Consider the following 72,089-nt stretch of genomic DNA (forward strand, 5'->3'; position numbering starts at 1 on the left):
TATATGTATGTATATGAAAGTTCAGAGTTCAAAGGCTATGTTGAATGATTCAGTATCACAATGTCATCACCAGAATGCCCTTTTGGATTTCTCCCACCCTATGATCCAGGGAAGGATTTCCTCCTTTCCCACACGATGGGCCATTATACATGGATGCCCATCAAGCCTGTACAGTTAGGTCTTCTCATTTAACTGCCACTGAGGCCAGTGCCTTCCTTGGAATCCTGGGGCAGGACCCTTCCAGCCTCAGGGAGCAGCAGTTGACCTCACACCGGCAGCTCCTTTGGACAGTTGCAGGACTTGGAGCTAGACTTTCAGGCCTCCCTGCTCCACCAAGATCTCTAGGAGGGGAAACCCTGGGACTGTTTGTGTCACTATGAGCAAGGACAGAACGCCCTTATTCTGTAGGGTGAATGATTTTAAGCCCCTACAGAATGCCTCAGGAAGGTACTTAAGGCCCATGTCTGCAGTTCTTTTCCTATTAATTTACCAGTAATAACTCAATTACACTTTTTAAAAATATATGCTAAATAGTGTTTATACTTAGAGCTGGGTTTCAGGGCTTCTGCTTTCAAAAGAATACTTTTTTTTTTAGCTAAATTTCTATTTTCTTTTCTTACAAATTATAACAGGAAATGGTGCTTTGAAATACAGGTAGCACTATATTTAAATACATCATGAAATTAATGAATTAGGAAATTAAATGTGTTTATTACTCTTAAACATTCTTCAGCTCACTTTCCTGAATTATCAAGTCTAAAGTTTTGACTGAGATTAAAAATTAAGACAATTTCTGTAAGCTCCTTTTTGGTGTGTATTTAACAATAACAACAAAAAAGCTGTGTGTCCACAATGTGCAAATATATATATATACACACACACATATATAAAGAAAATTAACAAAATTTAAATATAAGCTATATTTTAGTTAATAGTGTTGTGTCGATGTTGGATTTCCAGGTTTTTATTTTTGTACTGTGAGTATGTAAGAAGTGTTCTTATACTTAAGTATTTAAGGGGTAGTAAAACGTAGTGTCTGTGACTTATTTTCAAATGATTCAGAAAGAAAAACATATGGAGAGAGTGAACAAGAGATAAAATAAATGGGGCAAAATGTTTATGTGTATATATGTATATATATATGTCTATATATCTATCTTCTGATGCATGTATACACACACACAATTTTTTTTTTTTTAATAGTGGTTTTTTTTTTTTTTTTAATTATTTATTTATTTATTTTTGGCTGTGTTGGGTCTTTGTTTCTGTGCGAGGGCTTTCTCCAGTTGTGGCGAGCGGGGGCCACTCTTCATCGCGGTGCGCGGGCCTCTGACTGTCGCGGCCTCTCCCGTTGCACAGGCTCCAGACGCGGAGCACAGGCTCCAGACGCGCAGGCTCAGTAGTTGTGGCTCACGGGCCTAGTTGCTCCGTGGCATGTGGGATCCTCCTAGACCGGGGCACGAACCCGTGTCCCCTGCATTGGCAGGCGGATTCTCAACCACTGCGCCACCAGGGAAGCCTACACACACAATTTTTGGAATGTATATATTTCAGATGCTTCTAACTACTCTGCCAGTTAAATACATATTAATACTCCATTTTGTGTCTTCATTCAGAGATGCTGTTTTAAAATTTTATTTCTTATTTTTATTTATTTTTTGGCGCGTTGGGTCTTCGTTGCTGCACATGGGCTTTCTCTAATTGTTGTGAGCGGGGGCCACTCCTCTTTGCAGAGCGCAGGCTTCTCACTGTGGTGGCTTCTTTCATTGTGGAGCACGGGCTCCAGGTGCTCAGGCTTCAGTAGTTGCAGCACGTGGGCTCAGTAGTTGTGGCGCACCGGCTTAGCTGCCCCGCAGCATGTGGGATCCTCCCGGACCAGGGATCAAACCCGTGCGCTCCGCATTGACAGGCGGATTCTTAACCACTGTGCCACCAGGGAAGTCCCCAGAGATGCTTTTAATATACTTAGGTTCACATAAATCCTAGCAGCTAGAACCAAATTGGTTCCCAGGAATATGTGACCCAATGCCCATACTAGTTTCACTGTTGTTTCTTCCCTGCACGTATTTTGGTTTGCGTTTGTCTTGTGTTTTGCCTAAACTTTTTAAATTGTGATTTGTTCGTAGGCAGTTATTTCCTTTTAAATTCCATAAGAATTTGTTCAAGCTTGTGCTAAGTTTGCTTCTTTGATTATTAACATGCAGGGAAGCCACACAAGAAATATTTTTTTCTCCTGAAAGCCCTTCATATCATGTATCACATGTAAGTATATGTGAGATGCAGCTTTATTTCAAAAATTTCCACTATAATCACACTTAATACAAAAACATCATAATTGAGCCTAACAAAGTTTCTGGAGATCAGATTCGAAGAAATGTATTTTTCAAGTTCAGTGATATGAGAATCTGTGATATTACCTCTTACTGTAAGGATACAAGATGCTCTAAGTTTTCCTTAACAATAAAAATATTCAAAATTGTGTAATTTGTTTCTATAGGGCACATCTTTTCTAAGGTGCTCAAAGAATTTGCTTATTTACTGGTAGGCGTTGATTTTGATCCAGCAGAGTCATTATTCTATGACGACTGCTGCTTCACGAAGATTGAATGGCCAGTGGAGACAGTGAGAGTAGGGCTCTTGTGTTCTCCCTGCATTTGGCCCAGAACTCTGAGAGTTCCACTCCAGATCTAACGCTGATATCATATGGGATTTTAGATCCAGATTATAATTTACTGACAGTATATTAGACTTAATCATAAGTTACAATTATAGTTGTTGCCACTGTTCTTGTATCCTGTTTCCCTCTCTCTTGAATTCAGCTTTTGTTTTGCAATAGAGAACATCCTGGAAGAACTCTTTCAGAAAAGTCTGTGTGTTATAAACTTTCTACCTCTTTGTATGTCTAAAATTTTCCTTCGTTCTCTTTTATACCTGAGTTTTTATTTGCCAGCACAGAACTTGCTAGGGAGTGATGGGACTAACCATCTCATTAACTGAGCAATCCTTCTGGGAATGGAGGTTTAAGGCTGTTATAGTAATAAGTGGTGTAGACTGTACGTAATGCTTACCAGTAAGCTATTTCACAGATGGGTGTAGTGTAGATTTTCAATGCTTACATTAATATTTACATTAATCTCTAATTAAGAATAAACAGTTCGGAATAGTGACATTTCTTAATTAAGTCCATAAAACTGTCTTTGCCTTGAATTAATGATTTCCCCAACTACGTGGTCTGAACCTAGGAATTCGTCTACTCCTGTTCAATGTTTCTTAAATCCAGCCAGCCACTTCACATTTTCTAAGAGCATTGTGAAAATCCAGGGCTATATATTTTGGTAGCATCTCTAGATTTTTACTCTTTTCTGTTGGTCGTAAATTACTTGTTATGACTCCTTAAACAGTCTTATGCTAAGATTTGCTGTCATGTATCTTTCTCATATCCTCATTTAGGTTGATTAATTTTTTTCCATGTTTGCATTTTATATCTGTTTTTTCTTTCTATATTGCAGCATCAAGGATGAAAAGGATGCCCAGGACTTGATCTTAGAAAAAACCAAAGAAGTGGAGTCTTTACGAAATTCCAGCTTGGTTAAAGGAGCAAGAGTGAGTGTCAGTCACAGCCCAGGAAGACTCATAGAATGGAAAAAAGGAAAGCTAAAAATGATGATACTAAAGTTGCTGACTAATGTCAATTTGTCTAGATCTCAACCTGAAAAATGCCTTTTCATAAGAGATGAGCCCTGCTTTTTTGGGAGGGGAGGCAGCTATCGTAGTTATAAGCAGAAAAATGAGACTGTTCATATGAATCTTTAATAATATCCCCAAATTTAATGAAAATAATACAATTTAACAATCAGTTTTTCTATTCACTATTCAAGAAAACTAATGGTCCCCAGCACCTCCTAAGTTTTTCTAGAAGTGATTTAAAATTTTGTAAATATAAGATGGAAATCAAAACCTTCTTATCTGATTTTGTAGAAAATGCCAGGGGCAATGGAGCGATTTGATAAACTGGATATGTCAGCTATGCTTAAGTTGGAGCCGGCTTTCGACAGAGAGCGAATTTCCAGAAAGATCCTCCCAGAGGCTGCTCCAAGCACTCTAAACTGGTGAGACCGACTGACACCATTTTTAAAACGACTTATTTATAATCTGGTTGCAAAGTACTTAAAGCATAGTTATGTGTTTAGTTTCTTCCTATGACATAAAGTTTAGTGTTTTTTTTTAAAGAATAGTTTTTTTCTGTGAAATGAAAAGTAATGAAAATTTGAAAGCAATTAGTTACTTTTAACATATGTACTTTCAACAGGCTTTAATTGATTCTGGCATCTCTACAAAATGGTATCAATAATACTGAAAACTGAATCATCTGTGAATGAAGTTTCTGTTGTTTTCTCCTTATTTGCAAAATTTCCTTGATTCACAGGCACCCAAAATCCTCTAGTAAGAAACACCTCGTATATGTAGGAAAAAAATTTTTGAATGAAAATAGAATGAGGTAAACTCAAAATGTGGCCTATTTCCCATAGACCTTTAACTTCTAAAGGGTCTACTGAGGTGGGTTTTCTCATATTTTTAATTATAGCTTGTAACTTGTATATTGCAACATGTATATTTTTTAAAGGGCTCCTCTCTCCATTCTGTTTGCTGGTTAGTGAAGCAGTTTGTTTCATTCTTACCACAAAAATAGAGCAAATTAAACTCCAACACTGTAGATGATAATCATACAAATAGACAATAAACATAGCTAATGAATACATCAGTGTAGGTGAGGTGGTGTAATATTGGAGAGTAAAAGGAAGAAAAGAAAGAAAATTCAAACCAGTGTGAAAAACTATATATGACATCCATTTCTTACATAAACATGCTCCAAAAGAGTCATTTTAGTGAGATGAGAAGAAACATAAGCCTCTGAGGGCCACTTTCATGCCTAAAGCCTTATTCACTTAACTGTAATCGTTAACATGTGGATCAACTTCAGTGCAAGAAGTTGAATTATTTAAAGCCAAAAGCTTTATATGCTGCAAATGATCCAGTTATAAGACCAGTATACTTTATTAAACATGAAAAGGAAAAGACATTTCTCATTGTGTGAATGATACAGTGTAAAGAGCTATCAAATAACATCTGTGTAATCGTCCACAATAAACATGTTATTTCATCTTATGCTTAGGGCATCTCAGTTCTCATATCTGCTCAAAAGTAGGCATGTAAATCAGATTGAAAGTTAATAAATGTACACATTTATTTGCTCCATTATTTGGGTTCCTTATGAAACAAACCTTGATGCAGTTGTCAAATCTTTCAGTGGAACTACTTTTTTTCAGCATCATGTTATATTTCCTAAAAACATGTTTGTCATGGGTAAAATTTTTCAGTTCATACCAGTCACTTCCCAGTTTTGGAATGCTCCCATGTGTTGCAGCATGAGGCAAACCACTCTGGCGATGGGGAAGTCGGCTGTTGTTCAAATTGGACAGAGCCGAGGCAACACGGGTCCGCGTGTTCAGAGCCGTAAGAGGCAGAGTGGGATGCGGCAAAGCACAGCTGCGGAGACGTCATGGGACACTCCCTCAGACTTGCATCACGATGCCCCTCATCCTCCTCCGCTCTTCATCCTCCGCGAGCCCGCTTTAAGCCATTTTCAACTATCTCTTAACCTTTTTGTTCTCCACTAAGATTTCCTGACATTTGCCCATGACTCTGGAAGCTAAGAGTGTGTCACCCTTTTCAATACATGGATTTCTTAAATTTTTGTCATTATGAGGGTATTAATAATATGAGAATTTAATTTAAAAAAACAACTGTGGATGTTACTTTTAACTGAAGGGGTATTTTATTGTCTTAACAGAAGCCACTTCTTAGGCAAATGAGTTAGTGGAGCTTCTACCTGTGTGAGTTCCCCTTTCCTTTCATGCCACAGTTTTTTGGCTCACACTGGATTGGATTAGAGTCCCATGACTCTGGGCCTGTGCCAGCTGATGAATATTCTGGAGGGGAGGGAGTAGGCTCATAAGGAATTCAGGATAGGCAAACTCTGGAAGTAAATATTTGTCCAATAAATAGTTGTGAGTGGACTTTTTTTCTGGACAATAGAAAAACCAATGTCAATATATAGAAATAAATATATATCACATTGATATACTCAAATCAAATGTATTTCTATATATGAAGAAGAAATATTAAATAATTACCTTTTTAAACACACACCATTTACAATAGCATAAGAAATCAAGTATTTAGAAACAAATCTAACAATAGCTAAAAGGCCTCTAGGAAGAAATATTATAAAATTTAAAGAGGGACACTTGAAAAGGCCTAAGTTAAATAGAGAGTTATACTATAATCCGAGATTGAAAGACTCAATATTATAAAGATATTAATTCTCCCTTAACTGATAATGTATCAATTCAATCAAGATTCCATCAGGATTCCAGTTATAGGACTAGTATACTTTATTTAAACATTTCTCAGTGTGTGAGTGATACAGTGTAAAAAGCTATCAAAGAACATCTGTGTAATCTTTCAGAATAAATATGTTATTTCATCTTATGCATAGGGCATCTCGGTTCACACATTTGCTCAAAAGTAGGCATGTAAATCAGATTGAAAGTTAATAAATATACACATTTATTTGCTCCATTATTTGGGTTCCTTATGAAACAAGGAATGTTATTTGGAATGTTGTAAGACGTTCAGCTTGACTGAAGACTAACTGTATTAGCCCCACATTCCAGTTATGTGGGATCCAATTATAGGTCAGTCTCTTGCACTTAGCACTTAATGATGTCTTCCCTTCTTTCTGCCTCTTTTAGTAAAATGAAAGCCAGAGAGAAGTACCAATCTGACCTGTGGTTAGAAATTGAACACCTGAATAAGGGTGAGGAACTCAGATCTAAAAGGGTATGGGGCTAACTGTTGCCTAAATCAGGACCTATTGCGCTACACTTCCATGGGCCCAGCTGGCTACAAGGGAGCCAGTTTACTATGAAGGTGGGAGATTAGCTCTTGTAAGCCAGTTTAGAGCCCAAGGTTAGTGTGTGTGTGTGTGTGTGTGTGTGTTTCTACTCTCATTTGGTAAAATATTCGAAGAGCCATTTTGTTGGGTTTTATTTTATACAATTTAGAGATTTTTCTATCACAAAGAAAGCAAAATATTATGCTTAACTGGAACTACCTTTTTTTCAGCATGACGAAATATTTCATAAAACATGTTTGTCATTGGTAAAATTTTTCAATTCATACCAATCACTTCCCAGTTTTGGAATGCTCCCATGTGTTGCAGCATGAGGCAAACCACTCTGGCGATGGGGAAGTCGGCTGTTGTTCAAATTGGACAGAGCCGAGGCAACACGGGTCCGCGTGTTCAGAGCCGTAAGAGGCAGAGCGGGATACGGCAAAGCGCAGCTGCGGAGACGTCATGGGAGACTCCCTCAGACGTGCATCTCGATGCCCCTGATCCTCCTCCGCTCTTCATCCTCCGCGAGCCCGCTTTAAGCCATTTTCAACTATCTCTTAACCTTTTTGTTCTCCACTAAGATTTCCTGACATTTGCCCATGACTCTGGAAGCTAAGAATGTGTCACCCTTTTCAGTACATGGATTTCTTAAATTTTTCTCATTATGAGGGTATTAATAATATGAGAATTTAATTAAAAAAAAAAAAACTGTGGATGTTACTTTTAACTGAAGGGGTATTTTATTGTCTTAACAGAAGCCACTTCTTAGGCAAATGAGTTAGTGGAGCTTCTACCTGTGTGAGTTCCCCTTTCCTTTCATGCCACAGTTTTTTGGCTCACATTGGATTGGATTAGAGTCCCATGACTCTGGGCCTGTGCCAGCTGATGAATATTCTGGAGGGGAAGGAGTAGGCTCATAAGGAATTCAGGATAGGCAAACTCTGGAAGTAAATGTTTGTCCAATAAATAGTTGTGAGTGGACTTCTTTCTGGACAATAGAAAAACCAATGTCAATATATAGAAATAAATATATATCACGTTGATATACTCAAATCAAATGTATTTCTATATATGAAGAAGAAATATTAAATAATTACCTTTTTAAACACACACCATTTACAATAGCATAAGAAATCAAGTATTTAGAAACAAATCTAACAATAGCTAAAAGGCCTCTAGGAAGAAATATTATAAAATTTAAAGAGGGACACTTGAAAAGGCCTAAGTTAAATAGAGAGTTATACTATAATCCGAGATTGAAAGACTCAATATTATAAAGATATTAATTCTCCCTTAACTGATAATGTATCAATTCAATCAAGATTCCATCAGGATTCCAGTTATAGGACTAGTATACTTTATTTAAACATTTCTCAGTGTGTGAATGATACAGTGTAAAAAGCTATCAAAGAACATCTGTGTAATCTTTCAGAATAAATATGTTATTTCATCTTATGCATAGGGCATCTCGGTTCACACATTTGCTCAAAAGTAGGCATGTGAATCAGATTGAAAGTTAATAAATATACACATTTATTTGCTCCATTATTTGGGTTCCTTATGAAACAAGGAATGTTATTTGGAATGTTGTAAGACGTTCAGCTTGACTGAAGACTAACTGTATTAGCCCCACATTCCAGTTATGTGGGATCCAATTATAGGTCAGTCTCTTGCACTTAGCACTTAATGATGTCTTCCCTTCTTTCTGCCTCTTTTAGTAAAATGAAAGCCAGAGAGAAGTACCAATCTGACCTGTGGTTAGAAATTGAACACCTGAATAAGGGTGAGGAACTCAGATCTAAAAGGGTATGGGGCTAACTGTTGCCTAAATCAGGACCTATTGCGCTACACTTCCATGGGCCCAGCTGGCTACAAGGGAGCCAGTTTACTATGAAGGTGGGAGATTAGCTCTTGTAAGCCAGTTTAGAGCCCAAGGTTAGTGTGTGTGTGTGTGTGTGTGTGTGTTTCTACTCTCATTTGGTAAAATATTCGAAGAGCCATTTTGTTGGGTTTTATTTTATACAATTTAGAGATTTTTCTATCACAAAGAAAGCAAAATATTATGCTTAACTGGAACTACCTTTTTTTCAGCATGACGAAATATTTCATAAAACATGTTTGTCATTGGTAAAATTTTTCAATTCATACCAATCACTTCCCAGTTTTGGAATGCTCCCATGTGTTGCAGCATGAGGCAAACCACTCTGGCGATGGGGAAGTCGGCTGTTGTTCAAATTGGACAGAGCCGAGGCAACACGGGTCCGCGTGTTCAGAGCTGTAAGAGGCAGAGCGGGATACGGCAAAGCGCAGCTGCGGAGACGTCATGGGAGACTCCCTCAGACGTGCATCTCGATGCCCCTGATCCTCCTCCGCTCTTCATCCTCCGCGAGCCCGCTTTAAGCCATTTTCAACTATCTCTTAACCTTTTTGTTCTCCACTAAGATTTCCTGACATTTGCCCATGACTCTGGAAGCTAAGAATGTGTCATCCTTTTCAGTACATGGATTTCTTAAATTTTTCTCATTATGAGGGTATTAATAATATGAGAATTTAATTTAAAAAAAAACTGTGGATGTTACTTTTAACTGAAGGGGTATTTTATTGTCTTAACAGAAGCCACTTCTTAGGCAAATGAGTTAGTGGAGCTTCTACCTGTGTGAGTTCCCCTTTCCTTTCATGCCACAGTTTTTTGGCTCACACTGGATTGGATTAGAGTCCCATGACTCTGGGCCTGTGCCAGCTGATGAATATTCTGGAGGGGAGGGAGTAGGCTCATAAGGAATTCAGGATAGGCAAACTCTGGAAGTAAATAAAACTGTCCTATAAATATTTGTGAGTGGACTTTTTTAGGGGGAATAGAAGAAACAATTAAAGAGAACTTGAGTACCCTTGCAAAGATGAGAACCAAGACAGGTTCTAATTCAAGAGAGGTGTAGGAAGCACTGAATGTAGGATAAGTGATGTAGCGTGCTCAGGTGGTGGTGCTTCCGGGGCTGAGGCTGAGGCTCCAGCAGAGAAGTCAAGGCCAGAGTATCGCTCACTACACAGCACCAGCGGATGGGGTACTTTGGATAACAAAACACTGATAGGTGGGAGTAATGATAGGTTTGACAATTTTTAGAAGGAACCTAAAAGAGAAAGACTACATATCTATCTATCTATATCTATCTATCTATATATATATAATCACAATACTTTATCAAGTTAACATTTTTATCCTGGAATTTTATTTTTACCATTAGTTTTTCTCTAAATGCTGCAGAGCAATACAATCTTTGTGCGGTATTATGTGGCATTTCTGAACACCTTTCCTTATTTGACTATTAAGCAATTGTGTTTAGTAATTTATAGCTGGAAAATTCATACTCCCGGCAATGTCAGTTGCTAAAGGTGTGCTTGTTAGAGAAAGTCTGAATTCGTGCTTTTTCTTCTCTCATATTTAAGTAAAATTATAATCTTACAATAAGAATTCATTTTGAATATATTTAAAGTTAGTAAAATTGCTAAGTGATAATGCATGGAATTTCTTTAAAGTTCCTTTAAGGAAAAAAACCTTGTAGTTGGATATTTTATTCTGTCTAAATAAATAAAGCCTTGACAATATGATAAAAGTTTTAAGTATAATTAACATTTGTTTTATGTCTGCCTGTGTTCTTCTTATAGAAACTTAGCCAAAGAAATGCATACATTTGACCCTCCATATCTGCGGGTTTCGCATCTGTGGATTCAACCAACTCAGATCAAAAACATTAAATTAAAAAATTCCAGAAAGTTCCAAAAAGGAAAACTTGAATTTGCCATGCACCAGCAACTATTTACATAGAATTTACGTTGAATTTGCCACCTGCCAGCAACTATTTACATAACATTTACATTGTATTAGGTACTATGAGTAATCTAGAGATGATTTAAAGTATACAGGAGGATGTGGGTAGGTTATATGTAAATACTACATCATTTTATATAAAGAACTTGAGCATCAGAGGATTTTGGTATCTGCAGCGGGTACTGTAATGAATCTCCTCTGGATACTGAGGGGTAATTGTACTAGGTACCTAAGAGGAATCATTTGAAATTGATTCCTGAAGTGGGGAGAAACTAGCATAGGAAAAGCAGCCATCATTGGCATGACCATATTGCTGAAATCCCCTTGGGGCTTCTAAAATTGTTTCAAGTTCTATATAAACCTAATACTATTAGGGAAAAGAAAGCTGTGATTTGACACGCAGGAGTTAATTCATGAAAACTTATATAATTTATTTATATACTTCCATTATAAGTTTACCATAAATTTGCTAAAAATTATTGTTTCGTTTGAGATGCAGAATGCTTAGATATATTAAATGTACTTAACATACACAAATAAATATAAACATACTTTGACTTAAGTATATATAGATGATAAATCAGATTACCTCTGAAAATATGGTTTGAGAACAATTTTAAAGAGATAAAGGTCCAAAAAGGCATGAACGTTAGTTTCAATTTTCTGAGTTTAATAAATGTTTGCTGTTGTGTTCCAGGTTTAGTGCTACCAGACCCAAGTTCATCTTCCTTGGCACGTTTTAATACAACTACCTATGCCGTGGCTCAGTGTGAAGTAAGTACTAAACTTCTTGAGTATGTTCTACAGCCACTTCAGAAGTCACTGATGTGCTCAGAGTAGCACTTTCTTCTTGCAATAAAACTGTTTTTAATATTATTCCCTGAAGGAGGCCTGAAGTTTTGATATAAGCACATAGGAAAGAAACAGTTTTCATGGAAAGTAAGGCTGCAAGTTTATGTAAGTTACAAGGTCATCTGTATTAGAATTAAAATAACAAATAAAATATTTTACACTGTGAACTATGACACACGTACAGAAAAGTGTAAAAAACACCTCTATAGCCCGCACTCAGGTGAAGACAGGAAACACGACTGATGCCCCAGAAGTGTGCCCTTCTAGTTGGTAGCAAGCCCTCCCTCTCTGCTGTGGGCAACTGCTACTCTGCTGCTCATGGTAAGGATGTCCTTGTTTTTGTTATGTTTTTACACACGATGTATGCATCCCTACACAAGAGGATTTAATTTTAGAATGTATGTAAGTGGAATCATACTGTATATGTCCTTTTGTGTCGCAGCATGGGTGAGTTTCATCCACGTGCAGCAATAATATGTTCAACTGTATTTCAATATATATGATGGTTCATTATATGAATATATTGTAGTTTATTTACCCATTCTATTATTGAGGAACCCTTGGATATATGTCTGGCTCCAGTCAGAAAAATAGGAACTATAACAGTTATTTTAATGGAGACATTTTATTTTATCTATTTATTTTGAAAAGCTTTATTTAGGTGCAGTTGATATACAACTGATGTACATATTTAACGTATATAGTTTGATGACTTTGTACATACACATACACCCATGAAACCATCACCACAAAGTAATAGATATATCAATTACCTCCAAAAATTTCCTTGTGCTTCTTCTTTGTTGTTGTAAGAACACTGTTTTTGTTTGTTTGTTTTTTATGCTTCTTTGTTGTGTGGCATGCGGGGTCTTAGTTCCCCAACCAGGGATTGAACCCTGGGCCCCAGCAGTGGAAGCTCGGAGTCCTAACCACTTGACTGCCAGGGAATTCCTGTAAGAACACTTAACATAAACCCTTTTAACAAGTTCTTAAGTGCATTTAACCGTATGGTTAACTATCGGCACAACGTTGTACAGCAGATCTCTAGAATTTATTCATCTTGCGTAACTGAAACTTTGCACTCACTGACAGACATTTCCCCATTTTCCTCTCCCCGCAGTCACTGACATTCACCATTCCACTCTCTGCTTCTATGAGTCTGACTATTTTAGATTCTTCTTATAAGTGGAATCATGCAGTATTTGTCCTTCTGTGACTGGCTTATTTCACTTAGCATAATGTCCTCTGGGTTCATTCCTTCATTTTAAAACAGAGAATTGGTTAAACAGACATTGGAGGACTAAAAGTGCAAAAAGCAAACGGTGAGGTGACACAGAGGCAGGAGAAGCTACCATCTCTGGAGCTTGAAAAACAAAAGGAAGGGGTTGGGGTTTAAGAACCTAGAAGCTTAGAAGACGGGGCTGGTTCACAGAGTGTAGAAGGAGACTGCAGACCAGGACCCACTGCTGCTGGAAGGAAGGGCTCTGCAGGCAATTACAGAATCGTTGTGCACTAGGCAAAAGGAAACACCAGACTTTTCAGAGATGGTAAACACTGGCTCTTTGTCAATGCTAATTTCTGGGACACAAAGCACCACCAATGTCCACAAGTAAGCCTGGAGCTACATCATATAGGAGGTAAATGACATTTTGGGCTGGGACTGTGTCTCAGTGGACTCAAAGGGACCGTGAATCTAACCTGTGGTTACTGAATATATAATTTGAATAAATATACTAAAATCTGGTATGATTCATGCATGATCTCTGCAGTCTGGGGAGTGAGGGAGGCCTATTACAGTAAGAAGAGCCAGATGGAAGCCCTGAGGCCTTCTCTTTGGGGTAGTCTGGTAGGCAGAATTTGAATTGACCTTTAGAATTAGTTTTTGCCACCTGCTGTACATACCCTGTAAAATCCCCTCCCCTTGAGTGTGGGGAGGATCAGTGAAAATGATAGAATATCATTCTTATCATTAGGTTACTCATCAGTTGACTTTGAGTTAATGAAAAGGGAGACTATGCTAGGTGGACCAGACATAATAAGGTGAACTCTTTACAAGAAGGTTGAGTGTCAGAGAGATGCTATTATGCTGACCTTGAAGATGCAGCCCCCGTGAGTTTTATAGCTGCAAGGAAATGAGTTCTGCTAACAGCCACATGAACTGGAAAGAGGACCCCAAACCTCAAATGGGATACCAGCCTTTCTGATATTTTGATTTCAGCCTTGTGAGACTCTGAGCAGATTACCCAGCCATGCCAAGCCCAGATTCTTGACATGCATGACTGTGAGATAATAAATGGGTATTGTTTCAAGGTGCTACGTTTGTGGTAAATGGTTACTCAGCAATAGAAAACTAATGTAAATAGTAAAGCAAAAGCAATACCAATGTCCTGGGGGCAGTTGAAGAGGGTAGTGCAAAGATTTGAAAAATGCAGGGCTGGTTGTCTTTTTCAATCTCTTTTAATCACCTACTTGCCCTGTGCAAAAGCACATAGATATTGGAGAATGCAGTAGTTTATTGAAGCTTAATCAAATGGTGCCTGTAGTTTCAGCTCTTATTCTGCATCTCTTATATTTATGGGAGAAAAATTTTAAGAAGCTCTTGTGCCTGGTTCATAGTTACCAATCTTACAAATGCTTTTGTTCCTTTTATACCAATTTGTAGGTTTGGTTTTGTGCACAAAATGATTTGGTTGCTTTTTTGGCTGATGATAATTGTAAAATAATAGTGATTTTCAATGTACTATAAGAAAATAACTGTAAACCTATCTATCAAAAATGAGGATGAATTTTTTATTTACAGATAAATGAAAATTAAGAGAAGAGGATCTGTCAGCAACAAAATCTCATTAAAGGAAATTCTAAAGAGTGTAGTTTAGGCAGTAGGAAACTGATCCCAAATGGTAGGTCTAAGATAGGAAAGGAAAAAAGAACAAAGAAAGTGGTAAATATATAAGCAAATGTAAATTAGCATTGACTGAATAAAACAGTGATAATCTCTACAGAATTAAAAAACAAACCAAGATGGACTTTCAAATGGAGATAATAACATTTAATTCAAAAGAGGGGTAAATGAATTGAAAGTATTCCAAGATCCATGTATTGCTCAGGAGGAGGGTAAGGATTTGATCAAATTCAGATTTGTGGAGTTAATTGTACATGCTTTAATTTCTAGGGAAACTACAAATAGGATAGGAACAGTATTAACAAGTTCAAAGGTGAAAAAATAATTATAACCATATTTGGCTAATCTAACAAGACAAGAAAGGAGAGGAAAAGAAACAAGGAATAGATGGGACAAATAGCACAAACTAAGATTATAGAAATAAATCTCAGTAAGTCAGTAACTAAAATGATTAAAAGTGAAGAAAATTACGCCAGTGAAAAAATAAAGATTGTCAAACTAGATAAAAATAAAATCTAACATATACTGTCCATAAGGGAAACATCTAAAACATAAGTATACAGAAAGCATTAATATCTAAACAGTAGCTAAAACAAGTTACATAAATATCAGATAAAATAAAATCTAAAGCAAAAAAAATTATTGTAGGTAAAGAAAGTCAATTATATAATAAAGGTTATTTTACCTGGAAGTCACACTAATCTTAAATATATATTGACCATATAATGTAGTCTAAATATAAATAATATGGAATTTGACAGAACTACAAGAAGAAATAGACAAACTGACAACTATAGTGGAAGATCTGAACACACATTTCTCAGTAATTGACAGACAATATTTGAATAAAATGATTAACAAAAGTGGACAAATATGGAAAGTGGACAAATATATACAGTTCACATAACACATGCTGAATGCATTTTCTCTTTAAAATCACAAAACATTAACAAAAATAAGCAGATGGACCACAAACTAAGACTCAACAACAGATGTAAATGGATTGGACTCATGGAAAGTATGCTCTCTGACCATGAGAAAGCTAAGTTATAAATCAATATTTTAAAATACATGTTAAATTCCTAATGTAAATCAAGAAATACCTTTTTAAGTAAACTATGAACCAAAGGAGAAATTCTAATGGATATTAGAAAATAGTTTGAAGTCAGTAATAAAATACTACATATCAACACTTGTGGAATGCAGCTAAAGCAGTATTTAGAAAAAATTTATAGCCTTATGTACATAAGCTAGACAAGAAGAAAGCCTGAAAAGTTAATGGACTAAGCATCCATTTTAAGAAGTTACAAAAAGAAAAGCAATTTATACCCAAAGAAGGTGGAAGGCAAAAGTAAAAAAAATAATGAAGTAAAAAAGTAACATAAAATAGAATGGAACAGTAAAGCCAATAGTTTCAACCTTGATAAAACTAATAAAATTGACAAAAGTGCGACATGGTTCATTAAGAAACAAACAAAGACACATAAAACCAATATGAAAAATGATAAAACAGACATTATATCTGGGGCAGATAATTAAAGATAATAAAGTATATAATAACTTTAGACCATTTCAAAATATGCAGAAAATCATGTCAATATATGAAAAAAAGGACAAATTGTTAGAAAGTATCACTTATCGTAATCAACTCAAGAAAAAAAATGGAGAAAAGCTTATATTCCTATAATCATTAAAGAAATTGAATCTGTTTTTAAATATCTCCCCACACATAAAACTCCAGGCCAAAATAGCTCTATCAAACATTCAAGATGAAATAATTTTAATTTACACAAAATCTTCCAGAAAATAAGAAAAGAAGGAAATCCTTGTGATGGTTAATTTTATGTGTTAACTTGAGTAGGCCACAGGGTGCTCAGACATTTGGCCAAACATTATTCGAGTGTGTTTGTGAGTGTATTTTTGGATAAGATTAACATATAAATTGAGGGACTAAGTAAAGAAGATTGCTCTCCCCAATGTGAGTGGGCCTCATCTAATCAGTTGAAGACATGAATAGGTCACAAAGACTAACCCTCCAGAGAATCACTTCTTCTGATTGACTACTGAGCTGGAACATCAGTCTTTTCCTGCCTCTGGATTTGAACTGGAACTTTGGCTCTTCTTGGGTCTGGAAGCCTGCTGGCTTTTGGACTGGAACTTACACCATCAGCTCTCCTGGTTCCCAGGCCTTCAGATTTGACTCGAACTACATCATTGACTCTTTTGGGGCTCCAGCTTGTTGACTTCAGGTCTTGAGATTTCTAAGTCTGCATAATCATGTGAACCAATTCCTTAAAATAAATAAATATATATAAAATATACATATAAATATATATTTATATAAGATAAAAACATATATATATATATATATACACACATACATAAGGATACATAAAAAGATACAGATATTAAAAAGAATTGGCTCACATGATTATGAAACATAACCAATAGGAGATATACATATATAGATACAGATACTGATATACATTCCTGGTGTTTCTGTTCCTCTCGAGAACACTAAGACAGATTTTGGTGCTTAGAAGAGAAGTGCTGCTGTAACATATACCTACAAATGTGGACGGCTTTGGAAGTGGGTAAGGAGAGAGGATGGGAGACTTTTGAGGTGCATGTTAGGAAAAGCCCAGATTGCTATGAAGGGATTGTTGGTAGAAATATGGACATTAAAGGTGATTCTGCTGACAGCTCAAAAAGAAAAAGGGAGAGGTGGAGAGAAAGCCTCCATCTACTTAGAAAAATATATAAATATTCATGAACAGAATATTGGTGGAGTGTAGATGTTCAGGGCCATTCAAATGGAAATGAGGAAGAGCTTATTGGAAATTGGAGGAAAGGTGATCCTTGTTATAAAGTGGCAAAGAACTTGGCTGAAGGGTGTTCTAGTGTTTTGTGGAAGGTAGAACTTGCAAGCAATGAGATTGGATATTTAGCAAATGAGATTTCTAAGCAAAGTATTGAAGGTGTGGCTTAGGTTCGCCTTACTGCTTACAGTAAAATGCAAGAGGAGAGATATGAATTGAAGAAGGAATTATTAAGCAAAAAGGAACCAGAAATTAGAAATTTAGAAAACTCTCAACCCAGTCATATTGCAAAAAAAGAAAGCTTGTTCTGAAGAGAACACTGAGGGTGTGGCTGAACAGCCACTTGATAACAAGATCATGGGTATGACGCAGGGATTTAATGAGTCATCTCAGCAGAGGCCAGGAATAGAGATGGCATTAAACCAGCAGAGACACTGCCAGTTTGAAGTAAAGGGGACCGAGAAAGCCAGGGAGAATGAAGGAAAGCTGTCAGACTTCTTGGGTTCTACAGAAGAGGACCTAGAGCTATGTGGCTGTGAACTTGCACTATTCTTAAAGGAAAGGCAAGAATGACTCAAAAGGCAATTCACAGATCATAAGGGCTGCCACTCGCATCATAGCCCCAGGGGACAAAACTATTTGCTGCTCTGTTTCAGAGGCAGAGCTTCTGTAGAAAGCCATGTGGGCAGGTCCCATCTAGCTGAAGGGGCAGGGTCACCCCACAGAGGAGTGGGGGGTGAGGGTGATGCTGCCACCTCGGTGGTCCAGGAAGGTAGGACATTGAGGCAAAGAGGATTATTCTGGAGCCTTAAGATCTAATGGAGTCTGCCTTGCTATTTTTTGAACTTGCTTGGGAACTGCCACCCCTTCCTTCTCTCCTATTTCTCCCTTATGGAGTAGGAAAGTCTATCCTATGCCTGTCCCAACATTGTATTTTGGAAGCACATAATATGTTCGGTTTTATAGATTCACAGCTTGGAGAGGAAGTTTGCCTCAGGGTGAACTGTACCTCAAATCTCAAACATACTTGATTTAGATATTTTGATGAGACTTTGGACTTCAGGCACTAGGGATGATGCTGAAATGAGTTAAGACTTCGTGACTGTTGTGCTGGAATGAATGTATTTTTCATATGAGAAGGACATGAATTTTGTGGGGCAGAAAACTATGAAATGAATTTTGTCCCCTGCTAAATTCTCATATTGAAACCCTGATCCCCAGTGTGACTGTATTTGGAGATAGTGTTTTTAGGAGGTAATTAAGGTTAAATGAGATCATAAGGGTGAGACCCTAGTCTGATAGTATTGGTGGCCTCTTCCATGTGAGGGCATAGTGAGGAGCCGGCTGTCTGCAAACTAGAAAGAAAATTCTCACCAGAAACCAACCACGGTGGCACCCTGATCTGAAACTTCCAGCCTCTAGAACGAAGAGAAATAAATCCCTGTTGTTTAGTCACCTAGTCCATGGTATTTTGTTTTGGCAGCTGTAGTTGACTAAGACACTCTCCAAATTATTTTATGTGGCTCCTGTAACCTGATACCAAAACCCAATAAGGACAATATTAGAAGGGAAGATTGTAGGCTAATCTTACTTGTGAACATACAGAATTCTTCTTTTGACATTAATGAGTATATTGTTGGTTTTATACCTGTTGTGAAAAATAAAGGTTTTGTCTTAACTGAAAACAGAGCTTTAATTTTTAGCCACTGATTTAAAAGATTATTGAGGGTAAGGCTAGGATAACAATGTTCCTATGGCTGTTAAAGACAAAGGTACACAATCCAGGCTTTTGGCTGAAAATACAGAAGCATTCTTTGAACTGTAGTTGGAATTTTAAGAAGAACATGTATGACTTTATCTGTGCTGATAGCAATGACATTCCTTGGAACACTTCAAAGATTATATACATTGTTTTCAGTATATTTCATCATTATTGCCCAATGGTAGAACATCTTCATAAAACACATACCAAATCTGATCTTTTGTACACTCTTAGCTCTACAGTGGGAATTCCCATGAAATGCTGAACATAATGAGTTCTTTAAAAAACATTGCTAAATGGAATCCAGTTGTATATAAAAAGAATAACACAGCATGACTAATTTGGTATTATCCCTGATACACAAAGTTTGACTTTAGAAAATGAATGAGCATAACATAGTAACAGATTAAAAATAAAAACCATATATCAATAAAAGCATAAGAACATCTGATAAAATTCAACATACTTTTATGATACAAAAACAAAAGCAAAAGCCCTCTTCCCAACTAGAAATAGAAAAGAACTTCCTTAATCTGATGGAAGGTATCAGCATCAGCAACAGAATTCATAGCAAACAGTGTAATTAGTGGTAAAATACTGAAACTTTTCCATTTTTATATTTAGGGACACCACAAAGATGCCTGCTATGACTATTTCTAATCATTATGAAATGGAGGGTCTTTCAATAAATTTTTAGAATTAATAAAAGAGTTTTGCAAGGTGGTTAACTACCATGTCAATGTACAAAAATCAATATACAGAGTATATTGTATGTACAGAATATATTGACTACAATGTCAATATACAGAAATAGATATATATCATATCAATATACTCAAATGTCTTTCTATAGACGAAGAAGAAATATTAAATAATTACCTTTTTAAACACACACCATTTACAATAGCATAAGAAATCAAGTATTTAGAAACAAATCTAAAAATAGCTAAAAGGCCTCTAGGAAGAAATATTATAAAATTTAAAGAGGGACACTTGAAAAGGCCTAAATTAAATAGAGAGTAACACTATAACCCTAGATTGAAAGACTGAATATTATAAAGATATTAATTCTCCCTTAACTGATAATATATCAGTTCAATCAAGATTCCATCAAGATTGAAGATTCAATATAATATATCAAGATTCAATATAATCTTGATTAAAATCCTATTTTTTTATGGAATTCACAATTTATATGGAAACACAAAAAGCCAAGAAAGTAAAAATGCTTTTGAAGAACAAATTGGCACTAAAAAGTATCAAGACATTATAAAACTACAGTGATTAAAACTGTATGGTATTTGCAAAAGCATAGACACATAGACCAGTGGAACAAAACAGTTCCCAGAAAAAATGTATTAGGAATACTTAATTTATTATAATGCTAGTAGTGTAGAACAGTGGGAAAAAGACCATTAAAACACAAGCCTTAGAGTGGAGATAGATACTTGTAACACATACAACTAACAAAGGCTCATATCCAGAATATGTGAGGAGCCCTGTAAATCAATACAAAAAAGACAGTCAACCCAGTGGGAAAGTGGCAAGAAATTTAACAGGCTACTCATAAAAGAGGAAATCCAAATAGACAATAAACGTATTAAAAGTTCTAAACCTAATGAGATGTCACTAGTTAAAATAATTAAAATAAAATGACTATAAAAGCAAGTGCTGGTGAGTATTTGAAGCAATATGAACATGCATATACTATAATTTCATTTCTAGAAATACATCCTACAGGAATGCTTGCACATTTTATGCAAGGAGATACGTAGAAGAATGTTTGTAACAGCTAAAACACAAGTGTTCATCAAAGTGTAGAATGAATAAAGAAATTATGTTATGTTAATATAATGGAATACACTATAGTAATAAAAATGAATAAATTATAGCTGCATACAACACCATGAATGAATCTCTCAGCATAATGTTGAGTGAAAAAAGCCAGGCACAAAAATGAACACACTATGAGCAAAATTAAACTATGGTTTTTGTGTTAGTCTCAGCCTATTGGTAGTGATGCTCTTGTCTAGGAATGCCCGGGGCACTCACCTGGGCCATAGTACTTGTAGTGAGTCCCACAGACATTCCTCTCCACCACCACAGGGGCCATTGTTGTGGCTGGACCAAGCCTTGTGGTTCTTATTATGATAGCAGGATGTGCTTCAGTAAACACTATCAGGGAACTTTGAGGAACAGGATTGATCACTCACAGGTCCTGGAGGGTACATGGCCTACCCAGTGGCCACACAACGAGGTGGCAGGTAGAGAGAATGGGAGAGAAAGTGGACCCAGGGCTCTGCTTTTGTTAGGATGGAGGGTAGGGTGTCTTGGGTTTCAGGGTTTCACTATTGTCTAATTTAAAGCTTAAGAGCAGGATTCAGGGCATGGGAAGGGATAAACGGGTGGCTCAAGTGGTCAGTTATCTGGGTTGCTGAGGGCTTTCTGAAAGGAAACTTCATGGCTGGGGGTGACAACTCCTTATATGGTTGTTATGCTGGTAGCTGAGTCATAGGCAGGCAAGATGTTTATTCACGATGGATGTCTTTTGTAATGGATGCCTCAGCAATCCAAAGTTTAATATCATGCACTTACACTACAATCCAAAGTTTAATGTCAGGCACTTGCACTACAGTAGTGTTTAGGGATGCAGATGTAATGTGCTAAAATTCTAAGCAAATGCAAAGAGATGATCAAAGGTAGTTTCCTTTGGGGAAGGAAGGCAGTTGACTGGGACACAAGAGGGGCTTCTTTTGCCGTAGGCGGTATGTCCCTGGTTGTTTGCATCATAATACTTAATTAGCATTATATATTTGAGTTATGCCCTTTTTCCATTTAGTTGCTACACCTCATACTGAAAACCTAGTTTGCAAAAAAAAAAAGGAGAGAGAGAGAGGATATAAACAGACCAGCTGGTGAAGTAGAGGGTAGTGATTGTGAAGGATGTGGCTGTGATCTGAGGGTTGGAGGGTGGCATATGGAGAAGGCAGCTAATGGAGGTGGGAAGACTTGAGTTTCAGTTGTGCCAGGCATTGTGCTGAGAGTTGCACACGCACGGTGGATGAGGACTCTGTCCCAGTGAGGCTCATGGCCCTACCAGGAAACACGTCTATTAGCAACAGGCAAATCTCGCTGGTTTTAAAGTTCCAGCCTTCAGTGTTAGGCTCAAGTATTTTGTTGGGAGACTTGTTGATCTCTAAAGTATTAGCCACATAGAAAATTGTACCAGGAATCAATCCAAAAGCAGACTTTTAAATTCGCCACACCAAAAAAAAAAAAAAAAAATTAATCATGAATTAATTATATGAATAGTAGTACACTGTATTTCATAACAGTGGTCACATGAATTAACAATGGAAGATACTGAGAAAATAAACTGGGCATTTGGGGATTTAAGCCACATGTCTGATGCCACCTTGAAATGAAAGCAAGCTTAAGAAGTAATTTACTAACCAAAGGTTTTTGCTTTGCACATCATCTATTATTTCTGTTCCTTATTATTTGGCCTTATTGTCTAAAGAGAGTTTATTCTGTTAGCCAAAAAACGTGCTCATACAAACCCATAGGACTTTCTAAGAGTCTACGACTAAGGTGTGCTCAGGGCTGTGTTAGCCTTTCTATAATCTCTACCAGCTCCCCCCACCCCTAAATCCCAGTTACAACTGCTATCACCACCACAGCCATCTCATGTATATTACATATTATGTGTAAAGAAAATAGCAAAACACTATTTTTATTCTCTAGAACCATATGAAGTACCATATGGAGTGTATGCAACTCCAGGAGGGCTGCCCTATAGCCTCCTCACTAAATTATGCACTATAGTGTAACAGGGAAGAGCAAATTCTGACTCCATGATTCTGTTTCTTTTACTTTAACGTTTGCTTTTCATTGTTTTTGTTATTGTTACAATCACTGGCCTGCCACAGGGAACCCTGCCCCTCTTCCTGACTGTTAAACTAAAAGGCCTTTGTTCACCTCACAGGGAGACATTCTGACCCTGCCCACCTGTGAATTGCTACAGAAAAGAAGAAATTAACACATCCCCTCCCCAATGAGGGCCAAGTGAGCAGGAGATATTTTGCAAGATAAATGGCCTTTTCACTTTACTTCCTCCCCTCCTCCCCCTCTCTGTTCTATAAAAGAAACTGGCAACCAGACCCCATAAGATGGGTTTTTTGGGTACACTAGTCTGCCATTTTCTCAGTCCGATGGCTTTCCGAATAAAGTCCTTATTCCTTGCCTCAGCACCTTGTCTCCCAATTTATTGGCCTGTCATGTGGCGAGCCGGCTTGGTAACAATATGATCTTCCAAAGTAAAGTTTAAAAATTTCTAAACATAAAAGATGGCGACCCCTGAGTGCCAGTATTCCTACACTGTGAAATAAGCAGGGGTTTGCATTTGCACCATTAGTCACAATTATTAATCACAATGATTAGTTTCTTTTACTTTCATTTAATGTCTAATCTGGTATGGGGGAGGAAAAATTCTTGTCTACATTCTTTGGGTCTTTGGCTGGGCCTAAGACTTAAATTGACATAAGACAGATTAACAGGAGAAAAGCATACACATTTTATTGAATTTTTACATGTACATGGGAGCCTTCCCAAGAGAAAGAAGACCTGAAGTGACCAGAGTAAGAAGCTTTTACACTTTTTTAGTCAAAGAAACAGTAAATTTGTGAAGAATTGATAGACAAAGTGGTTTGGGTTATGGGTAATGAATGGTGAAGTAACAAGGAAGATATGGGTTGTTTAACAAGGTTTGTTTATGCAGCCTTCATGGCCTTAAATTCGCTGTGTCTGGTGATAAGAATGTCTTCCCTCCTCCTGGTACAGGGAGGGTGCCTTTCACAGGGGAGGTCTACATCTTGCCTTCAGGAGGACAAAGGAGGGTCACAGTGTCCTTGCATGGCTGTTTCTCAAGTATTTTAATTCAAATAATTAATATGTCAAAGTGGCATATTTTGGGGTGATATATTCTGAATCTTTTTACTAGGTACCCTCAGGGATAGAATTCTTATCTTTAGTTTCTAGTTCATTTCTCTATTACCCACTGTGGATGAAATCTACCTGCTCAATTTTTATTTTTATTTTTTTTTTTGATGTCATGGTACCTCCACATGGGATGGAATGATGGATGTGAAACAGCACCAGCTAAAGAGAAGGTGCAGGTGGGAACAGCTGTGTCCACTATTGAAGCATTATGGCTATGGTTTTGTAGGTTGACATATTTCTAACAAATATACTAAAATAATAATTTTGTTACCCATTATTAGGAAGCATTGTAATGTTCATGACTTCCATTAAGAGTCCTGAATTCTTCACAGTGATCTCTTAAATTTTTGTTTTCCCTAACTTGTTTTTCTAGGCTGATCCAATTGAGAACATATTTGAACAGAATCTAAATATCAAGTTTTACATCAGTTCCAGATCCACATCTCCATCCTCATACAGTGGAGACGAAGCAGACCCAGTGAAGGTGCCTCTCTGGGGTAGCTTTGCTTCAGAACTTTTCACTTGTAACAAACAAAGGGCGACTGAATCCCATTCAGAAACATTGCTGTTTCTCTCCTAATCAGATGCATTGCTTAGGAAGAGTCTATAGAGAATATTAAGTTTAACTGATAACACAGGAAGATTTGAAATTCAAATGAGAAAACTGCTCCTGAAAATCAGTGAAAAAAGAAAAAATTCTAGCTGCACTTGAACAGAGAACTTAATGATGGGGTCTACTATGAAGCGAGGATTTAAAAGAGCAGAGAGCACAGTTAGGTGAATGATGAAATGGTCAGTAAAACTTGTGGTACAAAGCATGAGGGGACATGGTCTGGCAGGGAAAATTTTCTTGTTATTTGCATTGTTTTAATTAACATTACAGAGTCATGCTATAACAGGAATATTTTACACAATCATATCATAACATCAAGTCTGGTATTATGTAAGGCATAAAAATACATTTGCTAAACAGACTCACAGACTTCGAAAACAAACTTATGGCTGCCAAAGGGGAAACATGGGGGGGAGGGATAAACTAGAAGTTTGGGATTAACAAATACACACTAGTGTATATAAAATAGATAATCAACAAGGACCTCCTTTATAGTACAAGGACCTCTACTCAGTATTCTGTAATAACCTATATGGAAAAGAATCTGAAAAAGAATGGATATGTTTATATGTATAAATGAATCACTTTGCTGTACACCTGGAACTAACACAACATTGTAAATCAACTATAATATAAAATCAAAAAAAAAAAACAAACAAAAAATACAAATAGCCCTCAGAGGCCATCCATCATGCAAGAAACCACAAACAAACAAAAACAAAACAAAGAAATACATTTGCGACTGCACTTAAAATTAAAGATAATTTCATATCTCTTATATAATGGGACATAAAACAACTATTTGCCCTTCATGTTAATCAGAGAGCTTGACTCTCTGCAAAAGAAAATGTTTCCTCAAGTGAAAGGGTTTGGTGTCTCCCAGCTCATTTTCTCCCTCTTCAAAAATGCTATTCCCTTCTTTCTCTGCATCTCATTCACCCTGAATAATCTGGGCAGGGTTCTTTGCTGCACATTTTGGAATCCTGGAGGCTAGATGGAGAGTTCTTCTGGAGACATGTGGTCTGCTTTGGAAAATTTCAGTGTGGTTTATAGCCAGGCCAGACCTTGTTTTCAAATTCTGCTCAGAGCCTCTAAAATTTTGATAACACTTTTATTTTATTGTTTTAAATTTTTAATAATAAAATATTTCCATCATGGAAGAAGGTACAAGGAATAATCTATCACAAGCCCATATACCTACTACCCACAAATTTAGCAAAACAGTTTGCCATTTTTGATTCAGATAAAAAGAAAATTAATTTGATAGTGAACAGTTGAGCCCATCTAACTTCATTCTTCTTTTTCCTGGGAGGTGATTGAATATTCTGAAATGGTGTGCATTCTTCCCTTCACATTCTTATATTTTATATCATAAGCATGTATCCTTCAAGTTCACAGGATTTCTTGGTCTGCTTAAAACACACAAATATTATCCCTATTGTTTTACAACTTATTATTTTCACACTATTTATTCATGTCAAAACATCTCATTAATTTTAACTTCTGTGTAGTATTCCAGTGTATAAATATACTTGGATTCACATAACCATGCTCCTTTTGATCGGTTGATGACTTTTTTTCCTTATTACAATTTCTCTATTATAATGAGCCTGTTGGGACCCACTTGCCTATATACATATGGGAGAATTTGTTAGTTGTTGGGTGGTGAAATGCATATTTTCAATGTAAAATTTTGCCAACTGATGGCTTAATTTTTTTGAAACAATCACAAATTTTACAGAAATATTTCAAGTAGAGTATAAATTTATTTTTCCTAGACTATTTGAAAGTTGTCATTTGATTTTCCATCACCTTGAGTTCTTTATCTTGTACTCTGATCAATAAGAATATTCTCCTACTTCCTATACATATATAATACAACCATCTCACTAACATTGATGCATTACTATCATCTAATCCTCAGACCACTTCAGGTGTCACCAACTGTCCCCATGTGTCCATTATAGCAAAAGAATACAGTTCAAAATTGTACTTTGCTTTTGGTTGTCATCTCTCATTAGTCTCTTTCCATATAGAAGAGTTTCTTAGTCTTTCTTTTACTTCAGTACCTTGATACTCTTGAAAGTCACAGGCTGGTGTAGAAGAGAATGTCTCTCTTTTTATACAAGTGTTTCCTCACGACTTGATTCAGATTATGCATCTTTGTTAAGAATATCACAGAAGTGATACTGGGGTCTTCTCATTGTATCCTATCAGGTGGTATATGATTTTGATTTATTCCATTATTCCATTATTGATGATGTTTACTTTGACCTCTGCACTAAGGTGAGATTTTTCCAGGCCTCTCCATGTTGAAATTACTTTTTCTCCTTTGTAATTAATAAGTACTTTGTAGAGAGGTACTTACCCCATTTCTCACCAAACTTGCAATTTATTTATATCTGTATGGACACATAGTATTTTTAATTTTATCCATGGCTTATAATCCATTATAGTCTTAATTTATTCTGGCGTTCAAATAGCTGTACAGCTCATCTGTATTTTCCCAGCCCTAGATTTAGCCATTTCTCCAAGGCACTCTGATTGCTTTTAGTGGAAAATGGTATTTAGAAGTCAATATCTGGGTGTTAGGTGTGTTTATTGCTATTGGGGTATCAGTATTCCAGAACTTTTTATTGGATAGAGATGGAGAAAAATATATTATATATCAGTCTCTCTATATGTATCTATTTATCATCTATTTGTCCATCTATCATCTCTACCTACCTAGCTGTCTACTTACTTACCTATAAAAACTATGAGTTCATACACATGTTCATACCTCTAATTTCAATCCAACGTTATAGGGTTCATTCTGGTTTTCTCTCTTTCCATATTTGTAGCTCCTTTCTGTGATGATAGTGAAAAACTTGCCTTTTATTATTCTCAATATGCTTATTATTTGAGTGACTCTGTTCTCTGTGACCAATCTGCCGTCTCTGCAGCTAACCCATCACTTCTCACACTACATGGGCTCTGCGTCCCCACCTTAAATTACCCTCCATGTGCATGCTCTTCTCACCTTGCTGGGCAATAGAGTCTTTAAAAACCAGTTTCCACTCTCACTTAGCAGCATGTAAGAGTTCTCATTTTGTTATACCCATGTCAACCGTTGCTGCTACTAGACATTTGAAATTTTGTAGTTCTGATGAAGTGGTGTCTTATTATTGCTTTCATTTTGTCATGCAGAGATTTTTAATTCTAATTACTAAAATTTATCAGTCTTTCCTTTTATTGCTTGAGCTTTTTAATTGTTTTCTAAGAAATCCATTTCTATAGTATCCCTCTGTCCCCAAAGGTTTGAAAAGATTTAAAGTTTTGCTTTTTTGCATTTAGGTCCTTAAATCACCAGGAAATTATATCTTTGTTTGCTATGAAGTAGGAATCTAACTTTTGCCACCCTGATACCATGAAAGTTAGTTGTCCAAGTACCATTCACTGACTAGTCTATCATTTCCCTAATAATTTGTAATGTCACTTCTGTCACATACGAGCTATTTTTAGTTAGTTACTTATTTGTTTTGTTGTAAAATATACATAACATAAAATTTTCTATTTATTCATTTTAAGTGTAGAGTTCAGTGGCATAAATTACGTTCACAATGTTCTGCAAACATCACCATTACAGTATTTATTTCTCAAACTTTTCCATCTCCCTGCACAGAAGTAAGTTTTATCCTCATTAAACAATAACTTGTCATTTCCCTTCCCTTCAGTCCATGGTAAACTCTGAAGTACTTTGTGTCTCTATGAATTTGCCTATTCTGTATATTTTATATAAGTAGAATCATACAATATTTGCCCCTTTTTGTCTGGCTAATTTCACTTAATATCTTCACATTTCATCTATGTTATAGCATGTGTCAGAATTTCAATCCTTTTTAAAGCAAAAGAATGGACAAGTAGATCAATGGAATATAATAAAGAGCCCAGAAGCATACAGTGGACCAAAGAGAGTCTCTTCAACAAATGGTGCTGGAACAACTAGACATCCACATGCAAAAATATAAACCTAGACACAGACCTTACATTCTTTATAAAAATTAATTTGAAGTTGATCATAAACATAAATATAAAATGCAAAACTACAACATAGGAGAAAATCTCATTGACCTTGAGATTGGTAATGAGTTCTTAAATATAAAACCAAAAGCATGATCCACTAAATTATTGATAAGCTGGACTTTATTAAAATTAAAAACCTCTGCTCTGCAAAAGACAATGTCAAGAGACTAAGAAGACTAGCCACAGACAGGGAGAAAATATTTGCAAAAGACAAATCTGATAAAGAACTATTATCCAAAACATACAAAGAACTCTTAAAACTCTACAATAAGAAAACAAACAATCCTGCAGTTTAGCACCTTGGTATTTACCCGAATGAAATGAAAACTTACCTCTACACAAAATCTTGTACGTGGATGTATATAGCCACTTTATTTATAATTGCCCAAACTTGGAAGCAACCAAGATGTCCTTCAGTAGGTGACTGGATAAATAAACTGTGATACGTCAAGACAATAGAATATTATTTAGTGATAAAAATAAATGAGTTATGGAGCCATGAAAAGACATAGGAATCTAAAGTGCATCTTACCAAGTGATAGTAGCCAATCTGAAAGGGCTACATACTGTATGATTCCAACTATATGACATTTTAGAAAAGGCAAAACTACATGCTGTAAAAAGATCATGTAGTTTCCAGGGGTTGGGGTTGAGGTGATGAACAGGCAGAGTAGAGAAGATTTTTATGAGAGTGAAACTATTCTGTATGGTGCCATAATGATAAACACATGTCATTATACATCTGTCCAAACCCATAGAATGTACAAGGCCAAGAGTAAACCCTAATGTAAACTATGGACTTCGTGTGATTACGATGTGTGTGTGTAGGTTCATCAAGTGTAACAAATGTACCACTATGCTGGGGGATTTTGATAAAGGGAGAGTTTATCCTTGTGTGGGGCAGGGGCTGTATGGGAAATATCTGTACTCTCCCCTCAATTTTGTTATGAACCCTAAAGTGTTCTAAAAAAATTAAGTCTCAGTAAAAAAGTCTATTTCCAGTTATTTATTGCTCTTATGTAGAAATATGATTAACTTTTGTGTTAATTTTGTGTCATGACTTTGTCAAATTCATTTAACAGTTCAAGATTTTCTTTTTCTTTGACATTACTAGGCATTTTCTATTCAGATAATTAATCATGTCATCTGCAAATAAGATAGTTTGATTTCTTGCTTTCTGATCTGTATGCCTATTATTTCTTTTTCTTTTTTTTTAACATCTTTATTGGAGTATAATTGCTTTACACTGTTATGTTAGTTGCTGCTGTATAACAAAGTGAATCAGCTATACATATACATATATCCCCATATCTCTTCCCTCTTGCAGCTCCCTCCCTCTCACCCTCCCTATCCCACCCCTAGATGGCTTCACAGGACCAGATGGCTTCACAGGCAAATTCTATCAAACATTTCGAGAAGAGATAACATGTATCCTTCTCAAACTCTTCCAAAATATAGCAGAGGGAGGAACACTCCCAAACTCATTCTATGAGGCCACCATCACTCGATACCAAAACCAGACAAAGATGTCACAAAGAAAGAAAACTACAGGTCAATATCACTGATGAACATAGATGCAAAAATCCTCAACAAAATACTAGCAAACAGAATCCAACAGCACATTAAAAAGATCATACACCATGATCAAGTGGGGTTTATCCCAGGAATGCAAGGATTCTTCAATATACACAAATCAATCAATGTGATAAACCATATTAACAAATTGAAGCAGAAAAACCATATGATCATCTCAATAGATGCAGAAAAAGCTTTTGACAAAATTCAATACCCATTTATGATAAAAACTCTCCAGAAAGTAGGCATAGAGGGAACTTACCTCAACATAATAAAGGCCATATATGACATACTCACAGCCAACATCATTCTCAATGGTGAAAACCTGAAACCATTTGCACTAAGATCAGGAAAAAGACAAGGTTGTCCAGTCTCACCACTATTATTCAACATAGCTTTGCATAGTTTTAGCCACAGCAATCAGAGAAGAAAAAGAAATAAAAGGAATCCAAATCAGAAAAGAAGACGTAAAGCTGTCCCTGTTTGCAGATGACATGATACTATACATAGAGAATCCTAAAGATGCTACCAGAAAACTACTAGAGCTAATCAATGAATTTGGTAAAGTAGCAGGATATAAAATTAATGCACAGAAATCTCTTGCATTCCGATACACTAATGATGAAAAATATGAAAGAGAAATTAACAAAACACTCCCATTTACCATTGCAACAAAAAGAATAAAATACCTAGGAATAAACCTACCTAAGGAGACAAAAGGCCTGTATGCAGAAAACTATAAGACACTGATGAAAGAAATTAAAGATGATACAAACAGATGGAGAGATATACCATGCTCTTGGATTGGAAAAATCAATACTGTGAAAATGACAATACTACCCAAAGCAATCTACAGATTCAGTGCAATCCCTATCAAGCTACCAATGGCATTTTTCACAGAACTAGAACAAAAAATTTCACAATTTGTATGGAAACACAGAAGACCCTGAATAGCTAAAGCAATCTTGAGAAAGGAAAACGGAGCTGGAGGAATCAGGCTCCTTGACTTTAGACTATACTGAAAAGCTACAGTAATCAAGACAGTATGGTACTGCTTATTATTTCTTATTCTGCCTGAATAGGAAAAGTGGTAGTGAACATCTTTACCTTGTTTCCATTCTTAGGGGAAAGCATTTGGTTTTTCATCATTAGTGGTAGTGCTTGCCTTAATTTCTTGTAAATGCCCTTCATCAGGTTAAGGAAGTCTCTTCTATTCCTAGCGTGTTGAGAGTTATCATGAATGGGTGTTGAATTTTGTCAAATACTTTTTCTGCATCCACTGATATGATAATTTTCCCCCCCCTTCGGACTGAAGATAGTCTCTTTTTAAATAAAATAAAATTAAATTGGAGCTAAGGCATCAATAAATTGCCTCATAGGAGGGATTCTTTATTATATTCATTCTATGAATCCATATGAAAAAGTCTATTTATTGGGATGCATAGTAAAGAGACATTTTTTTCTTCATTACTTTGAAAATTTGGCATATGTTCTGAATCTCCTGCATTTACTATCAATTTCTTGTATTTTTTCTCCATTGTATTTGTCATTATTCAAGTCTATATACTTATATGCTCTGCTCAGCTGTGCAGCATCTTCACTTACAATCAAACCTTATTCCCCAGTAACATCTGTAAGCATCCAATTCTTTCCATTTCAAAACGTATTTTCTACTATTTCCTCGGAAAGAAAAATTTTATATCATATAGACAGCCAAATTTCATATGCTTTTGAAGTCTAATTTAAGAAATGTAATCTAAGTTACCTGCACCCATTTTTAGATTATTAGTATTCACAAAATCTTGCTGAACCCTCTATAATTGATTTTAATGTATTTCTACATATTTACAGCCATAAATCCCTTCTACATTTATAAGACAAGTAGTTCAAGAAATCTTTTGAAGATTCTGATCGTATATCTACTTAATGAAAGTATCTTTAAATACGTTTATGATTAATATTCTCCTTTTAATGTAGTCTACATGCACATGCTATGACACACATTTAAAAATAGCCAAATTGATATAAAGTATATGAAATATACATATATTTTGTTTGTAGAAATTGAAAGCATAGATTTAAATTACTTAAAATATATTTTCAGCTTTGTGAGAATTTTAGTTTTATTGTGTTTTTGTCTAACAAGTATTATTCTTTTGTCTTACTTGAGAAATAATTTAATTCTTATAATTTTGGTGACATAGGTAACTTGCCTATATTTATTATTGTCTCTTTGATTCAGATCACAGATTCTGCTCACCTTCCAGTTCACACACCAACGATAAAGAGAAAGGAATATCATAATAGAATCCTCTTTCCAACTCAGGTACTTGATTTAGTTATAAACTTAGCAGGTCCTTGAAAAATGAGAATAAGTTCTTTTTGGTCTCTAACCCCTCCCTCCCTCCCTCTCCCCTTCCCTCCCTCCCTTTCTCCTTTCCTCCCTTCTTTCTTTTCTTCCTTTTTTCTTGGAGACTTCTGGTTAAACATAGTAGATTCAAAAATGCCTACACTTTTGCTTTCTAATGAAACTTGTTAAACAGACTAAAGAGAGAGAGTAGACAAATAAGTCAACATAATTTTGAAAGATGGAAGAACCTGAGTGAGGGGTTAGGAGAGCTGAGAAATATGAATGTCAGGTGCTTAGAAATGACTTACCAAAAAGTCACAAGATAATTAATACTTTGGAAACCTAGAAGGATTCAGGGATTAGGGACACCAAGTCCTTTAGGAGGCAGAGGTGACATGTGGTGCTGAAAAGAGGGGAATAAATTGAAGATCTGAGAAAAAGCAGGTAGCCCCTGTACACACTCAGGGCCCATGGCAGGGACTGCAATCTGTCCATGTCACAAATCAGGAAACAGAGACAATGAAGGTGAGAAAATTTCCCAACTAGTATTTGGAGAAACTGGATTTTATTGTAATTTAGATATTGCTAATTTACGATAACAGTAATTTCAAGTCAAAGAGGCATGATACAGAAATGGAAAATCCATAGTGGATTGTCAAATTGTTGATAATTTTGTGAAGACATCTGCAGTTTTATTTGTTGGGGTTTCTACACCTAGAAAGTGTAATATGGCTTGCTTAATCGGAGTGTTCCAATTCCTGGAGCACATTATTTTTTTATTGATAATAGAAAATGAAACATAATTTTCTATAGAGAAAAAATTTAAAATTATTCTTTTTTTTCAAAGAAGGTAAAAAAAACATATTATTTTTGCTACCCCTCCCCAGTAAAAATATGTATACATAGGCAATTCTGACTCCATTCCTAGTTAAGGAATCATTTGAAGAATTTATCAATCTAGAATTTTTAAATGTTCAGGATATATTAGCTCAAATAAAGGCCAGGCTTTATTTATTTGGTTCCAAATAGTAGTAATGAACATTTGATCACCACTTAAATAATTCTCCTTCTTCTTCTCCTCCTCCTCCCTTCTCTTCTTGGTAATTTTTGGATCCTTTAATCAGTATTTTCCAACTATGAAGTAATTAAGGGCAAGAATCTTAAATGCTGGTAAGAAAAGGGGGAGCTGCTTTTCTTGGCATATATAATGATATTTTGGGCAGGGTGGGTTGAAGGAATCACCAGAATCACCTTTTCATAGTTATTTAACCATCGATGTATGTTTGGTCTCTTCATTTTGTAGCATAAGACCCACAGGTTTTTCCTCACGTCCTTTACCGTTCCCACCAAGTGTCACCAGTGCACATCTCTGATGGTGGGCTTGATAAGACAAGGCTGCACCTGTGAAGGTAAGACCCGAGGAAGGGACACATGGAGTCAGAGCCATAATACTTGTACCTAAGTGTTTTAGTCAACTCGGTGGTTTAGTCAGCTGCCATAACAAAGCACAGAGACTGGGTGGCTTCTAAACACAGTCATATATTCCTCACTGGCTGGAAGTCTGAGATCAGGGCACCAGTATGGTCCAGTTCTGGTGAGGACACTCTTCCAGGTTGCAGACTGCTGACTTCTTGCTGTGTCCTCATGTGGTGGAAGGGGCCAGGGAACTCTGTGGGGTCTCTTTTTTAAGTGCATTAATCCCATTCATGAGGGCTCCACCCCCATGACTTCCCAAAGTCTCCACCTCCAAATACCCTCACCTGGGGATTAGGATTTCAACATGTCAATTTTGAAGGAACACAAACACTCAGTCCACTGCATTTAGTTGGTAAGAAGAAATTTCGTTCTCTTTGAATTGTAGAAGCATGATGGTGAACTGATTACTTTACTAAAAATTCCTCTGAATCTGTTTCATATGAACGGGTGATCTTTGGGAGCATTTGGGGGGGACCTCTGCATTGTGCAGCTCCAAAGAGCCTCATGCCCTCATAGCCTGTGTGAACAGCACCCCAGGGAGGCATGCTGTGTAGCCTGTCCATGCAGGCAGGGCCACACTTATTAGGAAAATGTGTTTAATGAAATTTTGTTCTCTGTAGCATTAGTAGAGTATGAGGATGACATCCACCAGCTTATGTGACAGGAAAATGGAATTGGAATACTATCCTTGAGTTGTAATCCTTTTATTTTACTCAATGAATTTATTACAGTAGATATCGTTGAAAGAAAGAAATGTATTTTTTGGAAATATCAAACAGTGGATCACAGTGCTACACAGGCACCTCATACGTCATCCTAGGGAACAGACTCTGTACTCATTGGTTTCCCCAGCCAGTCCTGTCGAGTGTCCACTCAGGGACACACAGCGCTGAGCAGGACAACTTTCCTGCCCTCAGCATTGTGACAGTCAGAGATGCCTTAACCATAAATGTGTCCTAGCATATTAAAGAAAATAGGATTTTAAATGGGGAATTATGTGCCCATACAATTCTCCTAGGGCAGCAGAGGCAGGCTCTGAGCTGAGCTCCCAGGAGCATCTCCTGCTGCCAGCATTACTCAGTCTCTGCTGAGCCTGGGACAGCTCCACCTTTGTCGCAAGAAGATGGTGACTCTGGAAGCTGCCACCACTGCTGCAGCCCTCAGAACCTGCAACTTCTGCCAGAGTCAAGAAAGACCCTGTTGCTGCAGAGTTAACAGAGTTTCCATCAAATTCAGAAACCACCACTGCAGCTGTGACCTCACACTCCCTCTGTCAAGATCCAAGCCAGTAAAATGGATGTGCTACATCAGGCATCTCTCCCATCTTGACTCAACTCAAAGTCTTACAGAGAGTTATCTTATTAGTGGAGCTTACATCAGGTCCAAAACTTAGTTCCAAGGGAGTCTGGGAAATGTAGTTTTTAGCATTTCACCTCTACAGTAGTAGACAGAATTGCAATGGGGGTTGAGGGAGTCAAACCATCATATCCCCTACAATCATATCTCTTTATTTCCCTCAAAAAGCATGTGGGTTCTCACGTCACACAACCTGTGTAGAAAAAGCTCCAAAAACTTGTCCCGTGCCTTTTCATCAGAAGAAAGGTGCCTTCTGTCTAGACTCACAGAAAGGCATGGGAACAGCCTATGAAGGCCATGTCTGGGTAAGTGTCAATATTTTTGTTTCAGATGAAGTCTTAAAGAGTTTATTAATCACTTTTCACAATGTGTGCACAATATTTTTCAGAAATATTTATGATATGTTATATGATATTAATTATATGCAATTGAAAATCATCTGAAGAATATGATTTCAGAATAAAGTTTAAGTGTCCCCGATAGGATATTTTCAAATTTCCCAAAGTTTTCTGTTTAGACCTTACTTTGCAATGAACGAATGCTAAAATCCCTTCTAATGGTGTAAATTTGACTTCCGGTCAGTAATAATAAATTATGAAACTAAAAGTGAAAGAATCTTCTTCAGAAATATTTAAAATCTGAGTTGAATTTGAGGCTACCAAAATTGAATTTAATCTTAGGTAGAGGCAACGCTGTGACTAGTGTTAATGGAAATGGTATTGATCTTATTTTCACAACCTAAGAATTGTTTAGTCCTCAAAGGAATTATGTTATATAGTTCTGTTCCAATCTTTAACAAGTGGTAGATTTGTAACACATATTTTTTTCATTTTTATTATTTTAATTTTATATGTAATAATTGGGTAGTATTTGATGTTTCAGCTTGGATTGCTTTTATTTGTTTTTTGAAAAATAAAAACTAAAGATTCCAAAGAAAGCAGGGATGAAAAAAGGATGGCAGAGGGCATTGGCTGTAGTGTGTGACTTCAAACTCTTCCTGTATGATATGGATGAAGAAGACTCAAAACCCAATGTTGTAGTTAGTCAAGTGATCGACATGAGGTAAGCTTCAAAAGGGAGAGTATTTTTTATCAAAAAAATCTGGGAATAAAAATGGTTTCTGAAATTTTTAAAAATAGTGTTGTCATTTAACTTATGTTAAGTTTCTAATTTTCTCCATTGCCATGTGAACTTTAAAATAGAAGATTTCTGCCTGAAGTTTGCATCATTACCTCTTGGGTATGGATTATAATTGTGTAATATTTGTAATAGTTTTTTTATTTATTTTTTTAGTCAGAAGTTTATATTCTTATGTGTGTGTGTGTGTATGTGTGTGTGTAGCAGAAAAGGAAATACAACCTTAAAACCAGATGCTCTTTATATTGAGATATAATTCATATGTTATAAAATTCACCATTTAAAAATGGGCAACCCAGTGGTTTTTAGTATATTCACAAGGTTGTAAAACCATCACTACAATCTAATTTTAGAACATTTTCATCACACCAAAAAGAAACCTTTATTAGTTAGCAGTCACTCTACATTCACCCCTTCCCCCAGCCCCAGCAACCATTAATCTGTTTCTATCTCTATGGATTTGCCTATTCTGAATTTTATATAAATGGAATCATACAACATGTGGAGTTTTGTAACTGGCTTCTTTCACTAAGCATAATGTTTCAAGACTCACCCATGTAGCATGTATCAATACTTCATTATTTTTCATGGCTGATGCCCTTTATCAGGTTGAGAAAACAGCCTTCTCCTCCTGGTTTGTTGAGTGTTTTTATCTGTAAGGGGTGTTGGATTTTGACAAATGCTTTTTTTGTGTCTATTGAGAAGATCACATGATTGTTTTCCCCTTAATTCTCATGATGTATTACATTAATTTTTACTTGTATATAGAACCAATCATACATTCCTGGGATAAATCCCACTTGGTCATGGTATCTAATCTTTTTAATAATATGTTGGATTGGGTTCAATAGAATTTTTGAAGATATTTGCATCTATATTAACACAGGATATTGGTCTATAGTTTTGTTGCCTTGTGATATTTTTGCCTGGTTTTGGTATTAGGATAATACTGACCTCAGATTAAGTTGGAAAGTACTCTCTTCTCTTTTATTTTTGAAAGAGTTTGTGAAGGATTGGTATTAAATATGTTTGGTAGAATTCACTAGTGTGGTCATCTGGTCCTGGGGGTTCCTTTATGGGATATTTTTTGATTGCTAGTTCAATCTCTTTACTTGTTATAAGTCTATTGAGATTTTCTACATCTTCTTGAGTCAGCTTTAGTACCTTGTGTTTTTCTAGGAATGTTTCCATTTTCTTCAGATTATCTAATTTTGGGAGCATACACTTGTTCATAGTATTCCCTTTTATTTTCTGAAAGGTCAGAAGTAATGTTCCCACTTTACTTCTGACTTTAGTAATTTGAGGTTTCTTTCATTTTTTCATGGTCAGTTTAGCTAAAAGTTTATCAATTTTTGTTGATCTTTTCAAAAAACCAACTTTTGGTTTTCTTGATTTTCTCTTATTTTTCTAGTCTCTGTTTTATTAATTTCCACTCTAAACTTTATTATTTCCTTCCTTCTGCTTGTTCTGAGTTTAGTTTGCTCTTCTTTTCCTAGTTTCTCAAGATGGAAAGTTAGGTTATATATTGATTTGAGATTTTCATTCAGTTATCCTTTCTGACCCCTTTTCTTTCTCCTCTCCTTCTGGGACTCCCATTATATATATTTTAGTATTCTTCATGGTGTCCCAAGGAACTCTGAGGTTTTATTAATTTTTCTTCATTCTTTTTTCTTTCTTTTCTTCAGACTGGATAATGTTAATTGACCTGTCTTCAAGTTCAGTGATTCTGCTTTCTGCCTGCTCAGTTCTGTTGTTGACCCCTTCTGGTGAATTCTTCGTTTCAGTTATTGTACTCATCAACCTCTGAATTTCTGTTTGGTTCTTTTTTGTATTTTCTATATCCTTATTTATATTTCCTACTTGGTGAGACATCATTCTCATACTTTCATTTAGTTCTTTAGGCATGATTTCCTTTAGGTCTTCAAACATATTTAAAATAGCTGATTTAAATCTTTGTCTGGTAAATCCAACATCTGGGTTTCCTCGGAGATAGTTTCTATTGATTGCTTTTTTCCTGTGTATTGGTCATACTTTTATGCTTCCTTGCAAGTCATACAGTATATATTTTTTTAAACTGGACATTTCAAATAATACTATTGTCAGCTCTAGTTATCAAATTCTACTTCTTCTCCAGGATTTGTTATTGTTGTTTGTTGTAGTTGTTGTTTGTTTGTTCAGTGAATTTTTCAAGCTAATCTATAAAGTCTTTATTCTTAGTCATGTGTAGTTATTTGACGTCTCTACTTTGTTAGCTTAGTAGTTAGCTAATGATTTTGCAGAGATTTCTTTAAACATCTGGAACCAGTGAATCTCCCACACTTTGTTGAAGAGCTCTGTGTGCAAGTGGGGTCACTTCTTCAACACTCAGCCAGGCAGTTGACAACACGTTATACTTGTGCAAAGCCTCAAGAATATTGGAAGAGATAATGGCAGAAAACCTCCAAAATTTGATGAAAAACATTTATCTATGCATCCAATGTCAGCCAGAGGTGAGAACTTATGTCCTTCTCTGGTCTTTCCTGAGCATATGCATGACCCTAGGCATGTTCACAGTTCTATGCATGTGCATGATGCTCTAGATTCTTAGCAATATGTCAGACCTTTTCAAAACCCCTATGGATATCTCATTTTCTAACTTTTCCTTTTAAGAGTTTTGGTTAATCTATTATTTTGTCCAGCTGTTAAGCACTGCATAGGCAGCTATGCAGTTAAAATGCTTGCATGAAATAGTTTTTTATAAGTTCCCCTTGGGGAATAGACTTTTCCCTGGGAGACCTCTGAATCAAGCCTAATACTCCAGCTCCTTTCTCCTTCCTCCTCCTCTTTCCAGGTCCCTCAGGTGTCCAGTGGCTTCTAGGATGCACTGTAAATGCAGGCTGCCATTTTTCAAGGCTACTGAGGAGCTGGAAATGGAGCATGAGACTAGGGCGAGTTAAGCTACCACAAAGCTCATACTTCTTACCAAGATTCGGCTTTTTTTTACTTTTTTATTTTAAATAAATCCTCCTCAGATTGCCACAAACCTTGGTTAATTTATAGAGTTCTAAAAAAGTTGTTTCTGATGAATTTTGCTAGTTTTCGCATTTCTTTTATGAAGGAGAGAATCTTCAGAGATCCTTACTCTGCCATTGTTGCAAATGTCACTCCAGACACTCTTTAAGTGTTTAATAAAGAATATTGAATCGGTGAACTTATAGAAAGTGTATCCTTCGGGGAAAGGCAATATGCTCTCTGCTCCCCCTGATTCTTCTGCATCTTTTTGGCTCCTCTACACTTTTCTCTTAGTGTCTCTGAGCATCTGTCCTTGGCCTTCTTTTCTTCCTTCTCTGCACACTCCCTGGGTGGTCCCTTCACTTCCTGTGGCTCCAGGTAGTGAGACATTTATTCATAGTATTCCCTTATACTTCTTTTCCAGGTGTAACCTGCACTGTGATGGCTGTGTGCTTGCTCAGCCTGAACTTTCTCCTTATCACAGATTCTGTGGGTCTCTACATTCATCCTGTCTTATTTTGATTCCTTACTCACAAACTTTGTTTTGTATTCTTCACCTCAGCTAATGTCATCTTTGTCAGAAATTTGGTATTACCTTGAATAACTGATACAGGAAACTAGATAATCTTGAAGGTGACTTTAGAAAGTTCCTCTTGATGTAGATTTTTAATAAGTTGGTTTGGGAGTGTGTGTGTTTGTGTGTGTGTGTGTGTGTGTGTGTGTTTCATTTTGGGGACAGGGAAAATTAAAGTGGTGCTGGAGCCAAGGAGTCCAGCTTACAATTGTCCATCCTTCAGATCAAATGAGTGTCTGCATTAAAGCGGTGGCTGCAGGAATTACAAAACAAGAGACAGGTGCAGGAAATATTACTAAAGTGACCTCGTGGGACATGGTGAGTGGCAGAAAAAGGAAGATGAAGAAAAGAGTTGCAATACCAGATGGTACTGAGGTTTTAAGTCATCAAGACTGAAAAACTGAGGGTCACATTGACAGCTGTAGGGGTATAATGGAGAATGGTAGCATTGGGGGAAAGAAATGAGTTTGTTTTAAGTGTTGGAGAAGCCAAAAATTATCAAGTGAGCTGAATCAAACAGACTTCTACTTTCAACCAAGACGGAGTAACAGGGGCCATATTTATATTTAACCTTCCCCATGAAATAACAAAAGAACTGATTTAAGGTTCTGGATATCAGACAATGAAGGGAAGTAAATGAGGTGAGCTCTATACTTGCCCCAGGTTACTGCCTTGTGAGAGTTTCCAGTATCTAACACAGAAATTGGAATCCCAGGCAGACCCAGGTGAACTCCCTGAACTGAAGAGATGAAGCTGAGAGTCCAGAGAGACCCAGTAGCCAGAGTTCACAGGACAAAGTACAGAGCTAGAGAGGAGAGAGTGAGAGAGAGAGAGAGAGAGAGAGAGAGGGAGAGAGGGAGGGAGGGAGAGATTGAGAGCATGCACTAGCTCTGCATGGACCTACAGAGGATCTAGCTTGAGGATTCAGCAGATTACTGATCAGCACATGCATGTGAGGAAAACTACAAAATGTTAGCAAATCGAATCCAATATTATGTAAAAATTATATTGCATCTTGAGCAAGTGTAGTGTATCTCAGGAAAGCTGGTTTATATTAAAAAATCAATGTATTTTACCATATCAAAAAATGAAAAAGATCATGTCAATAGATACAGTAAACACATTTGACAAAATCATATATTCTTGATGAACACTTAGAAGGGAGCTTCTTCATCCTGATAAAGGGCATCTATGAAAATCCCACAGCTGACATCATAATTAGTGGCAAAAGACTCAATGCTTTCTCCCTAAGATCAGGAACAAGACAAAGATGTTTGATCTCACCACACTTATTTAACATTGTATTGGAAATCCAGGCCAGGGAAGAAATAGAAATAAAATACATCCGTGTTGGAAAGAAGGAAGCAAAATTATTCATAGACAAAATGAATATCTATGGAGAAAATTCAATGTAATCTACAAAGAAGCTATTAGAACTAATAAATGAATTCAGCAAGTTTGCAGGTTGCTTGATCAATATATAAAATAAATTGCATTTCTTTATACTCGCAACAAATAATCAGAAATCAAAATTAAATAAGTAATGCCATTTGCCATAGCATCAAAACATAGGGACTTCCCTGGTGGTCCAGTGGTAAAGAATCCGCTTTCCAATGCAGGGGACATGGGTTCCATCTCTGGTTGGGGAACTAAGATCCCACATGCCCTGGGGCAACTAAGCCTGCGAGCCCCAACTATTGAGCTTGTGCACCTCAATGAGAGAGCCTGTGTGCTGCAAACTACAGAGCCCATGTGCTCTGGAGCCCTTGCACCACAACTAGGAGAAGCCCACACACCACAACTAGAGAAGCCCAAGCACCACAACAAAGAGACCATGTGCTGTAACAAAAAGACCCCACATGCCTCAAGGACGATCCCATGTGCTGCAACTAAGACCTGGCGCAGCCAAAAATAATTAAAAAATAAATAAATAAGGAAAATAAATAAAATAAATAAATATTAAAAAAAATACTTAGAAATAAATCTGACAAAAGATGTGCAAGACTTGTACACTGAAAACTATAAAATATTGATGAAAGAAATTAACAAAGGTCGAAATAAATAGAGAGAGAGACTGTATTCATGCATTGCAGAACTCAATATTTTAAAAATGTGATTGTTCTCAAAATTGGTCTATAGTTTTAACACAATCTTAATCAAAATCCCAGTAGGTTTCTTAATTCTTTTTGTAGAAATTGACAAGCCGATTCTAAAAGTCATAGGAAAATGCAAAAGAGTTAGAAGAGCCAAAACAGCTTTGAAAAAAGAAACAAACCTAGAAATATATATACAAATATATATAATATTTCTAATATACATATAAAATATATTTACATATATATTTTTAACATGCACATAAAATATACTTTCATATATAAAACATTTGTAACTATATTTCTGCATTTTCTGTTACTTTAATATATACAATATTTTCAACAAGTTGCAAAATCTAGCAACAAATGAAATTGGAATTTTAGATATCTATGTGTAAAAAAATCAACTTTGATTTATACTTTTTACAATACACAAAATTTAACTCAAAATAGACCATAGAACTAAATGTAAAACCTAAAACTATAAAGCACCTAGAAGTAAACATGGGAGAACACATTTCTGATCTTGGATAAGGCAAATAGTTCTTAGATACAGCATAAAGCACAACAGGTAAAATTTAAAAATTGATAAATTGGACTTCATCAAAATTTAAAACTTCTGCTCCTTGAAATACATTGTCAAGAGAAGTAATAAGAGCTGCAGACTGGGGGCAAATCAAATATCTGGCAAAGGACTTATATCTAGAATATATAAAAATTCTTAAAACTTAATATTGGGTTGGCCAAAAGGTTCATTTGTTTTTTTCTCTAAGATGGCTCTAGTAGCACTAAGTTGTCTTTGACTTCATTCGAAACAGTTTTGTTAGATTGTATGTGACAGCTGTCATATCAGCATGCATTAAAAAAAAACTTATCAAAATTGGTGGATTTTTGTGTAGCCTTTTTAATATTGAAGATGGAAGGAAAAAAGCAACAGTTTCGGCCCATTATGCTTTATTATTTCAAGAAAGGTAAAAACACAACTGAAATGCAAAAAAAGATTCGTGCAGTGTATGGAGATGGTTCTGTGACTGATCAAACACGTCAAAAGTGGTTTGCGAAGTTTCGTGCTGGAGATTTCTTGCTGGCTGATGCTCCACGGTCGGGTAGACCAGTTGAAGTTGATAGCGATTAAATCGAGACATTAGTTGAGAACAATCAACGTTATGATTATGTGGGAGATAGCCGACATACTCAAAATATCCAAATCAAGTGTTGAAAATCATTTGCACCAGCTTGGTTATGTTAATGACTTTGATGTTTGGGTTCCACATAAGTTAAGTGAAAAAAACCTTCTTGACCATATTTCCGTGTGCGATTCTCTACTTAAACGTCATGAAAAAGTTCCATTTTTGCAACAAATTGTGATGGGCAATGACAAGTGGATACTGTACAACAATGTGGAATGGAAGAGATCGTGGGGCAAGAGAAATGAACCACCACCAAACCACACCAAAGTGTATATGGTGGGATTGGAAGGGAGTCCTCTATCATGAGCTCCTTCGGAAAACCAAAGGATTAATTCCAAGTGCTGCTCCCAATTTGACCAACTGAAAGCAGCACTCAACGAAAAGCGTCCAGAATTAGTCAACAGAAAATGCATAATCTTCCATCAGGATAACGCAAGGCTGCCTGCTTCTTTGATGACCAGGCAAAAACTGTTACAGCTTGGCTGGGAAGTTCTGATTCATCCTCCGTATTCATCACACATTGCACCTTCGGATTTCCATTTATTTCGGTCTTTACAAAATTCTCTTAATGGAAAAAAGTTCAATTCCCTGGAAGACTGTAAAAGGCACCTGGAACAGTTCTTTGCTCAAAAAGATAAAAAGTTTTGGGAAGATGGAATTATGGAGTTGCCTGAAAAATGGCAGAAGGTAGTGGAAAAAAAGGGTGAATACATTGTACAATAAAGTTCTTGGTGAAAATGAAAAATGTGTCTTTTATTTTTATTTAAAAACCAAAGGCAATTTTTGGCCACCCCAATAATAAGAAAATAGCCCAATTTAAAAAAAATGTGCAAGGGATTTGAAAAGATACTTCAATAGAGAAGATACATATGTCAAATAAGCACATAACAGATACTTACATGCTCAACACCATTAATTATTAGGTAAATTCAAATAAAATAACCATGAGGTACCACTTCACATCATAAGAAAGACTAAAATTAAAAAAGATTATTTCAAGTATTGGGAGGATGTGGAGGACCTAGATCTCTCATATATTGCTTTGTAAATCATATAACCACTGTTAAAAAGAGTTTGGCAGTTTCATGAAAAGCTAAACACACACCTAATACATGATCTAGTCATTCTCCTCCTAGGTATTTCTACCAGAGAAAGCATATGTCCATAAAGACATACATGAACATTCATAGCAGCTTCATTTAAAATAGTCCCAAACTTGAAACAACCCGAATGCCCATTAATGGGTGAACAGATATGTTGTGACATATCCATACAATGAAATATTACTCAACAATACATAGAAATGAAGTGTTCATCCATGTGGCAACATGAATGCATCACAAAATTGTTATGCTGAGAAAAAGCCAGACAAAAAGACCACATATTGTATATTTCATTTCTATAAAATGTTAGAAAATGCAAATTAATCTAGAGTGACAGGAAGCAGATCAGTGGGGGAGGAGGGAAGAGTGCTAAGGATGGGGGGTAGGGGTTACAAAGCTGTACCAGGAAACTTTTGGGGGTGATGGACATGTTCATTACCTACAATGTGGTGATGGTTTCACAGGTGTATACATAGATCAAAACTTACCTAATTGTTCACTTTAAAAACGTGCAGTTTATTATATGTCAAGTCTATCTTGGTAACATTTACAAAATATACAAATGAGCTGATCTGAGGGCACATGGCCCATATTCTAGGGACCATGGCTTTGGAGTCAGACAGGTGCTCCTTCCTAGTTCCCTGTGAATGGTGAGTCAGGGACAGCCCAGAGTTAACTTGCGTTTTCTGATAATATGCGACAGACCGGGTACTGCTGATACAATATTTTGACCACTGTCAGTTACTACAAAAAAGAATGTTAAAAATCAGGGAAATTAAAATTGAGGATTATGTTTATGTATTGTTTTACTCACTTTCCGGTGATTCTACTCACTCCCAGTGTCTTGTTTTTCCTTCAGGGATGGAGCGTTTTCTGTTAGTTCAGTCTGGCCCTCTGATTTTATTCCTGCAAAGAGAAAGGAAATGCCTCATATGTTTAAGGTAAGCTTGCATACTGTCATTGGATCCCTTGTATGTTTTGTTTCATCCCTTTTCTGCCTGTTCCTAGGGGTCAGGGCTCCTTGGGTTACTGAAGGTACCTGGAGGTTGAGATTTTAGAAGTGCTGTGGGATAGTTTCCCTCCCTCTCCCACTTGCCACAAGAAATTTAGCCCTTTATTCTTATTCAAAAAATACTATAAATAGCTTTTTTGCAGGTGTCACATCTTTCATTCTACAGTTAAATCTGAGACTTAAGATACAAATGTTCCTGAGGGTGTCCATTCATTCCACACTAAGGTAACAGGACAGATCTAATTCATAGCTGAAAACAGGGGAAGCTTACAAAGCAGAATAGTACTGGGGTGGGGGGTGTGAAAGAAGAAGGAAAAAACAGTAACAGAGGAAGAGAGACCATATACTTCCGGATCAGACATAGAGGAAGGTCGTCGATTCATGGACCTACAGTAGCATGAATGTGCAACTTCTAAAACTAGAGGTACTTTGTACAATAAGTCTCCTCTGAGGCAACATTTTGAAGTCATAATTCAGATTCAAACCAAGAGTACAAAATGGAAAAATTGGGGAAAGATGTTGTTTTGCAAACTCTAAAAAATAGACACTCTGCTCTTTAAAATTCATGTAAAAAATAAAAGTGATTCTGGAATGGATTAAATAAAGTGACAGAGAAAGCAAAGGACTGTTATCCCCTCGAGACCCATATGGTTACAGTCAACCTAGGAATCTTGGTTTAACAAAGGCCAGACAGGAGTATTCTTAGTTCCTTAGTGCAAAGATAGACATCTATTTAGACTGTACCCAACCACCAAGAGACTACAAAGACCTGGCCATTTGGAACTGACTTACAGTGGGAACTTATGATGTCATTGTTGCTAACTTCATGCTCACAAAAGAAAGTTTTATATATTAGAGTTCTGCTAGCTTAATTATATACCTTAAATTTTAAATCTGATTTTCCATTTACTAGTATAATGTAAGTTATAGGCATGTAGCAACCAGGAAAACATGTGTTTTTGAATATTTCTAACTTAACAACAAAAAACTCCTGAACATTCCGTAATATCACAATTGATTATGATGATTGCCACTGTAAAACACATTGCCGTTTCAGAGATAATCTAAAGATGCAAAGCTGTGTGTTAGAATTAAAGCAATAGAGAGACTCAGAGTGGAGGTTCTGGCATCAGACTGCCTGCATTCTACCCTGCTGTGCTCCTGTCCTCTCACTGATAAAATGGAGAGAATAGCAGTAACTAGCACTGAGGTTTCTGTGAGGATTTAATCAATTAACACATGTCAATTTCTTAGAGCAGTTCCTGGTACAGAGTCAGCATTCAATAAATGGTAGCTATTTTCATTTGATGAAGTACAAGATTTTAGGTAGTCAGAGAACACCGGTGGTTTTATGAGGATCAAAATAGAAGTGATTCTGACACTTTGCTTTTGGCCTGCTTCTGATACTCACGTCATCTATTTTACTACGAGGAAGAGGGTAATGTTATTTAACATTTCGTTCAACAATGGTGAGTTTTATGAAAAATGCTAGACAGGCTGGCATAAAGAATGTTTGCGTTCTTATAACCTAGATATTCCTTAAATCATTCTAGGTCACAGCTTCCCAGCTCTCAGCACCTAGTAATAGATATTCAATCCCAATCTTAGCAGATAGCGAGAATGAGAAGAGTGAGTGGGTGAGCGTGCTGAGTGAATTGCACAAAATATTGAGAAAAAGTCATTCCAGAGACCGCTCAGTCTATGTTCTGAAAGAGGCTTATGACAACAATCTACCCCTGATCAAAACCACCCAGACAGCTGCAATCATAGGTATGGATTTACAACATTTATCCCGCTAGGTTCCTACCTTTCACCACAGTCCCAATGTTGAAATCTGAAAACCTTAACTTTATCCACAATTCATTTGTCAGCAAAACCTGAGTGAATGAGGCTTACCCGGAGGTGGAGGGTTGTCTTTCCACTTCTATCCCACAGCTACTCATCAGATTCTCTGCAAAAGTATACTTGATTATATGATGGCTCCCCAGGCCCTGCCAAAAAGGTGTTTCTTTAATCTACCTTTCAAATCTTTTCAATCTACCTTTTCAAGTCTGAAAAATTATGAGCTCCCAAACACATCTGGCCCCAAACACATAAGGGGTGTGACCTTGTGTGTAACTGTGAACTACCTACCTTAAGGGCAGAGACTGTCTTTCAAATCCCAATGCCCAATACTCAATAAATAAGTGAAAATCAAGTGAATCAATGAATGAAATGCTAAGATCAATACTGAAAGTTTTATCAATAGACAAGAATACTTGCATTTCTTAAACAGCATTTCTTCTGCATTAGATACTGGTGACAATAGAGCCACTTAGCTATTTCCTCCTGGGGGTCACGGAGCTAGTTACTAAACTTCATGTGTTAAATGCAGATAATTCCAGTTTTTCAGTTATGGAGAGGATTAAATGAGCTTATATATGTAATATCTGTGCTTTGTATTCAAAGCCTTCACGTAATGTGCTATCTTTGCACTTTTTTAGTTCTTACTCTGTTGTGACATACCTCCCTATGCTGTTTTACCTCAGGCCAAGGTCACCAAATTATTTTATAAAATTTTTTCATTCATGAAACATCACTTATTTATAGCAAATTTGACAGTTTATCATTACTTGAATATTATACTTTCTCTAAGTATTCATAAAGATTACTTTGTAAAATGATCTTTCTGCTGAGAAAAGTAATGTTTTATTATGCTTATTTCTGTAATGTGAAAGAAAAATCCTAGTGCCAATTATTTATTTTTATGTTTCTTTTCACTGTAGTATTGCTAAATATATACTTAATTTGACTTCTAAACTTTTTCAACATTGATAAACTTGTCCAGTTTATCTTATTAGCTTCACTTAATGTTTACCCCCAAAAATACTTGATATTTTAATTTATGTGTCAAATATAGATCACAAAAGAATCGCTCTGGGAAATGAAGAAGGGTTATTTGTTGTCCACGTTACCATAGATGGTAAGGAGAGTATTTACTGTTCTGGAATAACTTTAAACTCTAATAGTAATAATATCAGGTTCTTCTCTTCTTTTCTGTAAAAGAAATTTTCCACATCTGCTTCGATGTGTTTTCAAGTCAACTGATGACTTTTCTACTTTCAGAGATCCATAATCTTCCAGAGTCCAAATATCTTTTTAAAAAAAATTTTATTGGAGTATAGTTGATTTACAATGTTGTGTTAGTTTCAGGTGTACAGCAAAGTGATTCAGTTATACATATACATGTACTCATTCTTTTTCAGATTCTTTACCCATATAGGTTATTACAGAAGATTGAGTAGAGCTCCCTGTGCTATACAGTAGGTCCTTCTTGGTTATCTATTTTATATATAGTAGTGTGTCCAACTATCTTCACAAGTGATTTTATCTAATAAGTGCACTGTAAGAACTTAGTTTACCATCTTCAAGTTGGTGCATGAAAGGAAACACTTCTGCTTGAATCCCCCTCCCCCACTAGTACATTGACACCACAAAGAGTAACAACATAAAGTGAATACTTCCCAGATAAGACCGCAGAGTTCTCTGTTTCTGTTTTGTTTGTTTTTGTTTGGCTCTCATGGTTGTTTGAGGGAGAAATGGGGGAGTAGATGAAATGAAGAGGAGTCATTGTAATATAGATGTTCTCTTGAATGTCTTGCACTCTAATGATAAGTTAGTTAAAGGAGAACCTGCATTTGAAGGGCATTAGCTATTCTCCATTGAAGGCTTCCCATGCTGTGTGGGTGACTCAGTCCTGGTGAGGAGACCCATGAAAGGTCCACCAGGTGCCAGCATAAGAGCAGGGACTTGTCTCTTTTTGTTCAGCACTGTATCCTATGCACTTAAACAGTGCCTGGCACATAGTAGTCAATCAACAAATATTTGTGTAATAAAGGAATCAATTTAGTGCCAGAAAAAAAAGGACAGTTTTTTTCCCTAAAGAAGCAGTATATTGGGAATTCCCTGGTGGTCTAGTGGTTAGGACTCGGCACTTTCATTGCCAGGGCCCTGGATTTGATCCCTGTTCAGATCTAGATCCTGCAAGCTGCATGGCAAGGCCAAAAAAAAAAAAGAAAAAGCAGTATATTTCCACTTGTCAGACATTGAGGGTGTTCGCCTTGCTGTCTGGAATCTCAGGACTGAGTTTAGTGCTTTATTATGCTAATTTTATGTTTAAGGTAATTATGTTATCTATGGAATAATTATCTTTTTTTTTTTTTAACCTATATAATTTTTGATCTCTTATCCTCTTCCTATCCCTTTTTGGTCCTTCTCAAACCTACCCTTTGAGTTAATGTCTGTGATTTTATTAGAACCTGATTTAAATCCATTGGAGTAAAAATCGGAAAGAATTTTAAAATAGGAAAACATTCTTCTGCACAGCAAAGGAAACCATCAACAAAAGGAAAAGGCAACCTATCGAATGGGAAAAAATATTTGCAAATCATAGCTGATAAGGGGTTAATATCCAAAATATATAAAAACTCATAAAACTCAATAGCAAAAAACCTAAGCAATCTGATTAAAAGATGGACAGAGGATCTGAATAGATATTTTCCCAAAGAAGACATACAGATAGCCAACAGATACATGAAAGGTGCTCAAGATCACTAGGGGAATGCAAATCAAAGCCACAATAAGATATCACCTCATACCTGTTAGAATAGCTATTATTAAAAAGCCAAGAAATAATGTGTTGGTGAGGATGTGGAGAAAAGAGAATGCTTGTTCACTGTTGATGGGAATGTATATTGTTGCGGCCACATGGAAAACAGTATTGAAGTTCCTCAGAAATTAAAAATAGAGCTACCATATGATCCAGCAATTCCACTTATGGATATTTATTCGAATAAAACAAAAACACTATCTTGAAAAGATATCGCACCTCCATGTTCCTTGCAGCATTATTTGTAATAGTCAAGATATTGAAACAACCTAAGTGTCTACCAATGGATGAATGGGTAAGGATGTGAGATATATATACATACATATATATCTATCTATATATATATATATATATATATATATAATTCAGCCATAAAAAAGAAAGAAATCTTCCTATTTACAACAACATGAATGGACTTTGAGGTTGTTACTCTAAGTGAAAGAAGTCAGAGAGAGAAAGACAAATACCATATGATCTCACTTATATGTGGAATCTAAACAAACACGTTCATAGATACAGAAAACAATCTGTGGTTGCCAGAGGTGGGGGTAATGGGCAAAATGGGTGAAGGGGTTTTAAAGGTATAAACTTCCAACCATAAAATAAATAAGTCCTTGGTATGTCATGTACAGAAACATGATCATAGTTAATAATACTATATTGTGTATTTGAAAGTTGCTAAGAGAATAGATCTTAAAAATTTTTATTACAAGAAAAAATTGTAATTATCTACAGTGTTGGATGTTAACTAGATTTATTGTGGTGACAATTTCTCAATACACACAAATATTGAATCATTATGTTGTACACCTGAAGCTAGTATAATGTTATATGTCAAATATACCTCAGTAAAGAAAATAAAAAAATAAGAAAACATTGCTATTTGAAGGTGACTTGCTGTTTTATTTGTAGAGAAATTACTCAAGTTAATGACACTAAGAAGATTTATCAGATCATTTTTATTGGGAAAAATTTCTTAATTGCTTATGAGTAAAATTTGGAGAACAGTTGAAATAAGTAAACAGAAGTTATTATGAATTTTAAAATGACTTACAAATATGCTTATTTGTGTAGAAATTATTCGCATTGGCTACATGAAGAAGATTCACCAGATTGAGCTTATCCCCCATGGCCAGATGGTTGCAGTGATCTCAGGACGAAGTCACCATGTGCAGCTGTTTCCCATGTCAGCTTTGGATGGACGAAAGACTGATATTCACAAGCTGGCAGAAACCAAAGGGTGCCAGACCGTGACTTCTGGAACAGTGTGCCAAGGGGCCCATACATGCCTCTGTGTGGCTAGGAAAAGCCAAATCTTCTGTTACAAGCTGTTTCAGAGCAAGAAAATTTCTCACAGAAAATTTAAAGAGCTCCAAATCCCAACCAATGTCCAGTGGATGGGCATCTTCAGCGAACAGCTCTGTGTAGGGTTCCAATCAGGATTCCTGAGATACCCCTTGAGGAGAGAAGGAATTCCATACAGGATGCTGCACTCCCATGACCCTACACTGTCATTTATTGCACATCAACCAGTGGATGCTCTCTGTGCAATTGAGATCTCTAGTATTGAGTATCTGTTATGTTTTAAGAGCATTGGAATTTACACTGACAGCAGGGGCCTCAGATCTAGGCCAGCTGAACTGATGTGGCCAGCAACTCCAAGTTACTGCTGTAAGGCTATCTTACAATTTATTTCCTTGTCTCTCTGTACATTTCCAACCTTGTTATTACAATTCTATATCATATGACTAAATATTGTTAATGACGGTTTTATTTTTGAAAACTACATCACTGAAGAATTTTCCTAAGTTGTCTATGTCTTTTTAAGTAGAATAGCTCTAAAGAAGTTATATCTAAGTCATACATGTGAAATAACTTAGCCTTTAATTTATACTATATTCATAGGATAATTTACCTTGAATATATTCTTAATCCAGGTTGTTGCTTTTTGTAAGCTCCTAAGTAGATATCTTCATGGTCACTGAAAACCACATAAGCATTAATTAACCATAAGAAATAGTTACTAAGTAGATTACTTTTTGCCTTTTAGATTTAGCTTATGTAAAGTCTACATAGAATGTTCCTAAATAATTTTAGCCTATTTGATATTTCATTGATGCAGGCCATCATTTTATAAATTTAATATAGCATTTTTTATTCACTTAGAGAATAGTAATTGAGCACTTAATATGAACTTACTATGCTAAAAGTTAAGGGCACAATATTAAACATGGTGAAATAGTCTGTATCTTTATTGAGATTATAATCATGATATGAGATCAATAATTAAGCAAGTGCTGTGATAGGGGAGTACAGTATTCTACAGGAGCACGTACGAGGGACACAATCTAAACTGGTGAGTCTGGAAAGGCCAACTAAAAAAGCGAGAAGCGTTTTTTTCTTTCAGCACTTAAAAAATGTCATTCTATTTTCTTCTGGTATCCATTGTTTCCAGTGAGAAATCAACCATTTTTATTGTTGTTCCCTCTGTCTTTTCTATTTGGCAGACATTAAGATTTTCTCATTATCTTTGGTTTTCAGCAATTTGACTGTGATGTGCTTACATGTGATTTTCTTTGTATATATTCTGCTGGGGATTTTCAGGACTTTTTGGATCTGAAGATTGATATCTTTCATTAATTTTGGAAAATTTTTAGGCATTATATTTTCTAAAAATTTTTTTAACCTATTTTCTCTTTTCTGGAGATCCAATTACATGTATATTAGACCTCTTGACTTTGTTCCACAAATCGTTGAGGCTCTGTTTTTTAAAAATCTTTTTTTCCTTCTTTACTTCAGTTTAGATAATTTATATTGATTGTATCTTCAGTTTCACCGATCTTTTACCCCTGGTTTGTCCAGGGATTTTTAAGCATTTCAGGTATTATATTCCTCTGTTCTATAATTTCAAGTATTTTTTTGAAATTTCTATTTCTTTGCTGGATTTCTCCTCTCTGCCAATTTGTTTATATTTTTTCACAGTCTTAAACTATTTATACAATTATTTATAATTATTCCAACATATGGCCTCTATGGGTCTGCTTCTACTGAATTTTTTTTTTTTTTTGATTAAAGCTGTTATTTTCCTGCTTTTTTACAAGTCTTATTATTTTTTTATCTTTGCTGGACATTATGAATGCTATGATACAGGGACTCTGGGTTATATTATGTATTTCTCTAGAGAGTGTTGTGTGCTTTGTTCTGACAGACAATTAACCTATTGATGGATCACTTTAGTTTTGCTGAGGCTTGGAATTAGACTTTGTTAGGGCGGGCCTATTTTGGCTTTTCTTCTAGTCCTCATGCCCAAAGAATGGCCTTTCTGGGTCTCAACTGAATGCCTAGGGTTTTCACCAACGTCTCTCTACTCTGTCTGGTTCAGAAATCTAATGTCTTTCCAGCACTGTACTACCTATGAAATTTCTGTTCACTCTCAATGCTCTGCGTGAGTCTTGTGGAATCTTGCTCTGTCTGTGTGCAGTTTTGGATTTGGCCAGGAACTTCGAGGGAACAGCTGTGCAGATTTCTGGGACACCTTTCTTTGTGGCTCTTTCCTCTGTGTACTCTGCCTTGCAAATTCCAGACACATTAGAATCTGTTTCCTCTGCCTGGCAAAACTTCAACTCTCTGCTTGGGTTCCATTTTCCTACATAGCAGTTTTGGAGATTTCCGTTAGGCAGAGAAACAGCAGAATGTGGGACCCACCTTATATATTTATCTTCTTTTAGGAATGGCAGTCCTGTGCTGTCTACTAACTAATGCCTAAAAACAGTTATTTCATATGACTTGTCCATTTTTATATTTTTATGTCCATTTTATAATTATTGATGGTGGGAGGGTAATTCCAATAGCAGACAACTCTGTCATAACTGGAAAAGGCCATTGATACTGCATTTTGTGAGGAACTATAATAAGGTCACTGTTTCAGACATGGAGTTCAAGATAAGAGTTTGAGAAATGGGACTGGAGGAGTTCTCATGAGCCAGATCACAGACGCACTGACATGGTTAGAGATGCACTTCAGAAAAATCCCTAGGCTCTAGTGGTGAGGTAAACGATAAACGAGAGATCAGACTGGAGCCCAAGAGACCAACTAGGAGGTCATTGTAGAAATTGTGGATTAAAATTATGTACGGTAGAGACAGTTGGGATAGAGAGGAGACAAGTTGAGGGATATTGAGGAGATATAATTGACAAAACTTTGCTTTACAAAGCTTTGATTAGAAGTGGAAGCTCAGGGACCAGAGAATCAGGATTTCCTAGTTGAGCAAATGAGTGATGCCACTGATATTACTGAGATAATAAAACACAAGGTGGGACAGATTCAGATGGGCAGAGGAGGAAGGAATATGATAACTTAATTTTTTTCTTTTTTGTTGAGTCGTTGAAGTATTTGAAATAAAATCCCAAACATTATTTTCATTCCACCTCTACACACCTTAACATACATCTCTAAAAATATGGTCATTTTCTCATAAAACTATTACCACCTCTGAAGAAATTACCAATGATTCTTTTTTACTATCCAATAGTCCATATTAAAATATTGCTGATTATCATAAAGACATCTCTTTTGACAGTGTATTTCTTGGAATCAGAATCCAAAAATGGTCCACACATGGCATGTTGTGGTTAACTCTTAAATATCTTCTAATCCTGAGTGGTTTTCCACACCACTGATTTGCTCTCCTGTAGGATGTTCTACAATCTAGATCTGTCTGTTTCCTCGTGGTGCTTTCTAACTTCTTCCTCTATGTCCTGAATTTCCTACAACTGAAAATGATCATTAACGGCTTCTAATAAGAGTAATTTCTTACTAGTTTTGTATGTCACACTGAACACATCAGAGCACACAATGTCTGGCCATCCCATTTGTGGTAAAGCTAAAATCAATGACTAGTTTCTGGCATTATCAGCCTGGTTCCTTGGACATGCTGAGTTTGTACTTCCAGTGCGAGAGTAAACAAAGTGAGAGAGAATAGGACATAGGCCAGAGGACCAAGAAACATAAATATTAGAGAGGTGGTCGGAGGGCAAGAAGCCCACAAAGGAAACTGAGAGGGAGAATTGTAGGAGGCAAGTATCGCTGAGCTTTCAAGTAAGACAGAGACTGAAACATGTCTGTTGGTTTTAGGAATAATTGACAGTTAATGACTTGTAGTGAGAGCAGTTTTAATGGATGGGTTAAGACACAAGTCAGATTGCCATGGACTGGGTGTCAGTAGGGCTGGGAAGTGGAGGATGTGAAACGTAAATGACACTTTCAAGAGTTGGCCACAGGAAAAAAGAAAGAGTGGCACAACATGAGTGTAGGAAGTGTTGTTAATTATATTGCTGTTGCTTTAATGGGGAGACATATTCATGTTGAGGTGAGTATTTAGGAGCCATAAGAGGTTATTATTAATAAAGTGGAAAGTTCCAAAAATGTTACTGGCTGGAAGTTCTTTCTGCTTTGTTCATTAATTTCACTCCCCAGATATACTTTTCTAATCTTACACCATATTCTTTTTGGAAGTTGACCTGGTTTAGGAGCCACAGATTTTGAAATGTTATGGAATTTCTTAAAAAAGCTGCTGTTAGATGTAGGTGTTAGAAAGATTTTTGTCAGATTTTACATACGTGTTGTACTATATAATTGGACCCATGTGCATCATTTATGTGCCATTTTAATTTATGTTAACCCTGTGTATCAAAAAAAAGATTTTGATAATTATAATATTATTATGGGATTCTCTTTGGATTCCACTCTGAAGGTGTTTTTATAATGTATTTGGGCGTAGCAGATATAATTAATCATGAATACCATATGATTCCATTTATTTATTTATTTATTTAACATCTTTATTGGAGTATAATTGCTTTACAATGGTGTGTTAGTTCTGCTTTATAACAAAGTGAATCAGCTATACATATACATATATCCCCATATCTCCTCTCTCTTGCTTCTCCCTTCCACCCTCCCTATCCCACCCCTTTAGGAGGTCAAAAAGCACTGAGCTGATCTCCCTGTGCTATGTGGATGCTTCCCACTAGCTATCTATTTTACATTTGGTAGTGTGTATATTTCTATGCCACTCTCTCACTTCGTCTCAGCTTATGCTTCCCCCTCCCCGTGTCCTCAAGTCCAGTCTCTACCTCTGTGTCTTTATTCCTGTCCTGCCCCTAGGTTCTTCAGAACCATTTTTTTTTTTTTTTTTTTAGATTCCATATATATGTGTTAGCATACGGTATTTCTTTTTCTCTTTCTGACTTACTTCACTCTGTATGACAGATCTAGGTCTATCCACCTCAATACAAAAAACTCAATGCCGTTTCTTTTTATGGCTGAGTAATATTCCATTGTATATATGTGCCACATCTTCTTTATCCATTCATCTGTTGATGGACACTTAGGTTGCTTCCATGTCCTGGCTATTGTAAATAGAGCTGCAATGAACATTGTGGTACATGACTCTTGTTGAATTATGGTTTTCTCAGGGTATATGCCCAGTAGTGGGATTGCTGGGTCATATGGTAGTTCTGTTTTTAGTTTTTTAAGGAACCTCCATACTGTTCTCCATAGTGGCTGTATCAATTTACATTTCCACGAACAGTGCAACAGGGCACCCTTTTCTCCACACCCTCTCTAGCATTTATTGTTTGTAGATTTTTTTGATGATGGCCATTCTGACCGGTGTGAGGTGATACCTCACTAAAGTTTTGATTTGCATTTCTCTAATGATGATTAGTGATGTTGAGTATCCTTTCATGTGTTTGTTCGCAATTTGTATATCTTCTTTGGAGAAATGCCTATTTAGGTCTTCTGCCCATTTTTGGATTTGGTTGTTTGGTTTTTTTTGATATTGAGCTGCATGAGCTGCTTGTAAATTGTGGAGATTAATCTTTTGTCAGTTGCTTCATTTGCAAATATTTTCTCTCATTCTGAGTGTTGTCTTTTCGTCTTGTTTATGTTTTCCTTTGCTGTGCAAAAGCTTTTAAGTTTCATTAGGTCCCATTTGTTTTTTTTTGTCTTTATTTCCATTTCTCTAGTAGATGGGTCAAAAAGGATCTTGCTGTGATTTATGTCAAAGAGTGTTCCGCCTATGTTTTCCTCTAAGAGTTTTATAGTGTCTGGCCTTACATTTAGGTCTTTAATCCATTTTGAGTTTACTTTTGTGTATGGTGTTAGGGAGTATTCTAATTTCATTCTTTTACATGTAGCTGTGCAGTTTTCCCAGCACCACTTATTGAAGAGGCCATCTTTTCTCCATTGTATATTCTTGTCTCCTTTATCAAAAATAAGGTGACCATACGTGCGTGGGTTTATCTCTGGGCTTTCTATCCTGTTCCATTGATCTAAATTTCTGTTTTTGTGCCAGTACCATACTGTCCTGATTACTGTAGCCTTGTAGTATAGTCTGAAGTCAGGGAGCCTGATTCCTCCAGCTCTGTTTTTCTATCTCAAGATTGCTTTGGCTATTCGGGGTCTTTTGTGTTTCCATACAAATTGTGAAATTTTTTGTTCTAGTTCTGTGAAAAATGCCATTGGTAGTTTGGTAGAGATTGCATTGAATCTGTAGATTGCTTTGGGTAGTATCGTTATTTTCACACTGTTGATTCTTCCAATCCAAGTACATGGTAATTCTCTCCATCTGTTTGTATCATCTTTAATTTCTTTCATCAGTGTCTTATAGTTTTCTGCATACAGGTGTTTTGTCTCCTTAGGTAGGTTTATTCCAAGGTATTTTATTCTTTTTGTTGCAATGGTAAATGGGAGTGTTTCCTTAATTTCTCTTTCAGATTTGTCATCATTAGTGTATAGGTATGCAAGAGATTTCTGTGCATTAATTTTGTATCCTGCTGCTTTACCAAATTCATTGATTAGCTCTAGTAGTTTTCTGGTGGCATCTTTAGGATTCTTTATGTATAGTATCATGTCATCTGCAAACAGGGACAGCTTTAAGTCTTCTTTTCAAATTTGGATTCCTTTTATTTCTTTTTCTTCTCTGATTGCTGTGGCTAAAACTTCCAAAACTATGTTGAATAATAGTGGTGAGAGTGGACAACCTTGTTTTGTTCCTGATCTTAGAGGAAATTGATTCCTTTCATATAGCATTTTTGAAATGACAAAATTTTTGAAATGGAGTACAGATTATACTGATTCCCAGAGATTAAGGAAGGAGGGGAGGATGGAAAGGAGGTGAGTGAGATTATAAAAAGGCATGATGAGGGATCCTTGGAGTTATTTTGTATCTTGACTGTGGCTGTGAACACCTGAACCTACACAGGTGATATAATTGTATATACCTTCACACATACAAACAGACACACACATGAGTGCTAGTAAAAGTGGGGAAATCTGCCTGAGATGGATAGGTCAGCTCTATCAATGTCAGTATGCTAGCTTTGCAAAATGTTACATTGGGGAAAACTGAGCAGAGCATGCAAGAGATCTTTCTGTGTTTTTCTTACAACTGCATGTGAATCTATAATTATCCTAATAAAAATTCCAATTAAAAAATGAATCATGAACCCCATGCTTGCTGTCACCTCCTCTCCTTTTCCCAGGTTACAATGCCCCATATCTCTCAGTGTACAGTGAAAATGCAGTGGATATCATTGATGTGAACTCCATGGAATGGATCCAAACCATCCCCCTCAAGAAGGTGATTTGACATTGAGATCATGTGACTGATGAATTACTGACTGAAAATGGAAACTCAATTGTGCCTTTGCTGGACTTACTAATGTGTACTTGGTGATTTGAAGGCTTAGCTAAGAGTGAAAATAACCACCAAAACCCACATGGGTTAATTTTTTTACTAGTACAAGAGCTATTTTGTGATATTTAGTTGCACTATATAAGGTAGGATTATCATGATATAAATAAATGTACTATTTATTTATATAGATAATATAATATGAATATTTATATCATACATTATAGATGTTACTTCCCACATTCAGTTTAGTTACTTGTGTTTATTACTAATTTTCACTTAGTATAATTTTGCATACTGTGAAGGAAAATTTTACTGGCAAAAAAAAAAAAAAAAAAAAGGAAAAGTATGTAGCCAAAGCTGTTTTTAGGATTCTCAATTAGATTCTCACAGATTCATAATAAAATAAAAATTTTGTATCTTTACTACAAATAATTTAAAATTTACGTAAAATTTAGAAGTAAAAACCTCTATTTTGTTAAAAGACCACTGAAGATTTAAGAATGATTAAATTCTGGCATATGTGGAGTATACGTACCAGGAGCCACCAAAAAGGAGTTTATACAGGAAAGGATGAAGGAAGTATTTACAATTATATGTGAGATTTTGCCTCACTTTAAACAATATAAGCAATGGGAAAAGCTTTTGTAAGGACGGTCCCACTATATAAAATATTAAAATACACTTTTCCAGCATTCTAAACGTGAACCAGTCACATTTATTGTTTGATAAAATGAATTCACAAGGCAGATGAATCTTCTCAGGATAATTTTTTAGTTACTAATAATGTTTTAAAAGTTAATATAAAAATTAAATAGATTGCTATTTAAGTTAGTAATGTTCAGATTTCTTTAATCTATGATATTCATGTTTCTGAAATTTTATCAATATGAGTTTGTAACACCATTTATTTTCTTTAATTGATGTTTTGGGGGTCTTTTTTTTTTTGAGACTACATTATTCTGAGGGGGGAGTTTAAGTAGAATATACTTATTCTTAATTCTTTATATGTAAGCAAATAGTCATAACTTAATTTTAAAAAAGTATTCATTGAAATGGTAATCTTGCTTTTTTATTATTTTAGGTTCAACCCTTGAATAGTGAAGGATCCCTAAATATTTTGCTTTTGGAGACAATTAGATTAATATATTTCAAAAATAAGAAGACAAGTAAGAAATGACTTCTTCTTAGTAGAAGTAATTCTAAGAGACCATGTCTCTAACTGACTGCCCAAGGTCACAGAGCTAGTGAGTGGAGAGGGTCTGATTTGGACACCTGTGCCCCTTACACACAGTCCTGGGATGCACTCCCGGCAAAGTGGTTCTCCTTCATCCTCGCATAGCAGTAGAGATAAAAGCATTTACTTGTGGCACACTCCAGCTATTTTTAAGCAGGACTGATGGTTGGACATAAGCACCTGGAAACACTAATCTACCATTTGAATGCTCACTGTGAAAATTCATTCACTTCCCAGCAGGCTCTGCGTCCAGATGTGCTCCAAGCTGCAGTGCACACGGGGGAAGCAGACGCGGCCCACCCCACCGCCCTGCTCCAACTTCTCCCACCTACATTTTAGACTCTAGCAGATTTAGAGTGTGAGAAAAGCCACAGGGATTCATTTGTCTTTCTTTCTATTTTATTTATAGGCTGGAATACTTAATGTAGCAGAGAATTATTTTGCTGGGGCTGCTAAAAAGTGCCACAGGGTTGGACAGCTTAAACCACAGAAATGTATTGTCTCACAGTCCTAGAGGCCAGAAGTCCGAGATCAGGATGTCAGCAGGGTTGGTTCCTTTTGAGGGCTGTGAGAGAAATCCTTTTCCCGGCCTCTCTCCTAACTTCTGGTGACTTGCTGGCAATCTGTGTGTTCCTTGGCTTTTAGATACATCACCCCTGATCTCGGCTTTCATCTCCATGTGGCATATCCCCTGTGCATGTCTGTGTCCAAATTTCCTCTTTTTATAAGGACACAATCAGATTAGGGCCCAACCCAATGACTTCATCTTAACTTGATGATCTGCGAAGATCTTAATTCCAAATAAGGTCACATTCACATGCTCTGGGGGGGTTAGTATGACAACATCTTTTGCGGGGACACAATTTAACCTATAAGAAGCTCTCTTATTTTCTTTTTGTAGTCTAAGACACTTTTGAGTGTTTCTGGGTGACATTTTGTTGACTTCTAGATATTAAGAACTTAAACAGAGTAAGTCTTAAGTCTAAAGAGGGGTGCATCTTTCCCCAAGATCAGAAGAGGCAGCAAGTAGAGAATGACTTTTACCTCCAGGAGAGAAGAAGTGGGGTCTCCTTACCCCACCTCAACACCTCTTCCTCCAGCAGTGGACCTCAGAAATGCTTTGCTCAGTTACAATTATTGTAATTGTTTTCATTTACAGAATGACTGGCCCTTTATGCTTGCCCCTGAAGCATAACAGACCGTTTTGATACCCTTTAGCCACAAAAATCTGATAGGAGAAAAACATAGCATAGAAATGTGAGGGCAAATCGAAGTGGAAAGACACCAACATGATTGACCTCTCCTTCCAGTGAAATGATGTCATTTCATAGATAAGAGTCACAATAAATTCATTTTTAAGTGTTGCTTACACTGAACATTAAATTCTGTTCATTAATACTCTGCTTCTATTCTTGAGAAATTTGCCATATTCATCCATTTTTAACTTTAAAAAATCAGAGCAGTGTGATATTTGTGCAGTTAATGAACAGTTGTGAAATTAACATGAGAAACTGGGTGGGAGGCCTCTTAACAGTTTAAAGAATGACATTGCTTTTTTTGTTTTAAAATACGTATAGATGGAGATGAGCTGGTATTTCCAGAAACATCAGATAATCAACAGAAGCAAATGGTCCGACACCACAGCAGCAGGCATCGTTATTCCTTCCGGGTTCCCAGAGGGAAAGGGATGCTACTGAAGGGGCTCTGATGACCACCCTCTCACGTGTGGTCCAGAGGGACCACTTGAGGACCACGTGATATTTGATGTAATTCGGAAGAAAAAGAAATAAATCTGTGAAACTCAGGTGGAGACATCTGTTTGCAGCAGTGTTATGTTTATTTTTCTGTGCAGCTTTAAAGAAAACATTGATGTAGTGAGTATGAATGGAAGTATAATACGTGGAAACATTTCTCTGTGAATGTGGAATAACTGAAATTCGGTACATAAGCCTCCACATAATGCAAATATAGAACACACGTGTATACACACCATAATGTATGTCACTGAGGCATTTTGCGAAGGAATAAATAGTACTGAGCTGCATGTGGATTGATTACTCTCTGACTCTGGAGATGCCTTCCTTTGACTTTAAAAGAACATTCATTCTCTTATTGCCTATTACTTGGTGGTAATTTCTGTAACTGAATAAGTGGAAAAATAAGCTGATCTTCTTTGGATTACAAATAAAAACTTTTCTAGAGCAGTGCTGTTTCCTTTAAAGGAGCCGTAATTATATGAAAAATATATAATAGGACAGAGCTTCTTTGATGTCTGTGGCTGTTAAATGCCATGTGATTTGTACCAAAAACTTTAAGATACTTAATTTTTAAAAGTATCTGGGAAGCACAGAATAACTGAATATTCTCTCCATTCACCAAATTTGTAATTGGATATACCTATCATTTGCCCTTGAAAAAGTCACCAGTACAATTTTGTCTTTGTCTTTTAAAGTTGATTGCAGTAGCATCTCTGTTGATTAATACCTAAAGTAATAATTTTTAATAAAGTATTACTTTTGAAAATGAGGCTGAAGATCTTCTGATTTCAAACATGAGAATTCATGAAGCATTCACCTAAATTGACTGCTTCCTTTTAAAAAATTTTTTTTTTCATCTTTATTGGAGTTTAATTGCTTTACAATGTTGTGTTAGTTTCTGCTGCACAACAAAGTGAATCAGCTATATGTATACATATATACCCATATCCCCTCTCTCTTGTGTCTCCCTCCCACCCTCCCTATCCCACCCCTCTAGGTCACCACAAAGCATCGAGCAGATCTCCCTGTGCTATGCAACAGCTTCCCACTAGCCATCCATTTTATATTTGGTAGTGTATATATGTCAATGCTACTCTCTCACTTCGTCCCAGCTTCCCCCCCACCCCAAGTCTGTTCTCTAAATCTGCGTCTTTATTCCTGTCCTGCCCCTAGGTTCTTCAAAACTGTTTTTTTAGATTCCATATATGTGTGTTAGCATACTGTATTTGTTTTTCTCTTTCTGACTTACTTTACTCTGTATGACAGATCTAAGTCTGTCCACCTCATTACAAATAACTCAATTTTGTTCCTTTCTATGGCTGAGTAATATTCCATTGTAACTATGTGCCACATCTTCTTTATCCATTCATCTGTTGATGGACACTTAGGTTGTTTCCATGTCCTGGCTACTATAAAGAGTGCTGCAGTGAACATTGTGGTACATGACTCTTTTTGAATTATGGTTTTCTCAGGGTATATGCCCAGAAGTGGGATTGCTGGGTCATATGGTAGTTCTATTTTTAGTTTTTTAAGGAACCTCCATACTGTTCTCCATAGTGGCTGTATCAATTTACATTCCCACCAACAGTGCAGAGGGTTCCCTTTTCTCCACACCTTCTCCAGCACTTATTGTTTGTAGATTCTTTTTGATGATGGCCATTCCGACTGGTGTGAAGTGATACCTCATTGTGGTCTTGATTTGCATTTCTCTAATAATTAGTGATGCTGAGCATCTTTTCATGTGTTTGTTCACAATCTGTATGTCTTTTTGAGAAAGAAAAACAGAGCTGGAGGAATCAGGCTCCCTGACTTCAGACTATACTACAAAGCTACAGTAATCAAGACAGTGTGGTACTGACACAAAAACAGAAATATAGATCAATGGAACAGGATGGGAAGACCAGAGATAAACTCGCATACATATAGTCACCTTATCTTTGACAAAGGAGGCAAGAATATACAATGGAGAAGAGACAGCCTCTTCAATAAGTGGTGCTGGGAAAACTGGACAGCTATATGTAAAAGAATGAAATTAGAACACTCACTAACACCATACACAAAAATAAACTCAAAATGGATTAAAGACCTAAATGAAAGGCCAGACACTATAAAACTCTTAGAGGAAAACATAGGCAGAACACTCTATGACATAAATCACAGCAAGATCCTTTTTGACCCACCTCCTAGAGTAATGGAAATCAAAACAAACAAATGGGACCTAATGAAACTTAAAAGCTTTTGCACAACAAAGGAAGCCATAAACAAGACAAAAAGACAATGCTCAGAATGGGAGAAAATATTTGCAAATGAAGCAACTGACAAAGGATTAATCTCCAAAATTATATAAGCAGCTCATTAAGCTCAATATCAAAAAAAACAAACAAACCAATCCAAAAATAGGTGGAAGACCTAAATAGACATTTCTCCAATGACTATCTTCTGTTCTTTCCCTTTTCCACCATTAGAGAAGAAGTGGTGCTGGAGACAGCCCCACCTGAGACTGGCCTGTTCTCATGCCCAAGGACTGAAAAATGCACTAGTTTCCAGACATGTATTTTATGGCGAGGTATTTTTATGTATGCAATAACTAGTCTGGTTGCTTCTGAATTTTTTTCTATGAAAAATTCCTGGTTTCATCTTTACTAAAAATATTAACATTAATAATTCAAATCTGTTTAATGTCTTATCTGTTGGAAAGTATTTTATTTTGAGAGATTTCTGTGACAGGGACAGCCAATTGGGGTTTTATTTTAATAGTAAATTCATAATCATGTCTTAAAGTAAAAATAATAATAAGTGAAATAATAATAAAATTCCTTATATTTGAATCTCATTCCTTTGAGGCAAGGACATTAAGTTAAGAAGTATTTACATGATATCTTCCACCAGTTTAAGTGGTTTTTCTTTTTTCTTTTTTTCTCACTACCTGTATACTCTTGAGACTTCCTATGTGCATTTGATAATGCTGGTGTTAGGATTTTCTGACTGCATTGCAATGCCTATATTTCTGGGTTGGAGGATTTGCAGAGGTTTCTCTGGACAGGCAAGGAAGGGGAGAAGCTTATTTGACTCTTCACATCAAAGAAGGAAGTGAGAAAGACAAATATCATATGATATAGCTTATATGTGCAATCTAAAAAAAAGGGTGCAAGTGAACTTATCTACAAAACAGAAGTAGAGTCACAGCTGTAGAAAACAAACTTATGGTTACCAGGGGGTAAGGGGGGGAGGGATAAACGAGGAGATTGGGATTGACATATACACTCTACTATATATAAAAGAGATAACTAATAAGAACCTGTTGTAGAGCACAGGGAACTCTACTGAATACTCTGTAACAGCCTAAATGGGAAAAGAATCTAAGAAAAAAGAGTGGATATACGTATATGTATAACTGATTTACTTTGCTGTACACCTAAAACTAACACAACATTGTAAATCAACTATACTCCAATAAAAATTAAAATAAAAAAAGAAAGAAGTGAGATGGTGAGGGGTGTGATGAGAGAGGGAGGGCACTAGGAAATCCATCTTCTCTGGAGCTCCTGCTCTCTGAGTCCCCTGCATACCTCTCCCAGCTGGTTTCACTGCTCTCTCCTTGGTGAAGTAGGCCTTCGACATGTGGTCTTAGCATAACCTGGGTAACAGTCTGTATCTAGGGCAGTGGTTCTCAAAGAATGGTCCTCTGACCAGCTGCGTCAGCCTCACCTGGGCACATGTTAGAAATACAAATCAAAAATGGGATGGGGGCAGCAATCTGTGTTCTCACAAAAATAAACAACATATAAATCAAAACAGATTTCAGGAGGAAACAAGAGGGAAAGGAATAATAAACAGGACAATCTTAGTATATATGCATAATTATGGCTTAATAAATAAGAATATATGAGTAGTATTTTATATCACTCATGTTATAAATAAGAATTCTTGAAACAAAAGTGATGTGGTATACAGCTAAGCTTAGTAACTGACCAAATAGGAAATAAAGACTCCAAAACATCTTTGGAGATCTTTTTAGATAGAAGCCTTCTAATTGTCTCCTCCAGAAGATTATTTTCATTAACAGGAGCATGAATAATTGGAGCATGAAATATTCAAATATTAGGTACTACTAAGCAATCAAAGGAACTACGGACCCACAGAACGCTGTGGACGAATCTCAAAAACATTATGCTGAAACAGAGGAGCCAGAAACACAAAAACCAAACAAAATGAACAACTATGTGACACGATTCCATTAATATGACGTCAAAAGCAGGCACACCTAGTATATGGTGATGGAGGTCAGAGGAGTGCTTCCCTCTGCGGAGGGGAGGGGTAGTTATTAATGTCAAAGGGGAATGAAAGAAACTCCTGGGGAAGGAAGTGTTCCACATCCCACTCTGGTTGGCAAATTACATAGGAGTGTAACCGAAAGTGGGGTCCAGCTTCTCACTGCTCAAAAGCCAATAAACAGGCAAGGTTGGTGGAAAGGAAAGTTTGCTTTATTTTGGATGCCAGCAACCGGGGGTGGACACCTGTCCAAAGGCTGAATCCACATCACTGACAATCAGTGGGCAAGAGCTTTTATAGATGGAGGGACGGGGCTACATGTAGAAACAGCACAGTCATCTCTGACAGTCATCTTGAAATTGGTCATTGGTGGTCTGACCAACGTCATCTTGATTGTTTTAGGTACAGTTAATCTTCAGTTCCAGGGTTGATTTGTTTCCATTTCTTTGAGGCCAGTTCTCAGAATTGTGGCAGCTTATGTCATGGCTACAGCCTGGTCATCATGTAGTTAACTTCTTCTACCTGGTGGGGGTTTCAGTGTCCATAAGACAGCTCACAGGACGTGGCTCAGAATATTACCTGAGACCTTAAGGAGGAACTAAATGTCCTTGACTATGCTTCATGACTAAACTATTATTATTTTGTCTCCTTTGACAGTTTTCCTTTGTTTCTGCATTTTCCCACTTCTCTGATTAAACTTATTCCTTGGCTAAAGCTTTTCCACAGACAAAAGCAGGCTGAGGACATGGCGAGGTGGGGGAAGGACCATAGGGTCCTGCTCCATTTCAGGAGTCTACGTATGGAAAACTTCATCCAGCTGTATATTCAAATACATGCCCTTTAGTGCTATTTAAGCCATATCTCTATTAAAAGGAGTAAAAAGAAATGAAAAAGTAGAGAGCAAAAATATGGGACAAATATGAAAAATGTTTATAATTGATTCATTTGAGAATATGGGCATATGCTTATTACATTATTGATTGTAACTTTAAAAAATGTCTCAAAATTTTAAAAATTAATAAAAAAATAATGAATGAACTACCCATTCCCCCCAGATCCTCCCTCTTTTTTTTTTTTTTTTTTTTTTTAAAGATTTATTTATTTTTATTGATTGATTGATTGCTATGTTGGGTCTTCGTTTCTGTGCTAGGGCTTTCTCCAGCCGCGGCAAGCGGGGGCCACTCTTCATCGCGGTGCGCGGGCCTCTCACCATCGCGGCCTCTCTTGCTGCAGAGCACAGGCTCCAGACGCACAGGCTCAGCAGTTGTGGCTCACGGGCCCAGTTGCTCCGCGGCATGTGGGATCCTCCCAGACCAGAGCCCGAACCCGTGTCCCCTGCATTAGCAGGCAGATTCCCAACCACTGCACCACCAGGGAAGCCCCCCAGATCCTCCCTCTTAAACTGAAAAAATCATGACCATAATACAACAAACACATATGGGAATGTTCTGAAAGGTGGGAAGAAGAAAGGGATCTCGGTCCTTGAGGAATGACATGGCAGTGTGTACCCTGGTTCCCTTATTGTTTCCCGGTATCCCAGAGAGGCTGCTGCAGAAGCTTCTTACCCAGAACCACTAACAGGCATAGGAAAAAAAAAATTCCAAGAAAAGCCTGTTTCTCCTAGCCAAAGGACTAGGAAAATTGTGCCTACTAGAACAGAAAACCTTTTTGACAATACGTGATCTATTCACGTTAAAAATCAACAGGAAAAACACCCTCTCCCACTGCCATGTGGCTTTGGTGGGGCTTGGCAATGAGCTGCCCTTTCAGTCTCCTTACTCCTGCTCTGCAGAAGCTGATGGCAGTGCTTAGATTCCCCCACCCATGGTGTCAGGGGCCAAATAGGAATCTGATCTTCCATCTCCGGCTTGGCAGAAGCAGGAAGTGCTCTAATTCCCCAGCCTTCATAAAGCCAGAGAGCTGAGGGCTTCCACCCACCCTGAGAAGACAGAGGACTTAATGAAAGGTGTGAGTTGAGGCTGGTCAGAATTTCACCTTCCCCCATCCCCGATGTGGACAAAGTGCAGTGGAGAACTGAAGCCCCAGACCCAGCGGCTGCAATGAGACTGACCATGGCAGGGCTAGTCAGCACTCCACTGTCCTCCTTCCCCATCTGGTGTCAGTGGGGCTCAATGGGGAGCTGAGCATCTGCTCCCACCAGGCACCCACAAGTTGGGACATGTAGTGAAAAGAAGACTGGTCAACAGACTGCATAACCCACCCTGGTTTCAGTAGGACCTGGTATGGAGCTGAGCTTATACCCCAAATTGGAGGCAACAAGGTGGTGTGAGACAGTGCCCCTCCTTGACTGGGAAGTTTTCAGTAGAGCCAGAAGGGAGCTGGACTCTAGCCCACCCTTCAGCAACGAGACAATGGGAGTCAGCACACCAGTTTTGCAAGGGTGATGTCAGTAAGTCCTTGCAGGAAGCTGATCACACACCTGCCTGGCTCTCATGCTACACCTCAGTAAAGGGTCTGCCTGCTAAAATAGGATATTACATAGGATCCAGTGTCATAATATAACACCCAAAGTGTCCAAGATACAACTGAAAGTCACTAGTCACACTAAGAACCATGAAATTCGCAACTTGAATGAAAAAAGTCAATCAATATACATGCACATGGAGAGGGATCAGATGTTGGAATTATCTGACAAAGATTTCAAAGCAGACATCACAAAAACGCTTCAGTAAGCAATTACGGATTCGCTTGAAACAAATTTATAAATATAAAATATCCGTAAAGAGACAGAAGTTGCAATAAAGAATCAAATGGAAATTACAGAACACAAAAATGCAATAAAAACAAAACAACAAGTCTCTGGGTGGTCTCAGCAGTAGTGTGAAGGAGACAGAGGATAGAATTGGTGAATTTTAGGACAAAGCAACAGAATTTATCCAATCTGGACGACAAAGAGAAAATAGAGTGGGGTAAAAAATGAAGAGTCTCAGGGACTTCTGAGACTATAAAAAAAACCTAACATACGTATTACCAGAGTCTCAGAAGGGGAGGTGAGAGAATGAGTGAGACTGGAAGAGTATTTAAAGAAACAATGGCCAAAAATGTCCCAAATTTTCCTGAAGACACAAACCTACACTTTCAAAAAGCAGAGCAAAATCCAAATAGGTCGAGATCGATCAAGATAGCAGAGTATGAGGATGTGGAACTCACCTCCCTCACATGAACACATTAAAACTGTATCTACTTGTCGAATACTTCTCACTGAAAACTAACTGGAAACTTGCAGAAAGAATCCTGTACAAACAAGGCTGTAAGAAAGATATGCATGTAGATCGGGTGGGAAGGGGAGAAAAGTAATCAGGGCAGGATCTGTGCCCCGGTGGAAGGCTACTGCTTCCCATCCCTCAGCCAGGATGTCCCCAGTAAAGCATGGGGCCCAAGGGTCAGCACAGTTTGCCAAACCTCAGGCGTCATCTTAGCTCTGGATGCCCTGGCCAACCACTGGTCCCATCTGCACATTTTTACAAACTCTTGGGACATCATGCGATACTGGTCCCTGTTGGGTAAAGAACTCAGGGAATCTGTTGCCTCACAGATGCCCCAGATATAAATCAAGGTCACAGATGTCTCTACATGGACTAAGGCCACAGTTCATGGCCTCACCAGGACAGTTCTCATCCCCTTGGGAACTCTGATAGGACCAAGGTCCTCTTTTTGCTTCTCAAGATGCATCATTGCTGGCTCTTGACAAAGGTATTCTATAGAGCTTCCACTCCCCCAGAGGCCCCAGCAGCTGGTTTAACTGCGAGGTATAATGGCTCCTCAAAGACTCCTGTTTAAGTTATTATACAAGGTGGTGAATGGACTCCCAGGTGGGCGTCACTGTTGCCTCAGGCATTAATTAGTCTACATTCACAACCCCTGGGCACACACACGCCCAACATCAATGCCACATGTTTTCATAGGTCATTCAATTGCCTACAAAGGGGACCATCTCTAAAGTTCATGTTTTTGATGATCCGTTATCAAGGTTCAATATTAGGTGCTGCCTTGACATCTGGAATTGGGGTAGGGGACTCAAACAGACTAACCATCACTTTCCCTCCCCATTGTGTTCCTACAGATGAGGTCCCGTAGTCAAACAACCATCTTCATCTCAGGGAACAGGCACGGTACTTGCTTATGCCCAAGAGGTGAGTTTTCATTCCCTGCCCACCAACAGCATTATTCCAACCAGCCCTTCCACTCTCCTGTGGGCACTTCTCCTTTGTTACTAGAAAGTTCACCTCTCAGGGTCCCTGCTGGTCCCCTCTGGTCCCAACACATCCCCTGTGTGACCGTGGGTCCTCCTCTCCTGGGCTGTGAGTACATGTTGTTGTCAAATGCAAGTTCATGTGCCTGGTGCAAAGTGAGACCAAAAAAATGGAAACATTGGAGTTTGAAGAGAAAGGTTTATTGCTGGGCCAAGCAAGGAGAACAGTCAGCACATGTTCAAAAGTCCCTAACTCCCTGATGGTTTTGGGGAAGAGTCTTTATAGGAAAAATTTGGGGTGAGTGATGCAGGATGTGTGACTTTGTTTGGTGGTGAGGTAATAGGGCGATATTCCAAGAATTTTGTGCTCAGCCTGAAGTTACCGTCCTCCACCTGGGTGGGAGCCTTAGTTCCTGCAGAAGAACTCAAAGGTATTGTCATGTATATTCCTTCAGGAGGAACCAGGACTTTGTCCCATCACTGCACTATTGTTTCTTGACTGCTCCTCCTTTGTTTCTGCATTCCCTCCCTTCCCTGATTAGTAACTGTTTGGATCTGCCCTTTGGAACTCAGAGAAGGTCTAGGAGGCTGAAGCCTTCTTCCTACAAATAAGAAACGAGGACAGGGAAAGGCTTTTGTACCCGGGAGGGCCCTGCAGGGTCCTGATTGGTTTCAATGTGACTAATAACCTGTTGACCATCCCATCTGTCCAGTATTGGGTGTCATGTGTCCAGGGCAGGAATCCCTCCCTTATCAATGGGGTGATCAGAAGGTGATTGCATCCCTTCTCACGGCAGCCACAGTGAGCCTGATAAACCAAGTCACACGCTCTGCTCAGAGCCCTCCAGGGCCTCTCCCCTCACTGGGGAGCAGCCTGTGTCCTTGTGGGCATCTTCGAGGAGGAGCATGGCCTGGCCCCCTGGCCTCCCCAGCTCAGTGCCCTGCCTCTCGCCCTCGCCAGCTGTCCGAGTCCCAGGCTCCTTCCTGCTCCTGGGAGCCCCCCTGAGCGTTTATCCCCGCTGAGACCTTCCTGGCACACTCTGCAGGCCACCACTGTGCCCTTTCCTTACTCCCTTTGTGTTTTGGCTCAAATGTCAGTTTTCAGCCACTTTTGCTAAGCATTCTATTTTGACTCCCAATCCTCACTTCATATCCAGCCCTCCTTGCCTTGTTTTCTTCGTAGAACTCACCATCAACATCTATGTGCTTTACTTATTCGTTTGCTTTTCTATCTCCCCACTGGAAAGAATTTTGTGCTCAGCAAAGTGTTGTGTGGTCATTAGAGTGAGTGGTCACATTCTAACCTCCCTTTGCCACCTGGCCTGGGTGGCTCCCTTTGCTCTTTTTCTAGCTCAGCTGTGTATTTAAAAGGTGGTTATCTACCCTATGCGTTTGTATGAGGAGGTGGGGCCTTTGGGAAGTGAATAGGTCATGAAGGTGGAGCCCTTACGAATGGGATTAGTGCCCTTATAAAAGAGGCCCCAGAAAAACTTCACCTCTTCTGCCATGTGAGGATACAGCAAAAAGATGACCATCTATGAACCAGGAAGTGGGTTCTCACCAGATACCATATCTGCTGGTGCATTGATCTTGGAATTTCCAGCTTCTAGA

General features: G+C 37.1%; 1 protein-coding gene across 1 annotated transcript; it reads left to right on the plus strand.

Annotated features, from left to right (window-relative positions):
* Positions 1 to 9,801: 9,801 nt before the first annotated feature.
* LOC309665281 (serine/threonine-protein kinase MRCK alpha-like) lies at positions 9,802 to 58,954 on the plus strand (the record flags this gene model as incomplete). Its single annotated transcript, XM_082478916.1, has 10 exons — positions 9,802 to 11,558; positions 32,613 to 32,696; positions 34,024 to 34,129; positions 35,721 to 35,857; positions 36,478 to 36,614; positions 45,500 to 45,581; positions 47,206 to 47,422; positions 48,552 to 48,614; positions 51,375 to 51,971; positions 58,848 to 58,954. Exons 1-10 carry the CDS (start codon positions 11,427 to 11,429, stop codon positions 58,952 to 58,954), a joined length of 1,662 nt encoding a protein of 553 aa, XP_082335042.1. The 5' UTR covers positions 9,802 to 11,426.
* Positions 58,955 to 72,089: the final 13,135 nt, after the last annotated feature.

Source organism: Balaenoptera physalus (genome assembly GCF_965194825.1).
Source record: "Balaenoptera physalus genome assembly, contig: SUPER_7_unloc_3, whole genome shotgun sequence".
Classification (NCBI taxonomy): Eukaryota; Metazoa; Chordata; class Mammalia; order Artiodactyla; family Balaenopteridae; genus Balaenoptera; species Balaenoptera physalus.